This window comes from Akebia trifoliata, chromosome 3 (assembly GCF_017979445.1).
Source record: "Akebia trifoliata isolate Shusen 1 chromosome 3, ASM1797944v1, whole genome shotgun sequence".
In the NCBI taxonomy this organism is placed as follows: Eukaryota; Viridiplantae; Streptophyta; class Magnoliopsida; order Ranunculales; family Lardizabalaceae; genus Akebia; species Akebia trifoliata.
In genome coordinates, this window is record NC_141377.1 from 16,308,986 (window position 1) to 16,381,074 (window position 72,089).

Sequence of the window (72,089 nt, forward strand, 5' to 3'; positions counted from 1 at the left end):
TTGAGATGCCCAGACTAATGCACAGCAAGTCTTCTCAAGTGTTGAATATTTTACTTCGTAATCGGTGAATTTCTTGCCGAGATAATAGATGGCATATTCCTTCCGTCCTGATTCATCATGTTGCCCTAGCACACACCCCATAAATGTTTCTTGCACTGAGATGTACATCAGTAGAGGTTGCCCTGGAGTAGGAGGGACTAAGACTGGTGGATTGAGCAGATATTGCTTGATCTTGTCGAATGCTTCCTGCCAGTCTTTGTTCCACTTCTTCGGCGTAGCCTTCCTGAGTAGCTTGAAGACTGACTCACAAATAGGAGTGAACTGAGTAATGAAACGACTGATATATTGTATTCTCCCCAGAAAACCCCGAAAGTCTTTTTCTGAAATAGGTGCCTTCATTTCGAGGATATACTTTGTTTTCGTCGGATCTATCTCGATGCCTCTTCTACTGACGATAAAACCCAGTAGCTTGCCCGATGTTGCCCCGAACACACATTTTGCTAGATTTAGCCTCAAGCTGTATTTTCTGAGTCTGTCAAACAACTTCTTTAGATTTACCAGGTGGTCTTCTTCAATGTCAGATTTAGCAATCATATCGTCTACGTAGACCTCCATTTCCTTATGGATCATGTCGTGGAATAATGCGGTCATCTCCCGTTGGTAAGTTGCTCCTCTATTTTTCAGCCCGAATGACATGACTTTGTAGTGGAAAGTACCCCATAGTGTGATGAACACTATCTTTTCTTGGTCTTCTTCTGCCATTTTTATCTGGTTATAGTCCGAGAAGCCGTCCATGAATGAGAACATGTCGTGCCCTACTATACTATCGACTAGAGTGTCAATGTGTGGAAGTGGAAAATCATCCTTAGGACTGACTTTGTTCAGGTCTCGGTAGTCAACACACATGCGTACTTTTTCATCTTTCTTAGGTACCGGGACGACGTTAGCTAACCATTCGGGGTATGTAGAAACTGTAAGAAATCCGACTTCGAATTGCTTCATGACCTCATCCTTGACTTTAAGGGTCCATTCTGGCTTCAGTCTTCTCAGTTTCTATTTGATTGGCTTACTTCCAGAAGCAATTGGCAACTTGTGAACAACAAGATCTGTATCTGACCCCGGCATATCTCTGTATGACCATGCGAAGACGTCCTAATAGTTTCGTAATAGTTCGACCATTTCTTCTTTCTATTGTGACGTTAATAAAGCTCCGATTTCGACAATTCGTGGGTCCTCTTCAGTACCAAGATTGATTGAATCTATATCCTCGATGTTTGGCTGAACACCTCTCTCGTGACGTTCTACCAAGTTTTTGATTTCTTTGGGTGGGTACTCCATTTCGTCCTCAGACTCTTTTTCTATCCCCATGAAGTCGAAGTCGAGTTCAAGATTGAAATCATACTCATCCCTTTCAAATTTTATTTTATCTAGGTACTCATTTGATCTAGATAAATCCCTTGAAAACTCTTTTTTTTTGTTCTTGGAAAATATCTATCTTTTGCAATTTTGAAAGCTTTTTGATTTTTTTGGTTTTTGAGAATTTTTTGATTTTTTTGCTTTTTGAGAAATATTTATTTTTTTGTTATTTTCTGGATACCTGAAATAAGAAGAACAATCATGCAAATTCGTTAAATAAGATAGGGAGCCCTAAAAACGATCTTTACCCGAGGACGAGGGCTCATTATGATCCTCGGGCAAATTGATGTCGCCTAACGGTATTTTTTTTTTTAGGCCTCAACAGCCTCAAGAGTTAATGGGAACTCTTCCCAATTGTGCAATGTTTCCCCTTCTCTGAGGGGGCGAATGAAATGAGTGAGAGATTTGTTGGATGGTTTGATTGGTGGTTCAGAAATGACCATGATCTCCGATGGTTTGTTGTCAGATTGGGGCATAGTCCCTCCCAAGCTTGGTGGGATGATGACTGATGCCCAGTCGATGCCGGTGGGAAATGGTGAGTTGTTCTCTTGGTTGGTAGTGATCTCCACTTTGATGGATTTTGGAGCGGTCTCTGATGGACTTTCATCGGAATCCCCATTGAATAGAACATCAATGCCTTCTACGAAGGATGTTTGGGACTCAACGACTTGGTCTTCTTGAATGTGCACATGTTCGACACTTATTGTTCTCGATTTTCTGGCTGGTTTTGTTGGCAGTGGTTCTGATAGACTGTCGGGTCTGATTTGAGATTTTGGGAAGCTAACGCTGATGTGAGGGACCTTGCCCAAATTCCATACATTGGGTTCCCAATTTTGTCTTCTTGCTAGTCGAAGCTCTTTCTTCTTTTCGTTCATTTCTGTAATATCCTTTTTCGTGGGCCTAAATCCCAATCCAAAATAAGGATTGTGGTTCTTTGCTTTGACCGGCGCAACTTTCCCTTTCCCTTTTGGTCCCAATCCTTGCTTGGGTCGGTAACCTGCTTTCTTCAAAACTCGCCCGATCATCAGATTGGCCTATGATAGTTCTGCCTTTACTTTATCCTTCCCTTTTTCCACGTGGTTGACCGCAGCAAATTAATATGAGTGATAGAGTGCTTTGTCCTTCGTCAGCTCAATGTCGATGAATGGCACATCTGGAGCTCTCCCAACTGGGATCAAGTTTTATGCCAGTATAGATATCATCTTTTGTCCCATGATAAATTTGACTCTTTGAGGCAACGAGGAAGGTACAGCTCTGCTATGTGAATCCATGGCCTGCCCAGTAGCAAGTTAAAAGTTGTTGGTATCTCCATAACTTCAAATGTTACCTCGAATGTGCAGGGCTCTATGGTGATTGGTAAATCCACTTTCCCCAGCGAATGCCTTCTTGAACTGTTGAAGCCTTGGACAACCTTGTTGTTGGGCTTGACATGCGACCAGTCCGCATTAAGTTTTCGGAAGGTTTCAAGCGGACAGACATTAAGCACTGAGTCATTCTCAATCAATACTCTGGCAACCATCATGCCCTTGCACATGACCATGATATTTAGTAGCTCGATGTGCCTCGTTCCTTCAGGCATAAATTCATTCTCTGTGAAAATAATAGGATTAGGGGCCATGATCTGGCCGACCGTTTGCTCTAACTACGCCGACGAGGTGGTTGCAGGTATATGTGATTTCTCCAGAACTCTCAGTAATGCCTCTTGGTGTTCCTCTGATTTCTGCATTAGGCCCAAAATATTGATTTGAGCTAGTTGTTTGTTTAGTTGGTCCACGATATTATGCTCACTCTTTCAAACGATCTTAATGAAGTTTGCAGCCTCTTTGGCTGTCACCTTCGCCTTCTCTTCCGTCTTATCATCTTTATACAACTTACCATTTCCTTTTACTTTTCTTTTCTCTTCGTCTGTCACCTCTTTTCCTATCTCTTTTATTTCTTTTCTGATGTTCACCTCATTTTCTGACAATTTCTGGCACTTCCCTGCCCTTGTTATACGGTCGATATCAGCCACCAATGCTTTCTTCATTGTTTCAACCCCGGTGGTTGTGGTGATAGTGGTCTCATAGCTCCAAGGAACTGCCTGGTCGAAGCTATAGGGGAATGGTTTAGGCGAGCATATGGTTATGGGGGGTAGATCAGGTTTCATACTGAGGATAAGGGGTGGTGGTGATGATTTGGATGTAGTGGTGGTGGGAAGAGCTATATGAGGATTGTATGGAATGACGAATGGTGGACGTGAGGAGGAGGTGTATGGTATATGAAGGGGCAGTCGAGTTGATCCTTGAGGAGTTGGCAGTGTGTGTGGTATAACAAGAGGAGGTCGGGTTGAATTTTGATGGTTCGATGATCCATAAGGTATAACTAGAGGTGGTCGCGTTGCGTTTCGATGGTTCGGTGATCCATAAGGTATAACTAGAGGTGGTCGGGTAGCAGTATTTTGATGAGTGGGGTGGATGGTGAGGTCGGCCAATCTGAGTGGTGGTAGTGAATTTTGGGATGCGTTTGTTGTGTAGTGGTTGACTGTGTTAACCATTGATGCCTTGGATTCCTGGGTTAGGTGGACCCTGATTTTCGTCCCAATAGGTGCTATCAAATCCGAAGGATTGAAGTTGAGTTCTCCACAGATGACATTTACCCTATGCCCACTCCCTTCCCCATTATGAGTAGGTAGGGGGTTTTGATTGATATTCTGTTGTTGGGGCGAGTTGGCAGGCCTATCTAGGATGAGAGCCTTCTTATCGATCAAGTTCTGTACTTGATGTTTGAGCTGCCAGCATTGGTCTGTAGAGTACCCTGGTGTACCCATATGGAATTCACAGAACAGGTTGGGGTTGTACCCTGGCCCTTTGGCAGCCTCGGGGTTTGGTGGACACTTTGCCAGATACTCACCCCTGAGCAAGATTGGTAGTAATTCCGAGAGTGTCATAGGTAACCTAGTGAACACTCTATTTACTCTATTGGGCCGTGTATGCTGATTCTGCCCATATAACGGTGCCTGCTGTGCAACTGGTGGAGGGTTTGCCCTGAATGGATTCTGAGGTGGAGGGTTCCATGTTGGCGGCGCTGGTGCCCATGAAGTCGACGGTGCTTATGGTCTTGGTGCTAGTGAAGGGATGAAGAGGGGTCAATTCGACTGTACGTTATTGACTTGTGTTTCTTCCCTCTTCTTTCTTGGAGGCACTGGCTTTCTCTGAAGAGGGATTCCTGTTGTTGCCCCTAAACTCGTGAAGTCAAAGATCAGACCGGTTCGGATCCCATCTTCGACCCGATCCGCCATAGTGTACCCCACCAGATGAGTATAGAAGGCGTGCCCTAGTGTTGAGATAAACGTGGTGTTCATCTCTTGCTCTGTCATTGCGGGTCTTACTTGTGAGGTGGACTCTCGCCATCTCAGTGCATACTCTTTCACTATTTCTCTCTATTTTCTTGTCATCTTGGCCATGTCGTTTCGATCTAGTCCCACATTAGTATTGATTCGATAATTTTGCCAGAACATTTTGGCTAAGTCCTGCCAGTTTTTAATGAGTGAGTGATCCAGTCCAGAAAACCATTTGAGTGCCGGCCCTGTTAAGCTCCTCTGAAACAATTGCACCAATAACCAGTCATCCTCGCCATACTGACACATGGATCTACAATACAACTTCAGATGCGACAGCGAACACCCTACTCTGTTATACTTTTCAAACTCCAGACACTTGAACTTGACCAGTAATTGAGCATTGGGGTAGAAGCACAAATCCTTGAATCGAGTTCTGCTCATAGTGTTGAGGCCCTTCATCCTCCTCATCTCTTCCTGCAAAGATTCGATTTGCTGAGCTAGTTTTTCATCTGTTGCACTTTTGGCTTCCGTAGCCCTGTACTCACATTCATCATCGAGAATGACCACAGGGGGTGGTCGATTCTGTGGAATATAGAGCGGAGGCCCCTGGTATTCAGGCACTATAGGTGGCATCGTGGTCTGTGGTCCCTGTGGAGGTTGCTCGGGTAACTCTTGATTCGACCCGAATGCGTGCTGCTGTATCGTTTGAGCTTGTAGGATGCTGGCATTGGCTAACACAGTACTTATTATCTTTTCTTGCCTCTCAATTATCTTTAGTAGTGCTGTGATTTTTGGATTGATACCAGACGTTTCGGTTACTAGGGGTTGTACTGGTTCAGACGAACTCATGGTGACTGTAGATGATCTCAGAAAATATGGAGGTACTTCTGGTTGCTTGTATTTCTTTCGCTTGGCCACCTGTGCATACAGAAGACCAAGCGTTACTATCTTGTTTACAAAAAATGAAGATGCATGATGTTTATTAGATCAGGTAAAGTTGTTTATTATGAGTTTTAACGAAAAATAGTTTCTCGGCGCGGAGCCGGTATCAATACGAAGTTGGTAAAATATTTTACAAAAGAATTACATCAGCACGGAGCTGGCATCGACACGGAGTCGGTAAAATATTTTTGAAAATGAAATTTACTCAGAGGGGAGCTGGCATTGACACGGAGTCAGCATCAACACAGAGTTGGCATCAGCACGGAGCTGGCATCGACACAGGATTGGTAAACCATTTTAAAAGGGTAATTTCATCAGCCCAGAGGTGGCATCGATACGGAGTCGGAAAAATATTTTGAAAAAGTAATTTTATCAGCACGGAGCTGGCATCGACACGGAGTTGGGAAAATATTTTGAAAATGGTAGTTTCATCAGCACGGAGCTGGCATCGACACGGAGTCGGGAAAAATATTTTGAAAGTGAAATTATCTCAACACAGAGCTGGCATCAACACGGAGTCGAGAAAATATTTTGAAAAAGTAGTTTCATCAGCACAGGACTGGCATCGACACGGAGTCGAGAAAACATTTTGAAAAAGGTAGTTTCATCAGCACGGGACTGGCATCGACACGGAGTCGAGAAAACATTTTGAAAAAGGTAGTTTCTGAGATAAATCGAGTTGGAACAACCCATGTTTTTGGTAGCCTCCAATTCAGTTCTATGAAATCATCGTTGGCCAGGCAGATCTCAAAGGAAGAGGTGGCGCACAATGGCACTCTTAAATCACCTTATTCCTTGAATAGACGTAGTCTATCCCCCTCATATCAACAGGGTAAGATCTTTCTAGGCATCGACTTTGATTAAGGACTGCAATTGATACTTTTTGAAATCTGATTTTTTTTTTTTTTTTGAAAAAGATTGAATTCCCTTGAATTGGTCGATTGTTAGATCATGGCCTTTGTTTGATATGGATTCAGTTTGTAGTGGATCTGGGTCGTGGACCTAGTCGAAACGGATCTGGGTCATAACCCCGTTGAAAATGGATCTGGGTCGTGGACCCAATTGAACATGGGTCTGGGCCGTGGACCCGGTTAAAATGGATCTGGGTCGTGGACCCAATTGGGTATGGATCTGGGTCGTGAACCCAGTTGGAATGGTTTGGATCGTGGGCCCGGTTTAAATGGATACAAGTGGGGGCTCGATTCACAAAATTGTTTTGAATTGGAAAATCCGCAAATTCGTCCCTTTTTCTTTTCTTCATTATATATCTCTCTTTATATATATATATATATATTTTGGTGGTACTTTGTTGAAAACATTGATTAACAACCATTTCACATTTTTTTTTTCAAAATTCAGGATTTTCCAAAAAGGATGCTTTCAATATTTGGTCAATGGTAAAGGGGGTGGCTCAAAAATGAACTGTCGAGCTCATACTGTAGGGTCGAGTTCACTCTGGTCTGTGTTAATGGCATAGATAAGACATCTACTATTTCAACCGTACTCAGGACATGGATACGGTAATTTGTCGCTTCAACCGTATTTAGAAAACGGTTAAGATATCTTTTCTCTCATCCGTGCTTCTGGAACGGATGAGGTACTCAATGTTTCATCCATGTTTCTGGAACGGATGAGACACATTCGTGCCTAACCGTGTTATGGGCACGGACCAGAAAGAAGTCCAGTTTCTGCAAATCACATAAACTGGTTTCCTTGCCACTATTTTGGATGTCCACCCATTGTTTTAAGTCCTTTGCTCACTGCTTTTCTCTTTTTTTTTTTTTTGATGATGCTATGTGTACTATTCCTTTTTACCTAAGAGAGGATAAAAATGATAACATCTACCTAATGATCTAAGGGTGCCGCATTGGGCTTACAACTTGGGCTTCTAGGCCCGACAACAACTTGCACAATTACAACCTTGTTTGGGGGTCGATGTAACGTTGGAAACTCGTGTCCTAGCATTAACTAATCGGGCATATGCATGCGGCTAGTAGGTGGCTTCACGGTTACCCGATCTTCAAACCTCGATGCATACCAAGGTACACACGTCGTTGTTTGGTGATCGGATTTGATGTGTTCGTTCCCGACACTTGAAATAACGATCTCAAGCCGTGGAACTACTAAGCATCGGGGTTAAGTATATTGAAGGTGGGGTTGCTTGGAAGTGAGGCTATGCTCGCAAGTGCACGTGCCATTTTTTTTTCATTTCTTTTCTACAAATATATAGTACGAGCAACTTGAAATAAATAAATATTACAATGGACATGTGAAACAAAACAAAAGGAAATATAGGAAACCAAAAACAAATCACGTTAGTGTAGACACCCCATTTTTGCACTCGCCTGATTAATCAACTCGTCAACCCGATCGCAATGATTCCCAATGATGGATGTGTATTCCATTGCTTTATTTTGTTACCAGATGTGTTTCAGAAATCCGGATGAGGTATCTCAAACTAACAAAACCTTAGAAACCACGCTACGCTAGTTAAATACGACCCCAGAAACATAGAAATCATCATCTTGCAAACCAAAAAGAAGCTTCACGATAAAAATCACTAAAAACTATCAAATTACCAAAATACCCCTAATCTCAAAACAACCCTAGAGCTTACGTTACGCTTAGGAAAACTCATTCAAACACATAAAACAACAAATCGAAACCAAATAAATCATTTCGCCAATTTTCACAAAATTCGACAAAATTACGAAAATGCCCCACATAAAGTTCACGACCATTTCACACAAAAAATTTCATAAATAACACAAAATAATATTTCCATTGAATTCCTGACGAAAAATCGATTCTAAAACATCCTAGAACATTAAAAACCGACTTCAAACGTGAAAAGTCCTCTCCGGGGGCAAAACGGTAATTTCACAATTTTCATAATTAAAAAATTCGAAATTAATAAATAAAACATTAAATAATTAAAGTGAAACATTAATGAAATTAATTTAAAATTTTGAACCTAAAAAATCGATTAATCGGACTCTCAGGCAAAATTGTTGAGGGTTCGTGAGATATTTCTTTAAGGACCCCTCCATTTGGGGGTCCAAAGAATTAAAGAAATAATGGAAGGGGGTTCTCCAAAAATTAAAAGTAAATCAAGCAAGACTGAAGTCAAGGTAGTAAAGTCAATTAAGTGAGACTGAAGTCAAAATTAAAGTCAATTAAGCAAGACTGAAGTCAAGATATTAAAAGTCAATCAATTAAGACTAAAGTCAGAACATTAAAAGTCAATCAAATAAGATCAAAAGTCATAATAGAACTCTAATTAAATAATAACTCTATCTAATAGAGTTCTAACTTAAAAACAATTCTACCTAAAACAATTTTAATTAAAACACAATTCTACCTAAAATAAATCTAACTAAAACATAACTCTAATTAAAAGATCTCTAATTAAACACTAACTCTATCCAAATCAACCCCTAAAAACATCTATAAATAGAGGTGCTCACACCCTATTTTCGTAAAAAATCATAAACCCTAGGAGAAGTAGGTCTAGAAGCTGCCCTAGCCCCCCATAAACCCTAGTTTTGGAGCCCCAACTCCTTACCTAACATCCCTCCTTCAATTTTAGTCTAGAAAACACCTAAAATCCCTCCAAAAACACCCCCAAATCCGTAACAAACTTGAAGAGTTCAGATCCAAAAATAAGGAGATACCTTGATCTAGGAGATCCGAAGTCAAATCCGGAGACAGAACGAAGCAAGGGAGTACAGTACAAGGAGCTCTTTTTGTCAGATCTGAGGGAGCAAAATCTTTGCTATCGGAAAGGTATGAAATTTTTATTTTTGTTTTTATCTAGGTTTTTAGCAATGTGATATTTTGGGAAGTTAGTAGAGACCGGCTTTGGCCGGGCGGGGTTGGTGCCTAACACCTTCCAACCCCGTAACATGATCCCCGAATTCAGATTTTTTATGGTAGATTAGTTCTTTTTATCCATGTTAGAGTCAGTTTGGTTCCTAGACCACAATAACTAGGTGGCGACTCCCAAACCTCAAGGGTCAAAAGCGGATCCGCGAACCCCGCGGATCGAGGGCGCTTTCAGTGGCGACTCCGCTGGGGACTATTGAGGATCAAACTTGAAAAACCCCAAGTATGGGAGCATTGCCAAGATGACCTAGTTTTTTTATATTATTTAGTTGGATTTATTTTATTTATTTTTTCTGTTTATTTATTTTTTTTGTCTTGATTGTAGATGATTTTGGGCATTGCATTTTTTTTTTTTCAATTAAGGATCACTTTTTGATGACCCCTAAATAATGAAAGATTCAAATTGATGGAATGATGAAGGTTGGACAGAAATATTAAAACGTTTTTAGAGAATATTCTAGTGAGAATTAAGTCTGGGAGCCTCTTAATAAAACATAGATCTCGTCGAGTAGATTAATTTAGAATCTGAGTTCACTCAATTTCGTTATCGGAAGCCTTAGATATCATCGATGCAAGTTCAATCTGTAAATCTGGAATTATTTCTGAATGAAAGTTGGGACAGCAACGTTAAAACTTTTTTACAGAATATTCTAGTGAGAACTAAGTCTAGGAACCTCTTAATAAAATATATATCTCGTCGAGTAGATTAATTTAGAATCTGATTTCACTCAATTTCGTTATCGGAAGCCTTAGATATCATCGATGCAAGTTCAATCTATAAATCTGGAATTATTTCTGAATGAAAGTTGGGACAGCAACGTTAAAACTTTTTTACAGAATATTCTAGTGAGAATTAAGTCTGGGAACCTCTTAATAAAATGTATATCTCGTCGAGTAGATTAATTTAGAATCTGATTTCACTCAATTTCGTTATCGGAAGCCTTAGATATCATCGATGCAAGTTCAATCTGTAAATCTAGAATTATTTCTGAATGAAAGTTGGGACAGCAACGTTAAAACTTTTTTACAGAACATTCTGGTGAGAATTAAGGCTAGGCACCTATTAATAAAATGTAGATCTCATCGAGTAGATTAATTTAGAACTTGAGTTCACTCGATTTCGTTATCGGGAGCCTTAGATATCATCGATGCAAGTTCAGATTGTATTTTCCTAATTCACAGAAAATCTGAATTTATCTAATGTTGGCACAATTAATGTTCTTGAAAGTGAGCTCATCTCAACCATTGTCATTCTATCATCAATGTAACACCTATTGGAATCTCGATTTATTTTGGATCACCCAAAAGTGATCATTGATTGGACCTTAAAAATTATAAAAATTATGCCTATTGCAATGTTTGTTTGATCAATTATTATATGCGATGCTCATTAATTGATTTGCCATGATCTTGACAGATATATTTGTGATGTGTTTGATTTCATCTTAATTTCGATGTGATGGGTTTTGGATTATTTTCTTAATCAATATTCATTTGATATCCATATGTGATGACATAATCTGGCCCATGGGCTCACGTATTTGAAAAAGGCTCCGGGCACACCCCACCCTGTTTTGCACACACCACATGCACGTTTACTGTTTTACTCACTTACACGTCCCATTTAGCCAACGTGGCACTAGTGCGTGGCCCGGTCTCTTCGGAGATACGACGTCATTCATGAAATCCACAACTCCAGTCACGTACCTTAGGGTATATCAAACTGGGGGCATCAATACCATCTGATCAGGTGATTCTGAGAAGTATGTTGATGCACCTAGGCTGGAGCGACCTGAGCCTTTGACCTATTCTAAGCCACACAGTCACATGTCCCGATTGCCAACGTAGTACTAGTACGTGGTCGGTCCCCTCGTGGGATGCCAAACCATTTATGAAAGCTACAACTCTTGACTCGTACCCGTAGGTATAAAAGATAGTCTAAGTATATCAATTGTACTTCTTGGTCAAAATCGGTGCCTAAGCAAGATCTTGCCCCGCTGTACCCTACTGTACGAGGGGGATAGACTACGTCTATTCTAGACGAGAGGTATTTAAGTGGGCCCTTGCTCAGCATTGTGCGCCACCTCTCAACTGGAGATCGAACTGGTTGTTTTTGGCTTCAGAGAAGTGAATTGAGGTTTTAGATTATCACCTATACGGTATATCAAACCAAGTCACCACGTATCGAAAGGTATATAGGTGTGCTTGGGTAAGGGTGGCTAGATAAAAATGCATTGCACGTAGTAAACCTAGAGTCTAGAAGCCTTCCTATAGGTCACGACCCGAATTGACTATGGGTGTTCCTGGGTTGTTTTATTCAATCCAACCAACAGGTAGGGGGGCAGACCGATCCAGAATAATCAAACAAAACCCGCAATATCGGTCCTACCCAATCGGTGAAATGTACTGATTAATTTGAACCACTTAAACCAGTTGACCCAATGGACAAATGGATCAAACTGATCAATACCAAATCAGTTGGACTAATTGGTTTCACTTTTAAAGATCCAGACCACTTTATCTAGAAAGATTCGATCTTAAGATCAAATTAATTTATCTGATCAAAGGTTCAATCCCAATCAGGGGTAGACCCGCATCTAACCTTTCTCACTTTCTTGGTCACTATAGACTTATGATGCATTTGGATTTGATATTTTCCACCGGACTTGGGCTATTCTATATCGAAACTTTAATCATGTGGATAAGAGTCAAACCTTCAGAATCGATGGTTAATCTTAGGTGTCCCTAAACGTTCTAAACCCTCATCTGTGTCATTTTGGGTCATTCAAAAGAATCGTCTAGTCCAAGTACCAATGTCAAGTCTAAGTAGTCCATCCACCCAGAAGGACCTTCTCTCTTTGTAGATAATTGTCCCTCAGTTTTCTTTGAGTTTCAATCCAGTTTTTGTCAGTCTTTAGATCCAGTTAGTTGTTTCAGTTACGTTAGCCTTTCTTCAACTTTCAAATTTTAGTCGAGTTTGTCAGTCTATGTTTTTTCAATTCCAATAAAATATAGAAGCTTATGATTATCATGCGTGTAATAATGATTTGAACATACAATCTAACATGAGAAATGACTTAAAGCTCACTAATCAAATTTGATAAATATTGGAATTAAAGAGTACACTCAAGAAGTGCAAATTGGTGATACATTATCCTCAGGAGAACATGAGAGAGTAGTAAACTTACTTGAGAAATTCAACAATGTTTCTTGCATGATCTCATAAGGATATATGGATGGATTGTATAAAAATATAGATCAAGACATAAAGTCGAGTGATTTCAAAGTCAAAGATTATTGGTCAAAAATGACATAGTTGAAAGCATCGACAAAGAAACTAAGACTTACAAGTGGATCTACCAGGTTTCTCACTCAAAAGAGGAGAATTTTCATTCATAAGAGAATAAAAGATTTTCTCGAAGTTTTAGAGTTAGAAAACTCTATCATACTCGATTTCACAAAAGAAGACTGAAGAATATTCATTCTCAAAAGAAGACCTTGCTCGACAGAGCAATTTAGATATCGAATTCCTGAAACTTTGACCAAGTCAAGCAGCATTCACCAAAGGAGGCCTTCTTTGGTCGAATCATTTTCCTGTCTTACCAAGAAAAAGAAAACCTTCTTTAACCCCTTGCAGCCTCTAAAAAAATCAAATAGCCTATTTCTTTTTAAACCACACCAACCAACCTTGGGAGGGAATCTTAGTATGAACTACGTTTTGACCTGATCTCAAAAGGAAAAAAAGAAATATTTGGGGTACGTAGGCAACCTGAGAAGTTACTTCAGGCCCGGTCATTAAAAGAAAAATGTATTCTCTTAAGGAAAGTGTCATCCAAAAGAAAAATCTACTATTGAAATGTTCAAATAAAAGAATGCCAAACTAAGGCATTAGAAAAAAGAATCAAAAGAATTCATAAAAAGAAAAGAATGCCAAACTAGGGGCATTAGAAAAAAAAAATCAAAATAATGATAGAAAAAAAGAGAATATCAAACTAGGGGCATTTTGGGAAGTGAGCCGGAAGTTGAGCCTTTTATCTTTTCTTTCTAAACCACATCCTAAGCCCACCTATTAAGTCCTCCTGAAGGCTAATTGACTCGGTTAAGGTGCAGGGAACTGAGAAGTTGTCGAGTTGGTTATACAAGATCATCAAGAAAAAAGAGAAGCCGCTAAGTCGAAAACCTGAAAGGCGGCTTAGGCAAAATTTAGGGCATAACCATAAAAAAGAAAGCCTGCTAGGTGAAAACCTGAAAAGGCGACCTAGGCAAAAATCAGGCATCATCAGAAAAAGAAAAACAAAGCCCGCTAATTGAAAACCTAAAGAGGCGATCTAGGCAAAAATATAGGGCATCATCAAATGGGAGGAAATGTCCGTCAAGAAGAAAAATTCAGAGAAGAAAAGAAGCTTGTGCAGAAACTGCAGAACCATTCAAGCCATGATATTTTTCTTTTAGCCAAGAGCTCACATCCGACAAAGACAATATTGAAGTCGAAAAAAATCAAAAGTCATCTTGAACATTGTAAAATCTTCAAAAGTATGTTTACTTGTTCAAGTGTTCGCTAATGGAAGATGTAGAATCATCAACCACTTTGAAGAGAAGATCTTTTATTCTAATATTTATCAAGATTTTTTAAGTCTAGCTCAAGCATTTTTCAAAAGAATTCGAAAGAAAATGATCAATTCTTTATTGCACATATGATAATCTTAAGAGTCTTAAATTTAAGAGAATGTCAGTTCTTCTATCTATCATACATCAGAGTCCATATTTTTCAAGCGTAATCCATTCCATCAGTCTCGTAGTCAAGTCCCAATTAAAGTCAACCTTGAAACTAGGGGCATTTTTTAAGGTCATTTAATTCCAAAGTTTTTGTTCTTAATCACATGATAAAAAGAAAATCATACAAAAGCTTAAAAGTCCGGCGAAACCCAATGATAATTACGAATCCAGATGCATGATAAGCCAAAAAAGGCCTGATCTTCAAACTTTGAGCTCGATTTTGAATCATATAATCAATTATAGGATTGTTTAAGTTCCTATAAATCTAAGCCGAGAAACGTGGCTTAGTAAGTTCGAGTCCGAGAAACGAGACTCCAACTTTTTTGAATCATAGAATGAATGGGCTTGTTGAAGTGCCTATAAACCTAAGTTCGAGTCCGAGAAACAAGACTCCAACTTGTTGAATCATAGAATGAATAGGCTTTTTGAAGTGCCTACAAACCTAAGTTCGAGTCCGAGAAACGAGACTCCAACTTTTTGAATCATAGAATGAATAGGCTTTTTGAAGTGCCTAAAACCTAAGTTCGAGTCCGAGAAACGAGACTCCAACTTGTTGAATCATAGAATGAATAGGCTTTTTGAGTGCCTACAAACCTATCGAGTCGAGAAGAGAACTGAGACTCCAACTTGTTGAATCATAATAGGTTTTTTGAAGTGCTTACAAACCTAAGTTCGAGTCCGAAAAACGAGACTCCAACTTGTTGAATCATAAAATGAATAGGCTTTTTGAAGTGCCTACAAACCTAAGTTCGAGTCCGAGAAACGAGACTCCAACTTTTTGAATCATAGAATGAATAGGCTTTTTGAAGTGCCTACAAACCTAAGTTCGAGTCCGAGAAACGAGACTCCAATTTTTGAATCATAGAATGAATAGGCTTTTTGAAGTGCCTACAAACCTAAGTTCGAGTTCGAGAAACGAGACTCCAATTTTTGAATCATAAAATGAATAGGCTTTTTGAAGTGCCGACAAAACTAAGTTCGAGTCCGAGAAACGAGACTCCAACTTTTTGAATAATATAAAGGCTTTTTGAAGTGCCTATAAACCTAAGTTCGAGTCCGAGAAATGAGACTCCAACGTTTTGAATCATAGGCTTTTTGAAGTGCCTATTAACCTTAGTTTGAGTCCGAGAAACGAGACTCCAATTTTAATAGGATTGTTTAAGTTCCTGTAAACCTTAGCCAGAGTCCGAGAAGCGAGACTCCAGCTTTGTTTGAAATCATATTGAATTAATAGGATTATTTAAGTTCCTTAGCCTGAGAAGTTTTGCTACAATAGGCTCCAGTCCGATAAATGAGACTCAAACTTTTTCAAACTCTAAAAAGAATTTCAAATAGGATTTAACGAAGTTCCTACAATGTTATAACTCCAATTACCTTTGTTAACCTTGCTATGATTGTTTTCGTTGCATAAGTGCATCTCAATTTTGAATCATTATTGTCAGTGAGAGAAGATCTCTCGGACCTGGCACATTTTACTTAGTTTCACACAACATCACACCATTGCACACACGTGCACTTTTGCATCAGTCAGGGAGAATTTTCTAAAATTCGAGGATTTGACATCGTCAGTGAGAGTTCAAGCTCGAGGACCTGACAACCTTTTAGTTCGGGAAGAGTTTTACGCTCAAGGATCCGAACACCCTGACGAATTGCTAAATCAGGCTGCAAAATGAACTGTCACTAGCTTTGGCATTCGGATATCGCACTATCTACCAAAATAGATTTGCTATCTAGTTTGATTCAACCCTCTGCCAAAGAGGGGCATCTGTAGACACCCCATTTTTGCACTCGCCTGATTAATCAACTCGTCAACCCGATCGCAATGATTCCCAATGATGGATGTGTATTCCATTGCTTTATTTTGTTACCAGATGTGTTTCAGAAATCCGGATGATGAGTATCTCAAACTAACAAAACCTTAGAAACCACGCTACGCTAGGTAAATACGACCCCAGAAACATAGAAATCATCATCTTGCAACCAAAAAGAAGCTTCACGATAAAAATCACTAAAAACTATCAAATTACCAAAATACCCCTAATCTCAAAACAACCCTAGAGCTTACGTTACGCTTAGGAAAACTCATTCAAACACATAAAACAACAAATCGAAACCAAATAAATCATTTCGCCAATTTTCACAAAATTCGACAAAATTACGAAAATGCCCCACATAAAGTTCACGACCATTTCACACAAAAAAAATTTCATAAATAACACAAAAATACTATTTCCATTGAATTCCTGACGAAAAATCGATTCTAAAACATCTCTAGAACATTAAAAACCGACTTCAAACGTGAAAAGTCCTCTCCGGGGGCAAAAACGGTAATTTCACAATTTTCATAATTAAAAAATTCGAAATTAATAAATAAAACATTTAAATAATTAAAGTGAAACATTAATGAAATTAATTTAAATTTTGAACCTAAAAAATCGATTAATCGGACTCTCAGGCAAAATTGTTGAGGGTTCGTGAGATATTTCTTTAAGGACCCCTCCATTTGGGGGTCCAAAGAATTAAAGAAATAATGGAAGGGGTTCTCCAAAAATTAAAAGTAAATCAAGCAAGACTGAAGTCAAGGTAGTAACGTAAAGTCAATTAAGTGAGACTGAAGTCAAAATTAAAGTCAATTAAGCAAGACTGAAGTCAAGATATTAAAAGTCAATCAATTAAGACTAAAGTCAAAACATTAAAAGTCAATCAAATAAGACCAAAAGTCATAATAGAACTCTAATTAAATAATAACTCTATCTAATAGAGTTCTAACTTAAAAACAATTCTACCTAAAACAATTTTAATTAAAACACAATTCTACCTAAAATAAATCTAACTAAAACATAACTCTAATTAAAAGATCTCTAATTAAACACTAACTCTATCCAAATCAACCCCTAAAAACATCTATAAATAGAGGTGCTCACACCCTATTTTCGTAAAACATCATAAACCCTAGAGAAGTAGGTCTAGAAGCTGCCCTAGCCCCCCATAAACCCTAGTTTTGGAGCCCCAACTCCTTACCTAACATCCCTCCTTCAATTTAGTCTAGAAAACACCTAAAATCCCTCCAAAAAACACCCCCAAATCCGTAACAAACTTGAAGAGTTCAGATCAAAAATAAGGAGATACCTTGATCTAGGAGATCCGAAGTCAAATCCGGAGGGAGACAGAACGAAGCAAGGGAGTACAGTACAAGGAGCTCTTTTTGTCAGATCTGAGGGAGCAAATCTTGCTATCGGAAAGGTATGAAATTTTTATTTTGTTTTTATCTAGGTTTTTAGCAATGTGATATATTTGGGAAGTTAGTAGAGACCGGCTTTGGCCGGGCGGGGTTGGTGCCTAACACCTTCCAACCCCGTAACATGATCCCCGAATTCAGATTTTTTATGGTAGATTAGTTCTTTTTATCCATGTTAGAGTCAGTTTGGTTCCTAAACCACAATAACTAGGTGGCGACTCCCAAACCTCAAGGGTCAAAAGCGGATCCGCGAACCCCGCGGATCGAGGGCGCTTTCAGTTAGTAAATAAAAAAAATCTGTGTTTTGTTTTTTTTTTCAAAATGACCGAATTGTCACGAGGGGTGAACCATGGTTTCCCCAGTGGAGTCGCCAGCTGTAGATACGTGGTTTTCGTCATTACGACGGCCATATCTACTAAAGTTTGGAGTTGCCACCATTCAAATTGTAAGTAGGTGTGAATGGTCACCCGATGTACATTTTTGAAAAATTATCATTTTTTGCATTTTAGTGACTCACGATGGATAAGGAACTAATCGAACCTAGGAATTTGGGTAATCGGCTCGGCTAGAGAAAAGGGAAGGGGTTAGGCACCCTTTTCTCCCCGCCAAATGGAGCTAACCTCAACACAATTCGGTCATTTTGATTTTAAAGAACATTGAAAAATAAAGTGCCACGTGGGTGTGTTTGTACCCTCGATAGGGATTCATTTTCGACTTGATTATAGGATCATCTCATTGAAGGAGATGATCCAAATGAATCATTTACCTTAGGGCTACTCATTTAAAATAAAAATAAAAGAGAAAAAGGGGATATTAAAAGAGGGAGAAGGAAAGGATAGAGAGAGAGGGGGGGGTATTTGTTGCACCCACCTTGTATCCTTGATCCTCTTTTCTTCTTCTTCTTTTTAAATTCTCTTGAGTCCTTAGTGAGTTGAGAGTGAAACTTTCCTTTTTTAGAAGATGGTATGAGAGAGTAGTAGAAAAGGAGGGGTGAGTAGATTTTTTTTAGGGAGAGTTGGTAACCATTTTTGGGATGAGAAGAGGGGTATTTATAGTGTTTGGAGGATGGTTTGAGGGGTAAAATGGGGTTCAAGGTTGAGATAATAGAAAATGACATGGGTTTTAGAAGTGAAGGGTATGAAATTTGGAGTATAAGTGAGGGTAGTTGTGTAAATGAGGGAAATGGGTTGTATTTCAACCCAAATGGTTTGGATCCTACCCAAATCCATTTGGGTGGAGTGTTTAGTGGGATGAGATGAGTGATGGTTGATGGGCGAGTGGGGGTGTAAGAGGGTTGTTTGGAAAAGGAGTGTTAGGTTGGTTGAAGAGGTGAGGTGTTTAGATTTAGGAGAATAGGTTGTGTAAGAGGTGGGTAGATTTGTTTTTGGGAGGAGAAAGGGGATGATGCCATGTGGCATATGTGATGAAAGAGTGTGGTGATGAGATTGGTTGATTGGTTGATGGTGGTTGTTTGATTAGAGAGAGAAGTATGGGTTAGTTTGTTGATGATGAGAGAAGTATGGGTTGAGGTAATTTTATTGGAGTGTTTTAAGGAAGATGATGGGTAGAGATATGGGTGGTGATGTGGGTGGTTGATGATGTTAGATAATGGTGATGGATTAGGGTATGGGTTGAGGTGTGGGTGGTTGATGATGTTAGAGGATGGGGATAGGTTAGGTTAGGGTAGGGTATGGGTTGAGGTGATTTTGGAGGGAAGTGGTGTGGATTAGATGGAGTGTTTAGAGAATGGTGATGGGGTAGGTGATTAGATGAGGGAGCTGAAGGGTGGTAATGACATGTGTCATATTTTGATATTGGGAGTGTGATTGGTTGATGTGGGTAGTGGATAATGGTTAAGGTAGTGGGCTGGATAATGAATTGGATATGGGTAGTGGTTTATGGGCTTTTAAGTATTGGGCTTGGGTTTAAGAGGGTTGTAGGTCATTTTGGCTTGATTAGGATTTGTTTTGGGTTGGATATTTGAGGGAAGATAGGTGTTAGGGTTTAAGTGATATGGGGTTAGTTTTAGGTTAGGGTGTAAGGTGGGAAATTGGTTTAGGAGAGGGTTAAGGGTTTATGGGCCTTGCATGGGCTTAAGGTGTTTGTGGATTTCGAGGTGGAGTGGTGGATGGTGGATGATGGGTTGGCATCCCAAGTCTCCTATTTTTTTAATTTATTAATTTTTTTGAGATATTTGTAGTTGTCGGTTTGATCAAAAATGCCACGTGTTGGCAAAGCGGGCCTTTTCGGCTAGTTGAAGGATTTGCTTGAAAATCGGGTATTTCGAATGCAAGAGCGGAGCGGTGAGGGTTGGGGAGATGTAGGGTAGTTCAAATCCCCTTGGTGGGTCTCCTAGACTATTGGGAGGTTTTAGGAATCTCAATTCAATCAAAATTGTCATTTTTTAATGTTTTGGGCCTTAGAGGCCCATTGGCCTATTTTGTTGGCAAATCAATGTTTTGAGTGGAGCGGGGTAGAAGGGAGCTTGCCGAATCTTTTGGTGGGCCTGCTAACCCATTGAGAGGTGTTAGAGGCTTTGACTTTGGCGAAAATGCCATTTTTCGATGATTCGGGCCATCGAGGCCCGTTGGTCAAATTTATTGAAAAATTACTGTTTTTGGGCCCTTTCGAGTGAGGGCCCGTTCAAATTGGGGTGTCTACACCTTCCATGTTTATTTATGATATTGGGTTCTCTTCAAGGTTTTATCTAACTCTAATGGATCAATGATTTAGATGAATCCCTACACCTTTTATGCTTAACTTAGATCTTTTATACTTAGATTAGATCAAGATAAAACATATTTAATATAGATAATTAGTAGTAGGGGCTTCACACATTAGTGAATGAAGGAGTCCTAACTATTGTGTTAGTCAAGTTTTATGTTATATATTCCAACCCAAAAGCTCATACCAAGCCCTTGGAGTTGAGTTAAAAAAAGGATAGAACTTAGATGTGGTTTTAATTACTAGTCCTAGGTTACTCTAATCACTAACTACTTTTTAATTTTGTCGAATGTCTCCTGGCAGTTGCTATTCCATTTTAAAGATTCATTCCTCCTAAAGAGTTTAAAAATAGGTTCACAGATTGGTGTAAGATGTACGATAAACCTTCAGATATATTGAATCTTTCCCAATAAATCACATTTTTCTATTTCTGTCTCTAGTGCTAGCATTTCAATGATTGTTTTTTCTTTAGTTGTTACTTCAATACCTCTTCGACTTATGATGAAACCTATTAACTTCCATGAAGTTTCCTTGAATATGCACTTCCAAATCAGACTTAATGAATATATCATCCTCATAGACCTCCATCTCTTTGTGAATTATGTCATGAAAGAGAGCGATCATGACTTGTTGATAGGTTGCCTTAGCATTTTTGAGACCGAAAGGCATAATTGTGCAGTGAAAAGTACCCCAAGATGTGATAAATATGATTTCCTCTTAGTCTTCTTCTTCTATTTTAATTTAATTATAACTAGAGAAACCATCCATAAACAAAAACATTCATGTCCTGTTGTGATATCGACGAGCTTGTCAATATACGAAAGTAGGAAGTCATCCTTTAGACTAGCTTTGTTCAAGGCTCGATAATTTATACACATCCTTATTTTTCCATCTTTCTTAAGTACTAGTACTATGTTAGCATGCCATTCTAGATAAGTTGATACTGCTAAAAATCCACCTCATCTTTGACTTTGAGAGTCCATTCTGGTTTTAATCTATTGAGTTTTTTATTGATAGTCCTTATATTGGGAAGAATGGGTAGATGGTATACTAGAATATTATTGTCAAGTCCCGGCATATCCTAATAGGACCATGTGAATACATATTGGTACTATCGAAGGAATTCAATCATTTCCATCTTTTGTGTTGGGGTTAAAAGGGATCTAATTTTGACTATTTTTGAGTTTTCTTCGGATATGAGATTTAGTAAGATTCTTGTGCGGCAAACTCTTCCTTAATCTCTGTGAGATCGAAGTTGGGTTTGAGGTGGCAATCATTTAATACCCCATTTTTTGGCTCAAACAACTTTGTAAAAATTTTATTTTTTGAATTTTTTTGAGATTTTATTAATAGGGGTGGACCTTCTAAACAAACTCCCTCCAAGGACGAAGGTCTATTAAGATCCTCGGGGGGAAAGTGTAAAACTAACATCATTATTTTTAGAGGCCATAACAGCCTCAAAGGTGACTAGGACATGTCCCACTTGTGAAGAACATTTGTTTCTTTCACTGAGTGGAAGAAGACTCCCCTGACTCAATTGTGATAACCATCACATAATTGTAATAGTCATCTGATAGTGATACCTTTCCCAAAGGTAGGGTTAGAATAGAATCCCGGTCAATGCTGGCATCATCTGTTTTCACGAGCTCTCTTTACTTGAAATCCTCCTTGAATAAACTACTGATGTCATCCTCAAGGGATAGCTCATGTCCAGGGAGTACTTGTAGTTCTTTCTGACCTTATTGTGGTAGTAACTGTATTTGTTGGTCATCAGTTGTGTTATCATCAATTATCATTGTATAAGTCGGCACAAGGAAAATCTCCCTGATGTGAAGAACCTTCTCGAGATCCCAGATCATGGGTTCCCAATGCTTTATCCTTGCTAGCTTGAGTTTTTTCTTTTTTGCCTCCATCTCTTATTTGTCCTTCTAGGTGGACTTATAACTGAGGCTAAACCATGGCATGGCTTTCTAAGTCGAAATGAGCATGGTTCATCCATATTGCTTTACCATCATTCCCTTCACATAGTTGGTAACAAACTTGCCTTCTTAACCTGTATATCTTCTAGAATATGACAAACTGGCTCGAATTGGAAGGAGTGATACATGAGCTATTCACTTGACCTTTTAATATTTATGTATAACACAACCAAAGATCAGTTTGATGGAAATAAACTTCAAGTTTTATTGAAACCAATTCTTGGTTGATGATGAACATGGTGAAGAGATGTTGGTACTTCCCTAGCCAAATGGATCCATGGACTTCCGAGAAGAAAATTGAAAATACTTGACATGTTTATCACTTCAAAAGTGATCTGGAACGTACAAGGTCCAATTACGACCGATAAATCAATTTCACTCATTGATTCTCTCTTTGAGCTATCGAAAGCTCGAATTTTCCTAATATTAGGTCTTAAGAAAGACTGGTCCCCGCCTAGCTTCTTCAAAGTTGTGTAAGGACAGACATTGAATACAACTCCATTATCTAGTAACATGTGAGCAACGATCATACCCTTGCACATCACTATGACGTGGTGTTGATTATCAAGAGTCAAACAAAATCACCAGTAAGAATAGGTATCCTATCCCATGGATTGCCAACTTATTTGATCAACTTGGGGCAACCAAGTACTTTCAGAATTATGTTTGAGATCAGGTTACTGTCAAGTTCAGGTTGCAGAAGAAGTTTCTCAGTTACGTCACAAGAATGTCATCAAGTATTGGGATGTACCCAAAAGTATTGTCAGTGATAGAGATTCAAGATTCATAGGAAAGTTATGGGATAAACTATGCAGATTACCTGAGTTTCATTTTGACTTTCCAACCAGTGGACACCTTCAATCAGATTGGCAAACAAAGAGATTCAATTCCGTGTTGGAGTATATGAGGCATCTTGCCAATGCCAAACTTATGAATTGGGCGAATCTTCCTAATGTCGTACAATTCCATTTCAACCTTCAGAGAACTCTTCCTCCAACAAGAGACCTTTTGAACTTATCACTGGCCAACAGCATTTAACTCCTCACACTATTGTTTCAAGCTATCAGGGATAGAGTCCAAGGATGTACAAGTTTGTTAAACTCTAGTTATCGTACAGGTTACATAGCATTCACACTATCTTTCATACAAGAAGTCTCAAGGTGAACCATGTATATCCAGTAGATCCTACGCGCAGTATTCCAACACGTACATCTTCTCATTCAGTTATTCGGTCAAAGTGTGTTGTCGACAAAGTTGTCGAAAGTGTCAAATCAGTAGTAATTCAAGCCAACAGTAGCAGCAGCAGCATATAGAGTAATTCATCACATAGAAAAATATACCAGAATGTGAAGCTACTTGGAAGAGTGCGGAGAACCTACTACCTTTCAAGTAGAAGATTGAAGAGTTTGTCAAGGCAATGCAGCGAGGACGTCTACAAAATAGGTGGGAAATACATTCTGTTACATAGAGTTACATGTAGTTCGCCTCGGAATCACCCGGGAGCACCCATGTAAACTAAGTAAGGCTTACATATGAAGCTATATCAGCTTCGTGCTAAGGCATATCTATTAACTTAGTGGCATTTTAGTAATAAGGAAATATGACCAGCCTCTACTTTTGATGTTTCCTTTTGGAAACCTAGAAAAGACTTAGTGTACACTTTGTAAGAAGGGTGTTTAGTGCTTCACAATCCCCAACCTACACCCACATTGACTTAAGCTCTCGCACAAAGCTACGTGGAAGTCCCACGTGTCATAGATCAATAGTTGCTTGTAACACACCTTTATGCTTTTGTAACATGTTACATCAATATTATATCAACAAAATTGCCTCTGGACTTTGTCTCCTGTTGTCCCCGTTATCTTATTTGCTAACTACATATTGTGGTAATAGATCATTTTTACCGGCTTGCTTGTGGATTACCACCCCTTTGCGCCACACAACCTCACTTCGAAAAAACACGGTCGTGACAGTTGGTATCAGAGCCATAAATTGATCTCCTCGAATTTCCATGAGTCCCCGTAGGGTTTAAAAACACAAAATTTGATGAAACGTGGAGGGTACAACCTGCATCGCATGGATCCACCTCCTTGCGATGATGGGATTATACATTGAGTCAGAATTAACTACAACAAATCTAGTCATGATAACCTTTGGATCGATTGATATGGGCAAGGTGATTTCTCCAGTGGATGTTACTGAGCTTCCACTAAATTCGTATATGTTGATCTCAGATCCCTCCATCCTCCAGAGCACCCCCATATACCCCTATCCTCGAATTTCCATGGGTCCCCGTGTTTGGAAACTCAAAATTTAATGGAACGTAGAGGGTACAGCCTGCATCATATGGATCCACCTCCTTCCAAGGTGGCATTATACGTTGAGTCTGAATTAACTACGACGAATCTGGTCATGATAACCTTTTGATCGATTGATACGGGCAAGATGATTTCTCCTACGGGTGTTACTAAGCTTCCACTAAATCCGTAGATGTTGATCTTAGATCACTCCATCCCCCCCCAAGCACCCCCATACGCTCTACAGCAAATAAGAACAATAATATCAATTGCATTCCCTGCATCGATGAGTATCTTTCTTAAATCTACCAGACCTACTTCTAAGGTGATGACTAAAGTGTCGTTATGAGGGCTGGATATCCCCTCCAAATCTTTAGGTGTGAAGACCGTTGCCTTGCTCCCCCAAACCAATTTCGATATCCAAGCCACAACAACTCCTTCCGTAATCTGATAGATTTCCCGGTTATGCTGCGACTTCCTAACCTTTGAGAGATATGGAACCCATGACGCTTTGTCGGTCGTTAGTTCAGTAGATATTGTATTCACCACTCTCTGACCTTTATCTTATTGAGTTAGAAATTCTCGTAGAGGCGAGGACGGAAAATCTCGTCTCCTCAGTTCCTTTATGGTTGTTGCTACATACCTCCAAAGCTTGCCTCTATCAATCATATCCTGAATGACATGTTTCAACTTCCAACAATTGTCGATTGGATGATCTTCCGCCTTATGGTGCTCGCAATAAGGCATTCTCGACCACCCCCTATAATTCGAAGGGATTGGCTAGAAGCTCGGTTCATCCCAGATGTGCCTCAATATCTCATAAGGCCTCATTCTCAGTAGCGTCAAGACTCTCTTTGAAGTCCATGAACTCCAGCTCATTGTCTCCCTTGCTTTCTTTTTTTCTAACCCAGTGGCCACCTTCTTTCTCCTTTTCCCTGATCCGGGCTAATCGGAGGCACCGTGCTTACCATAACTACAGCTTCTCGAGACCTGCTCTTCAAGTTTCCTCTAAAGTAATGAATTTTTCAACCACTACATAAAAGTTCGCCATCCTCTCTGGAGGGTTCGTTATTAGCTCTTCATGCAACATGGTTCCTGGTATGGTTGCTTTCACGTATGCCTGAACTACCATACTATTGCTTGGATTTTCAACCGAGAAGTTGACTCTTGAACCGAGCCATGAAAACTAGGACACTCTCATTCCCTTCATGTCTCGAATAGAACAGGACATTGACCCTGACCTTCCTCATTCTATTATGGATATACTAGGCCACGAAGATTTCCTCTGGTTGTTAGAAATTTTCGATCATCCCAAATGGGAGACCCTGAAACCAAGAAAGTGCTCTCGGCCTAAGGGTAGATGGAAACAGCTTGCAAATCAGCGCATCGTCTCCCTGATGCAAGATCATCATGTTTTTGTAATGCATTACATGCTCCATAGGATACCTCATCTCGTCGAAAGAGTCAAACTTCGGCATGCGGAACTTCCTCGGTGGTACTACATTGCTAATCGGATTAGAGAATAGGGAGGTCCTCGGGTCTCTAACGACTGATTGGGCAAGTTTTCCGACCTTTCCTCATTTTGCAACGTCTTCTTCTCTGTGTTTAAGTAGATCCTCTACTTCCCCTATAGTGAAGGGATTTGGTAGTGCGCATTGTTTCGTAACGGCTTGATTTCCTTTACTCCTTACCTTGGGATTATGGTCCCCAAAATGCTAGCCTCCACTCTCATCCCCCATGGTTCCCTAATTCTTCTCCCCTTTGCTGTCTCAGATGCTCGTTCTCCCTCTTAAGTTCCCGTATTTCCTCTGACTGACAGTCTAGATTTCGTTGCAGATCTCCTCTGTCTGTGCTAACAACTACTGAATGCCCAACGCGATCAAATTGTCCTACTCACCCTAAGAATGTCCTTCTCCATTTCCCCCACTACTGTTGCCAGGCCAGCAGTTTCTACAGCTCCCAAAGCATCCACCCTTGTCGTTATTCTTCTACCAGTATTCCTAGTGTTGGCCATGTGTACACCGTGTTACTTCCTGTACAGCTCCCAAAGCATCCACCCTTGTCATTATTCGTCTACCAGTATTCCTAGTGTTGGCCATGTGTACGTCGTGTTACTTCCTGTACAGCTCCCAAAGCATCCACCCTTGTCGGTATTCTTCTACCAGCATTCCTAGTGTTGGCCATGTGTACGTCGTGTTACTTCCTGTACAGCTCCCAAAGCATCCACCCTTGTCATTATTCTTCTACCATTATTCCTAGTGTTGGCCATGTGTTCACCGTGTTACTTCCTGTCATCCCATGGACGGCGCCAATTGTGGAATTCATTTTTGTGATGAACTAATAATGAAAGCCACGCCTCGATAATTTCCCAAGTCTCTAAAACGCACACTCACGATTGTTCTCCTAGATTGGCCTTTCTCCCTGAAAAATAGAGCCTCCGATGCCAAAGTTAGATTTTTATAAATTTTTATAGAATCTCTCATATTTTTCTATCAAGATCGCATACCTTTGTTATGCATTCCTTCTTCTATTTATAGAATGCCTCATTTCCTCTTTTTTCGTTCCTTCTTATCTTCTTTCCTTCTTTGAAAAGGTAAACACTCAATCCCTTAAAATTAAGAGTTTCCCTAAGATATAGCTCTCGAATCTTGTGAATCTAGGGATCTGCACGCCTTATCCTCCAAGGTTGTTATTCTTTCAAATTGTACCCGACCTATGTTGGTTTGGAAGAGGGAGCAACCGGACCATGCGAACCATTGGACATTCTTCCAACCCAATCTGTTTTCTCCTATGGTTGAGGGATTTATTCCTACACACTTACCATTACTGGCTTATCCCATGCCCTTTTTTATCCTTGATTTTAGTGCTAACTATGATTCCTTTATTCTTGTTGTGCCTTAGAATCATTATATTCGATGATGGTTTCTTTGAGATATTTGGGATCCTTATTCAAATTCTCTCATGTAAAATTCTCCCTTCTTTGATCTTATCTATCTTCTATGTGGTTTAATCCGACCTTCGTTATCTGACCTTTCTGTTGAGGCCACATGTCCTCAAATCATAGGGTGAAATTTTGCCTCCCACAACATCCTCACCAAGACCAACACCAACATCATTAATCATTAATGCCTCTAAACCGAAAAATGATATTTTAAAAAAATAAAATTTATTATTATAGTTGCAAATTTATGATCTTATATATATAGGGAACGGTTCGGCAACCCTAAAGTTTGCCGAACATCTTGTCAAACATTTTTTGTAAATCATTTTTTATGGGATTAGAAGTTTTGGAATAGGCTAATTTTTTTGTGAGGATGATCTCTCCGGTGAAGAGATCATCCTCACCAAAAATCAGCTCATTTTGAAACTTCTAACCCTAGTTTACAAGTTGAAGAATCGTAGACCGTCCAATTTTTGTAAATCACTTTTGATGGGGTTACAAGTTTTGGAATATGCTGATTTTTGGTGACGATGATCTCCCTATTATAGAGATCATCCTCACAAAAAATCAGCTCATTCCAAAGCTTCTAACCCATGTTTTGAAAAATGTTTGGCAAGATGTTTGGCAATCTTTAGGGCTGCTGAACCGCCCCCATATATATATAGGGAAGCGTCTGAAATGCCCTAAAGAGAGTAAAACATTCTGCCAAACATTTTTCAATACATGGGCTAGAAGTTTCGCAATGGGCTAATTTGTTTAGCTCATTCTGAAACTTCTAACCACATCAAAAGTGATTTACAAATAATTGACTGTCCACAATTCTTCAACTTGTAAACTGAGGTTAGAAGTTTCAGGATGGGCTGATTTTTTTTGTGAGGATGATCTCTATTGACACCATAGTGATCATTGTATATTATAGATCTTTGATCAAGATCAGAAATCCATAATATTTTATTTTTTTAAAATCTTTGGTCACGATCATAGATTCGGATGTTCAAATATCAACAATCATTGATTTTTTATATTTGAAGAATGATCATAGATTACAAATCAAAGACCACTTTGACTGATCATTGGTCAATAATTTTATCATTAATGGCTGATTAGTCCTCATTGACCACTGATCTTCGATCAATATCTTTTGTATCTTTTTTTTCAAATTAAATATGATTAATCTTATGAAAAAATTAATTTATCATTTGGCAATAGAAAAAGAATCTACCCAAGTTGGGCTGCAACTTGGGCGGGCAAAACCTGGACCCGCTGGGTTGAACCCAACCTTGGGTCAGGTCTGGGCATAGTTAGCTTGGGTTCGGCCTCGGGTTCGGGTAACAAAAAAAAAACGTGACTCAAATCGGATTGGGCGTAGGCATAGATATTGGCCAAGCCGACTTGCCGGAACCCAAACTTAATATGATTATAATTTAAAAATATTTCTTACTTTGATTTCTTTCACACTCATAATTTATATTTAAATATGTATGCTTTTGTTTATCCATATATCAAAACTAATGTGTGATTATTTTCATTAGATAAATAATTGCTTTGTTATTAATACTATGTTTTAAATGTAATTCTATATTTTTCATACAATGATTATATTATAACTTTAAATGTTTTTCTTTTCTTGAAAATTGTAATTATTAATAAAAAATAATTATTTTAAATGTTCTTATTATTTTTCTTCTTTATAAATTTGCTTATAATTTTATGTATATAAACTTTTAAAGCATAATTTTAGGAAAAGTAATTGTAAATTTTAAGTTGTTTTACACGCCACTTTATCTTTATATAAATCATTACCAATACTAAATTAATTAGTATTAACGAGGAATGAATTAACCCAATCAACCCAACTTGGCTAAGGTTCGGATTGAGTATTTCATGCCTGAGGTCAGTTGGGCAAAAGGAGGCAGGTTGGTGTTTGTCAAGTTTGGGTTGATCCCCAACTCGCCCGAGTTGCAGCCCTAGTTTTGTGTATCAACTTTTGCTGGATTGGGGGAAAAAAATAGGATGCCTCAAATTAGATTACTTCTTGTAAAGCAATTTCAGGGGGAAGTTTATTTCTAGGTCAGTCAAAGGATCAAATAAAAATAAAAAAAAATCCGATCCATTCTGATCAGATAACTTCAAGTCTGGATCGAGAATTTGGATTCCAACAAGGATCTGATTCGATTTCTTATTGAATCAGTTTTGTATCAACCATATCCCAAGCCGATCAGATAGTGGTGCCAATGGGTTAATTCCAGTTCAATTCCCATAGATAGTGGTTCTGATTCTGAAATTAGTGGAATCTGAACCGTCAAAATTTTCTCCTTAATTGGTTCCGACTCTCGATTCTTATCACTTTCCATTCTCAATCAGTTCAATTCCGATTAAATGGGATCCAACCTCGAGGTTTTTGGTTTCAGTTAAATGGATATCCATTGACAACCCTATGACAAAGATCCGACCAATTGTGATTTTTATTTTATATTGTGGGTATCCTCACCTTTGGGTGAGACTAATCGAGCGGGTCACACACACACTGCCCTCTCGGAAAGTCCTGCATGTAACAGATTTGAGTCAAGGGACAACCGGACTATATTACATATTTTTTATCTATAGTTTTGACTGGGACAGGTCCCGATCAATTGTTAATATTGAGATCTGAAAAAAATCCAATTCAATAAGTCTAATTCAATGCTTATTGAATCAGTTCCGGTTCCAATCTGATATATGAAACCGACCCATTGGCAGCATAAGCTATATGGACCACCAACTACAGTTATTTTAATATTTCATTTTATTAATAGACCCGCACAAAATATAGCTCGGACACAATTTTGGCTTGAGAGGGCTTACAAATATCAACCAATGCTTCATTTTGAGGGCATTTGATCATTTTACCAAAATCCAGCAACTGAAAACAATTTTTTTTATCAAACTATAATCCGTGCCTTGTGTAATCTGTACATAATACCACTTCCCAGTTTCCCAACATACTTGCAAAAAACAAATCCAACCCAAACACATTTTTCAACCTCTTCTACCAGTTCCTAAAGCTTCTGCTCTCTTCGACAACAGAAATTGGTAGCTGATCCAAACTGGGCCTAAATAGCTAATCCTGGACTTCAAATGATTATTTGTGGAAATACAACTTACACACACTTACCATTTCATCCCCCCAAAAAAATAATAATAATAAATAAATAAATAAATAGAACTGCACGTGCCTGAGGATAGTCAAGTGCTCTAAGAGGCCCAGACACCTTGGTTACAAAATAAAAATAAAAATTCAACCTTAAGATTCCTATTTTAATAATCACGGTGCGATGTGCAGACACCCAATGTCTAGGGATGACCCATGGATAATAAAAACTTTGTTATTCCTTCCCTCATACTTCATGGAATGCAAGCTGTAGGGCTTGAGTTTTTTTTTTTTTTTTTTCCGTGTTGTGGGGTCTAACCACCTCAACTCTACCAACAAGACAATTATCCCTAGACCCTTAATAGCCTAAGCCTTAATTCTAACAAGTTGAAGGTTGGTTTGGACTACCTCTCCAAGGTTGAGCCTATTGATGCCCTTCTCTACTTCAAACATACGGCCAGAGACTTCAAACAAAAGAGGTTCATCACTTAATTGAATGGTTCGATTAGCTGCTGCAGGAATTAGACATGTATTCATCACCCCCAATATATGACCTGTCAACCTAGAGCAGAACCACCTAGCAAACTGTGACTCGAACTTGTCGACAGAGCCGGAGATTCAAATTCAAACTCAATAGCGCCATCTGACACCAAAGATTCAAATCCAAGCAATCATGGCAAGACCTCACAATCTATAACTTGGCCTCATCATTCAGATTGAAAGTGACAATAGCACACACATATCAGACACATCTCTAATTATCAGCATCTCCACAAGCAGAAAACATCCAGCACCTTAAGGCACTGGCCTCATTCAGTTGCAATCACCTGACCATTAGAGGGAGGTTTTACGAATTTTTAAGGGAAAGCAACAGAAAGGAAACCAAACCTACCATGCAATAAGGCTTCACCACATAAATTTGTCTACTTTTTTTCTTTTTCTTTTGGTAAGCAAAATCCAAGGCCAGTCGAGTTGGCCAACCAAGCGAAAAACATTACAAAAGAAACTACTCCCTTGTAATACTACAAACCCTTGTGTGGATAGCTTCCATGGGCAAAATCTTGACCATGGATAATGCTATGAGAAGAGGGGTTGTTTTGGTTAACTTTTGCGGGTTATGCAAGGAGGATAGGGAGTCCATAGACCATTTACTCATACATTACAAGGTAGCCTCAGAGATTTGATCTCATTTTTTTAGGCAATTTGGGGTAATGTGGTGCGCTCCGAGGTCCTTTCGGATCTTAGTGGAAGGTTGGCTAGCCATAGGGTAGAGTTTTTCTGCTTTTAAGAGAGAGCTTTGGAGCATCACTCCGTTTGCAATTTGCCGGGAAATTTGGAAGGAGAGAAATCTTAGGACCTACGAGGGGAAACAGTCCTCAGTTCAAGGCATTATTTCTTCTATTCTAGGGACTATCTTTTTGTGGAGCAAGATATTTAACAAGTCAAAGGGAGATTGGGTGAGTAGCATTGTTGTTTAGCCAGTTATTGTTCTTGGTGTGTCTTGGTCGCTTTGTGTGTTCGTGTCTGTTCTTTCTTTTCCTTGCTTGTTTTTAGCTTCATGGTCTCCTCAACCATGCTATCAATAAAGATCTTTGATTTATCAAAAAAAGTAATACTACAAACCCAATCCCATCTCCCTACTAAGTCCTCAAAATAAACCCCTTTAAGCTCCTTACAAATTTTGGACCACAAACAAAAGGTCTAAAATTTGGTGACTAATGTCCAGAGAAGACAAAATTTGTCTACCTTCCTTCAGCCAAAACACTATTTACATGCCAAACAAGTAGGGAATTGTGCTAAAGGCTCAAGACCACTAAAGAACTAAACCAAAAGAAGTTAAGGAACCATTTCCGGCCAACTAGGACCACTGCTAATGATTTTCAACACCACAACCACCTCTTACCAGCCTCAGAACAGACATGTGTGACACTGCAGATGTGTTTTTCATAAAGAATGCCTCAATTACATCTTTCAGCATCTATTACCATTACCACTGCGTTCAGCATTGATTTCTACTAATATAGCTTCAACTATATCAAACAGAAGTGAAAACATCTTCCCTTATAATTGAAGATTACCTGGCTAATAACAAGCAATTAGATGCAAAGAATTGATAAAGTAATTGTTAGATTATGCATAAGATGAAGACATTAGAGTTTCTATTTTATTTGGACCACCCTATGAAAGTCAATACTTGTATGAGGGTGAGCTTTGGTCTAGTTCGCCCTTGGCTCTGCTGAGCTATATCAAATATGTATCCAATGCCCAGACCCATACTTGTGTTGGTACTTGGTAATCCAAGCAACTTTAATGCAGAAGCCCATGATAATTTCAACTAGGTTCCCTACTAGAAAAGAAGATTTACACAATTCCCTATAAGAACACAACCAGTCCCATAGCTTGGCAACACATGGAGAAACTAATTTAATCTAGAGAACCATAAGGGTATCAATCTATTTCTAGAAAAATGCCTGGATAGATGACAAACTTTAAAGAGGTATTTAATTTGTTCTTAATTATTCTACCAACACAAGAAAATATTATGTTATAAAAATGCCAAAACATCGAGTTAGTATTGGTAGGAACCTTGCTGTTGTTGTGTGTCAAAGTTCTGTGCAGCAGAAGTATATGTGCCTCCTTGTTGGTTATTTAGAGTAGAAGCATAGGGGTCTTGCTGTTGTTGTTGTGCATTGAAGTTTTGTGCAGCAGAACTATAGGGGTCTTGCTGTTGCTGCGCGGGATTGAAAGCAGAAGAATAGGTGTCCTGTGTGTTATAGTTCTGTGCAGCAGATGCATAGAGGTCTTGCTGTTGCTGCTGTGCATTGAAGTTCTGTACAGCAGAAGCGTAAGGGTCATGTTGTTGCTGCGTATTGAAGTTCTGTCCAGCAGACGCATAGGGGTCTTGCTGCTGCTGCTGTGTGAAGTTCTGTGCAGAAGCAGCAGTATAGGGGCTTTGCTGCTGCTGTGTGAAGTTATGTGCAGCAGAAGCGTAAGGGTTATGCTGTTGATGTGCATTGAAGTTCTGTACGGCAGAAGAATAGGGGCTTTGCTGTTGATGTGCGTTGAAGTTCTGTACAGCAGAAGCTATGAAGGACTGAAGAAGATTCTGTGCTGCTTTCATTTGTTCAGAAGACCCATGGATCTCAACAACGCATTCTGAACCACTAGATTGAGGATCATTCAATTTCACTCTCGCTCCAGACATCTATATTTTACAAATAAATAAACAATCACCAACCAATTAACAAAACACTAACGAGAATTGCAAATAAACTAATGGGGACTTCAATGAAGTGCCAGTGGGTAATTTAAGCAAGAATATTACTCTTGTGCATCATATATCAACTTTATGATTGAATAAAGTAGCTAGAAATAAATATCATGGAAAAACATTTGTGAGATGTTCTACTGTATCCATTTGTACTGAAATCAAATTATATATTTGAAGTTATGTATGTGGTTAGCCTGAAAGAAAGAAAAAAAGGAGGGAATTATAATTGGAAAAAAGCATATGGGTTCAGATAATCATTGAATCAGACTTTGCTGTATATGTTGTAGATAAAAAATAAAATACAAGTTGTTGTACAAAAGTCACTTTTCCTGTAAAATCCTTGAAAAAGTGTTTTATAGGGATTATTACTGAAAGTATTATGAAGGCCATAATCAAAAATCATAAATGCTCTCAAGTCACAATAATGAAAAGGTACAAATCTTATCTAAATTTCATATTCTAAGAGAAAAGCTTATTCATTGAGACAATACCCCATAACCGGTCCAGAGATTTAACATTCAGTAAGACAATTTTTTTTTAAATTTTCAGTAAGTTTACAGATACCAAGTTATAGGCATACCTGGCCTATATTGGAAATGTTGCTTCCACCTGCTCCAAGAAAAGAGCCCACTGCACTATTTGGAATCTTAACCTCCATAGAGCCATTGATGTTTGGGAATCTGGAGCATAGAAAAAAATAGAGAATTGATCGATCAGAGTATCAGAAAGGTTTAAGTCAAAATGAATGAGATCAGAATGGTAGTAACTACAGTACCTAGTAGCAGTTGCCTGCATTGGATAAGTCGGAGCTTCATATTTGTGGCCACCACCCTTTATGATGAAAACAACTATATGTTAGTCATCATGGAAAGCATTAATAAATTGTTAAAAAAGTTACAATGCAATCTAGGCAAATTAGAACCACAATATCTTAAGGAATAAAAGCTTTGCTGCTATTGTATCATGCTTCTGTGGTTAAGAAAGCTCCAATGCAACGGATTTGTCAACCACAATGGAAGGAAAAATAATGCAAAACAAGACAACTTGAGCCGATTTATGTGAGTCTGAAGTGTAGTTACCAAGACAACTTCAAGAAACCACACATTCATGCTACAACTTCAAGTAGCATGTACATGATGCATCAGTATCCGAAGTCCAAACGGTGTCCGGTTAAATAGAATGCACCCCAAGATCATTAATGCAGAATTATTCAAAACTCCCCAGATGTCATAAGGTAACCACCAAGCACGTACCTAAATAAATATTTTCCTATCTAGAACAATGAACAAGGAATCTTAAGCAAAGCGATAGACTATGACTTTGCTGGCTAAAATTTGAAACTCAGTCAACGAAGACTAATTTGAGAGATGATGAAAACAGATTCGAGGGCACTTTCAATAACAAAAAATGTAGCTCTGGACAGATTTGGCCACTCATCTTTGGGACAAGACCGTAGTGTTAACTTTCAACAAATTTCCACAAAATATACCGAAATATTTCCAATTCCACTAGTCTCGACATGAAATTTAACCGAAAATTTCTTTTTGTATATATTTAGGTGGAAAGCACTACAGAAAAACATTTCGATGAATAGTAAATTTGGACAGAAAGTCAAATTTCATGCACAAAGATGACAACTTTCCATAGAAATATTTCGACAAACAGAGAAAGTCGACTAAAATATTTTTGAAAAATATTCTAAAAATATTTATAAAATGATAAATTATTTTATTAAAAAAAACAAAAAAAAAAAAAAGGAATTTTAAATTATACACATTCTTTAATTTGTAGAAATGAATTATGATATGTCAAGTACCTATATATCTTCTTATTTTGATGTATTCTAAGCATATTCTAGACAGAAATAGTCAAATTCCATGCAGAAAAATACAAGATTTTCATAGAAATATTTCAACAAAGAGTGAAAGTCGACTAAAATATTTTTTTAAAATATTGATAAAATTTATAAAATGTAAATTATTTTATTTTATTATATATAAAAAAGGAATTGTAAATTATACACATTCTTTAATATGTAGAAATGACTTATGATATGTCAAGTACCTATATATCTTCTTATTTTGATGTATTCTAAGCATATTCTAGACAGAAATAGTCAAAAAATGCAAGATTTCCATAGAAATATTTTGACAAAGAGTGAAAGTTGACTACAATATTTTTGAAAAATATTCTAAAAATGTTGATAAATTATTTTATATAAAAAAGGAATTATAAAGTACACACATTGTTTAATTTGTAGAAATGAATTATGATCTTTCACATTGTTTACTTTGTAGAAATGAATTATGATCTTTCAGGTACTTATATATCTTCTTATTTTGATGTATTCTAAGCATATTAACATTTTCATGTATGCATGCAAGTTCAATTGTCTTCATATTCTAATCATAATAATACATTCATATATGCCTGAACACATATCATCCATGTTCTCATTAGTTAGATATATTAATAACTATCAATACCTTCACTGGAGTAGTAGTTGCAATGTTGGATTGCTCCCAATTTGGTTAAGGTTCGAGTTATTGGTACCTCATTTTGGATATATTAATAATTTATTCACACATATTTAATGAAAGAGATGGGGTTATATAGACCCAAGGATCATCTATCTCTATGGACCACATGTCAACGTGGCATCCAAATACACACCATCGGGTGACACATATATATAGACCATGAAATTTTATGAACTCCCAAAAAAACATAATCGAAAAAAGAGACTTTTCCACTGTTGGATTTAAACTTTAAACCTAGAAGTTCAATAGCCATCCATTTTTAAACTTAATATCTAGCTCCAAAAAATACATTTTTGGGGGGATGTTTTTTAAAACACGATCTAGGCCACAAACTAGAGGGTTGAGTTGTCATTTGGGGACCAGGGTAGTCCACATGGCCCAAATGTGGACCTTGGTCCATACTCTACATGGTGCCTCAGTCCATGCAACCTTTTCCCTTAAAAAAATGAAATATAATAATAATGAGAGATTGCACTACTGAATAGTCTTTTTGTGTTTTATATATTAAGGTGTTTGTAGTTAATATTCCATTATTATTCTTGTTTCATGAAGAATATAGTTGTTTTTATTTTGGTTTTATATCAAATTTCTATAAATTTCTATTGATTCATCATGGAAGTTGACTAAACTGAATGCTTGGAAAATCCATGTGATATATTAATAAGTGTTTGAATGTTTCAACCTTTAATTATTCAATTATCTTTACATAAATTTATTTTTTTTAACTGATATGTCATCCAGTTAGTGAGAATCTTTATTCAAAACTAACCGAGAAAAGGGTTGATCAAAAATAAAATCATGGATTATCGAGTGCATCACTGATGCCTTAACATTTTTTTTTTTTTTCTTTTAAAATATGTATGTTTTTGCTCCATACGAAAGTGTGAAAAAATCATCATTTTTTCTATTTTAGGAAAATTTTCTTTTACTGCATATGTTTTTTGTTCACTTTTGATATAACCCCTGTGAATCAACCTCAGACTCCCGAGTTTTTATTATTTTGCTACACACCCTACAATTGGAGTTTTAAGTCTACAATATTTTAGTTGTAGCAATGAGAAAAGTGCGCACTGGCTTTTTGGTAATGGATCAATGCATTGTAGACTTAAAAGAAAATGGATGGTAAAGATAATGGTGCAATCATAAGGTATGCTCCTTAGTTGTTACGGTCTAGTGATGGAATCCATCTCATATCGAATTTCAATGTTGCAAAGGAGAACATACGGAAACTGCAATGCCGTGTCACATAATCGAACAAAAATTAGTGGGTCAAACGGCGGGGGGGGGGGGGGGGAGAAAAGTGGTGCAAGAAGGGGCAATGGAGCTTTCAGGACTATGTGTTTTGCCTCTTTTTGGGAGGGGAGGGGAAGGAAGGGCAGCGGGTGGCGCATTAGCCAATTAACTACCAATAGATAAGGAATGGTAGAGAAACATATCTTGCAGGGGTGGAGGAACCTACAATTGGGAAAGGAGATGATGGAGATATTGACTGGGTCCAAGGTAGAGAAGATAACCAAAGATAGGGGTTTGCTTCCTCATGTGGAACAGTAGGGTACTAAAAACAAGTTCGATTATTCAATCAGGCATGTAGGAGAGGATAGGGGTAGATGGAACAGTAACCATAGATCGTACCAGATGAAACATAAAAGAGGCGAGGGGAGGGGATGGTTGCAGAATTTTAAATTTAAAGTAGAAATCTCCAATTGGGTGGAAGCATGATAAAGACACATTGCATTTGTTTAAACAACAAAGGGACAAGTAGTCGGTAGAAACAAAGTTTAAAACCATGTATCCTTCATTGTTTCGATTTTCCAAAGTCTAAACATTTTTTAACATTCAAAATGTTCTTGGTTAATTGGGTGATCTCAACACCGATTCTAATATCCCTCCTAATATGAATCACTACTGTAATGATATGGGTTTTGTTCATTCAAATGAGGTTGTTATTTGTTGCAAGCTTGAACTTCAATAAGGTTCCTCTTAAGGTAGTGCAAAACACGACAAGGGATAATTCAAACTATGAGGCAAGTGTGGCTTCCTATCTTAGTGATTCCATAAAGAAGCAACTAATTTTGGACATAGAGTGTTGCTTCACCATATCCTCGATATAGGCGTCTTTAGGAGTATCTTGGTATAAAAAAATCGAATGAGGCATCGTCTTGTTTAAGATCATTTTGAGGAAGAAGAAAGAGTTGGGGTGATGTTTCGAAAGAGCGATGTCATCATTCCTAGAAACGTTTTCGTTATAAGCAAGTTGAATATATTCTTCCCGCGGCTCAAATTAAAGCTAGGCGAGTAAGTTTCTAGAAGATAGGCTTGGTTGGTCAAGTTAAGTGAAAAAAAACACAACGATCTCTCGGTGCCTGAGGCACAAGGAGAAGCACACAATGAAATAAAATTACAAAAATTATAAAATTATAAAAATCAAAATATTAAATAGTGAAATACGAATTCTAGATATTTTATTATTATAACATGTATTTAAGCATTCAACACTTCAAGAAAAAGAAAAAGAATGATTAGCAATTGTAAAAAAGAGTAGAGGTGAAGCAAGAGAAGAAGAAAAGGCAGCACGTCGTAAATGTAACAAAAAAACAGAGTTGTAAATGTAAATCAGTAAAAAAAAAAAAAGAGAGAACTATATGTATATATTATCTTGATAACACTATGTGACATGATACAAGTTGTAGCAACAACTAAAGAAAATAAATTATATTTACTTTATTTAGTTTTTATTGAGGTGTGCACTTGGTGCACCTTGACTTAGGAGCAATCAAGGCGTGCGCCTTGGTATGCCTCATTTACTATAATACCCTAAAATTTTATTGCGTATCTCGTGGAATAAATTTCATGAAATTTGTTGATTACTAATCAAAGATGTAATGGGATAGTTTGTGAATCAACCAAGCATTGTTTATAGATTTAAAACTGTCGAGAAACATAGTTTTGCGCAAGTTTGAATTGATGATTTAAGTTAGTTGATCCAAAATGATATTTTAGAAGAATATTTATAATATAAAAAGTTAATTCATATTCATTTCTGTAAACCTATTAAGAGAAGTCGACTCTTAAAGTTGTTTGTCTCTTGACTTTTAATTTAGGTGTCGATCTCGTTAGGAAGTGAAAGTGAATAAAAAGATGGACTAGTTGGTTAAAGATTCATGATGCAAAGTTCAGAAGCTAAGAATTGAATTTGAAGAAGTAGAGAACTTCCAATTTCTTGATTGTAGGCATAGATTTGTTTTAGAAAAAAAACTCTTTTTGTTTCAAAGTAATGACTTTCAAAATTTATGTTCAATGTATGTATTTTGGCAAAAATAATAATAATAATAAATCATGCATTTTAGTTTAGAATTTGGATCTATCGATGTTGAATTTATGTTATCGGAGATTTTGTTTGTTGACTTCAACATGCAGCAAAAAGTTAATTTTAAAAGGTGTTCTTTAAAATTTCTGTTGAAAAAAAATAGGATTTTTGAAAGAAACTTTATTATGATGTCAAGAATGGTTTCATATTCATTCTTCAAAAGATATCCTGTTTGTATGTTACTGTACTTGTTGGTGAATACCCAGGTACATTAGATTAGCTCGCGTGATCGCGAGGTATGCTGTATATTCCTAGATTTAGCTTGCGTGATCACGAGGTGTGCTTTATTTTCCTAGATATGCTCATGTGATCACGAGGTGTTATTTCTTTTCCTAGTTTTAGCTCGCGTGATCACGAGGTGGATGTGGTGACAATATTGTATTTCACAGAAAGACTGGATACTCATACTAAGTGTTACTTTTCAATTTAATTTATATTTAAAAAAAAAAAATAGTTTCATATTTCAAAAACAAAAGATATTTAATGTTTTGAAAACAAAAAGATTAATTATACTTATATGTATTTTAGTGATATACTAAAGGGTTAGAGAATACCTAAAAAGAATAGTTGGTCATAACTTTCCAGAGCGACATGCTACTCTAAGATATAGATTGAGATGTCTGATCTTCCTAGTAGTATAGGATGTTTTGGAGATCAGCACTATTATCGATATCCGAGAAATTCCTTTCTACCTTTAATAGAGAACATGGTGTAAAGATAGTATATGTACAAGAATAAAGTTATTTGAGATTCGCACGCACGCCCCATGAGTATAGACGAAGTTAGCTAGCTAATGATCATTAGTAATCTAGACTAGTCGACCGGACTTGACCCACGTTTGGAGGCATGTTTGACTATTGCCCTGGTCAAACGGCTAACCTGAGCTGGATAAACAGCTAACCCCCTTTTGGTTTCCCTTGTTAGCCATAAAATCAGGAACTAACAGTGGTGTTCCACACTGGTGAAGTATTGGAGCATATTCATATCTTGACTGAGATGTTCACATCAGTCGTGATCCTCAATCTCTATTCTAACACACTATCAATGATTGTAAATTATGTGGATGCCGAGATGATTTACAGATGTTTACATTTACAATATTTCAGTTAAATTATTTAAGTACAGTTTCAATTGTTTTCGTAGTTTATTTGAAATAAAACTTGCATATTTTTAAAATTTCTTTTAGTGTGATTAATCTACATATTAGGACTATGATTTTGAAATATACATTTCCTACTGTGTAACTCACCCTACCAATCATCTCAATTTCAGGAAGTTCCAATGATCGATGATCAGCTTTATGATTGTTGCAGTTTCGAGATCGGTAAGCTTGTGTATTGTGAGCATCAATAGATAGTAAGTCAGTTTATGTTGAAAGAACAAGTTAGTATATTCTTGTGAGAGATGATTGTTGCTTTTGTTTGTATATCGTATTTAGTTATGCTTCAGCTGCAATATATGGTATCATTGTTTTAAGTTGTTAAGTTATATGTATATATAACGTATGGGAAATATCTCACCTCTCGAGATTCTAACACTTAATCATGGGGATGCGTGTTAGGATTTGGGGGCGTGACATTTACACTGCCTTGCCTCACATCAATTAAGGCATCTTTGGTGTGCCTCACCTTAAGTTGCACCTTAGGAACTCGCTTTGACTACACTAGGCCTAGTTTGGTGCCGATGGAAGGGAAAAGGTCTGATGTGGTCGGGTTAGAAGCAGGAAAAAGAGGCCTAGATCTATAGTAATTATTAAGTTGAAAGTCTAGAGAAAGACCTTAACAAGTTTCTTTGAAATAGGAAGGGTGCAAGGGAAAGGGGTGCATTGTTATCCAAAATAATTTGTTAAGATCTTCTCATGGAATGTTAAGGGTCTTGATAGATCCAAAAGGACTATTGTAACAGCAACAATTAGGTCCACTAAGCCTCACATTGTTGTCCTTTAAGAGTCCAAGTTGAATAATGACAGTGATAGCTTGATTGTTGAAAAGCTTTGGGGGGTTAAAGAATAAAGTTGGTGTGCTCATTCAATAAATGGGTCTTCTAAGGGGATTATAATCGTGCGGGACTTAAAACTTCATAAATGTGTCAAGTCAGTTTGTTGACTAGGTCATCTCAGTTGCCCCATTGCAAATTCTTTTTTGGGGAAAGAATCAGAATAATTCAGAATTCAAAATCATATTTGAGTTCTTTCATATCTTGATCTCAGAATTCAAAATCATATTTGAGTTCTATGATATTTTGATCTGATTTTGGATTTTTGAGATAGGCCAACCCTACAATAGGATTTGGAGGCTTCCACCTCGTGCTATGGGAACATTTCGGAGCATTCTCAATGACAATTTGTGCAAGTGTGTCAAGAAGATTTCACAAATATTTTTTCGAGGATTTATGATCCAACTTTAGAGAGAGTGGTATGATGTAGCTGTGTTTTGGGATAGGCCATGGTAGTTGGGTGGAGACTTCAATGTACCAGATTCTTGTCTGAGAAAAGAGGTGGTTCAAGGGTGACTAGAAGAATGGGAGACTTTCCTTAGATTGCGAGCAGAAACTTTTTGGTTGACATTCCACTGGGAAGGGTGGGCAGGCATTTACTTGGTCCAGCAATCAAAAATGTCCAATAATGTCAAGGTTGGACAGGTTTCTGGTTTCCTACTCATGGGAATAACATTTTGGTTTGATTGTTCAGTCAACTATTCCTAACTCAGAATTAGATCTCTCTCTTGCTCCCCTCAAAATAGGAATGGATATGAGGTGCCCCACTCCAATCCATTTTGAGAACAAGTGGTTACAGTGTCCTAGATTTAATGAGCTTGTGTCTGATTGGTGTCAGTCTATAGATGTGGAAGACTGGAACACAAGTTTGCAAGTTAAAAAAGGAGACCTAGGAAAAGCTTAAATCCTTGAATAAGGAGACCTTTGGGAGGATTGATGAAAAGGTTGGAAGAGATCAACAGGTTAGCTAAAAAGAGAGTTGTTTGTTCAAGACAGAGAGAATTGGGCATTTAAAACTAAATGCAAATTTCAGAGTTTCGACAATTGAAGAGATCTATTGGAGGCAAAAGTTGAGAGTGAGATGGTTTAAAGAGGGTGACAACAATATGGATTTCTTTCATCGAATGTAAAATTATCATAAAAAGAACAATTTCATCTTCAAAATTAGAATTAATGGGGTGATGATGGATGAGGAAAGGCCAGGGAAGCGACTGTAGAGTTCTGTGAGAAGTTGTATGTTGAGAATCACGTGGGCCGGTCAACCCTTGACAACTTAGCATTTAATAAGATCTTTGCAGAAAGTCAATCAAGGCTAGAGAAACCCTTTGAAGTGTATTAATTTCTAATGGGGATGAGTGGCAATAAAGCTTCAGTGCCTGATGATTTCTCAATAGCATTATATAGGTCATGTTGAGAGATTATAAAGGATAATTTGACGTTGGTTATCAAAGAATTCCAAGAGCAAGGTTTCATTGATTATTTTTCAAAAATAGTACCTTTGCAACTTTGATTTCTAAGAAAGCTGGGGGAAGGGGGGGGGGGAAGACATTGTGGACTTTAGGCCTATTTGTTTTGTTGGCTCAATGTACAAGATCATATCTAAAATGTAGGTATATCCCAGCTAAAAACGGTGATTCATTAGGTGATTGGTCAAGAAAAAGCCGTCATTAAAGGTCACAAAAATTGATGGTGTTTTGATACGCAATAAGTGCATCAATGCGAGATTCAGTTTAGGAATTCCTAGGATTATTTGTAAGACTGATATGGAAAAAGCCTACGAATATGTGAATTAGGAGTATCAAGGTATTTGATGTGTTGGAAGAGCTTTAGAGCAAGATGGATTAATCGGATCATAGAATGTGTATCCTCTTCATAGTTAACTAGAATCCAAAGGGCTTTTTTAGAATCTCAAGCGAGTTTAAGCAATGGGACCCTTTATCTCCTTTTTTATTCAATATCGTTGTACTCCTGTAGAAGCTTCCAGAAGAAAGATGTCAAGTGCAATCTCTATCAAGAAGCTGAAAGGTTAGATGACTAATGAGGTTGGCCTTATGGTGTGCCATCTTCAATTTATGGGTGATACTCTAGCCTTTCTTGATAGTTGATGCTTTATCAATAAAGCTAGGTTTTTTGGTGGTCTCCTCTATTTGGAGGTTGTGCTAGGTTTGCCTTTCAAATTCAACAAGAGCAAGGCGTTTAGGATCAGTGTTGTCCCAGACCTCCATATGCTTGTAAGATGTTTGGTTTGTTAAGGGGAGTCATTTCTAGCCTTGTACTTGGGTCTTTCTTCTTGGCTTGGCACATTGAAACTTATGTATTTTGGGACCTTGTAGTTCAAATAATTTAGAAATGGTTGGGGTCTTAGAAGGCTAGATATTTCTCAAAAGGGGGAAAATGACTTTGGTTAAGGAGCATTCTTGCAAGCATCACACTTTATTTCCTACCTTTGATCACCAAGCCCAGATCTTGGAAATATGCTTGGATAAGCTCACTAGGGATTTTTTGGGAAATAATAAAAAGGCAACCATAAAATTCCTCTAAGTCAAGTGGAAGCTTGTGTCGCGCAAAGAAGAAAGGAGGCCTTGGTGCAATAGAAAATCAGAAAACTGTTATTAATGAGTTCTCAACAGCAAAAGTAACAGAAAAATAGAACTAGGAAGCTACAAAGATCAAAGTTGGAACAAGAAACTATAAGTTTCTAGGGAAAAAGAGAGCCAAGTAGGTCTCTACAATCTGATTTCTGCAGAAATACTCAAAAAACTGCTTACTAAGACTCATAATAAGGTTGTTATAATAGGGTTACAGCAATAACCTTATAATCCTAGCCCTTCAAAATACTTAAAGAGGCTCACATGGCAGACACATGACTGTTTTAAAAAACAAAAAACTAGGAGCATAACTACTATCTATAAACCAACAAAAAACAGAAAATTCTCCAGAAATATAATAAAGCTAAATTAACACTAAAAATCCAAGTAAACTAGAACCCAAAATAGGCCCAGTAGTAGGCTTGTCTGGCCTTGGTACGCTTCTTGGATGCCCATGCATCAAACCCTCCAGTTTGGGAAAAGCTCAACTCCGGCCAAAAAGTCTTCACAACCTCAGCATGTATATCTGGATCAATTTCTCTCAGCTCTTCCTCGAAAATCCTGATACTTTCACTGGCCGGTTTGCCCCACCATTACACTAAAAAACTCTAGCACTGGTTGCCCCTCCTTGAGTTCACCTCTTTGAAGTACAACATGTCTTCAACTGGTTGCGCTTTTGGAAGTTGTTCAACTTGAACATTAGTTGAAAATTCCCTCAACACTCCCCCTCACCCGTAACACAACACTCAACACTCCCCCTCACCCGTAAGGGTGGAAAATTCCCTCAAGGAGACTTGAACCCATGACCTATACGAACCTAGTGCCCTGATACCATGTTGACAACTAGTTACCCCAAAAGATCGTTCTTTATGGGGAAGACGCAACTATAAATATAAGAGGGTCACGGGTCGAACAGGGGTACGATACGTGAGCACGTGACACCCGAGAGCGGAGGTAGATAACACAACACTCAACGGTATGGAAAGGATTCCATCAACTATAAATTTCCCACCCTTATGCATTATCAATTAAGAAATTCTTCATGTTAAGTACTTCATATATGGGTTTGGTATGGCTTTCTCATGGAACTTAGGATTTGAGAGAAACTTCTATGATTGAGAGATTGTCACAATGGAAATTTTCCTGCTCATCTAAACACAATATACATCACAATGTCGATTGATGTCTTGAATAAAATTCTCACTATATACCATCTAATTAGTTGCCAGTGACCATTATTGATTTTTGTTGTACAAGTCAAGTAGAGAATCCATCAATCACCCTTTTTGTTCAGTGTAATATTGCTAAAGCAATTTGGACATCTATATGTGGCCTTTTTCGATATGCAAACCTTGCCTTTGACATGGACCTCTTTCAAAGTAAATCTATCTACATCTTCTCCAAAAGGTAGTTACAGTAGAGATTGCCATCTTTCGCAGTTTATTGAAGTCTATGGAGGGAATGCAACAAGGAAGTGTTTTATGGAAAAGGTGGATGACATAGACGAAGCATTTCTGAACTAATGGTCCAATTCACTTGAGGAATTTAGGGGCTTGTTATTTGAGAATTTTGTTTTAAAATGGGATTTGAGTATAAAATGGAATGACTAGTCATTGTCCTATGTGAATGGTACAATGAGAATGACACCAAGTCATATGGGGAGTCAAACTTCTTCACATGCCACGTCACCTCCTTGCGCCAAGTCATAGGTGCCAAGGTGACTTCCAGCAAGAATTATCAGAAGTAGGAGGCAATACCTCTCAATGGTTGGGCACATGTCATGTCTGATGCATGCCTTGTTGACTTTTTTGTAGAAAAAAGACAAGTGTATGAGACTACGAAGATGCCCAGTTGGTCGAATCCAGTGTTGGCCAACCAGTCGATCAATAGGTCAAGGCTTACAACATGCTCCACAACTTCCACTACTGCAGGAGGATAATGAATGTCGAAGAACAACAAGAAGAGAGGATTGTGGACTTTATCCTAAAAGCCAAAAGAACATATGAATGAGGGTTTGGTCATAGTTGGGCGGAAATGACCTAAGAGTTCTAGAGAAAAGTAACGACTTCACCCCTCATCTAGCAACGGCCATTAGGCATGGTTTAGGCAATCATTGGAGTCACCTGATCGAAAGAACTTGTAACTGAAAGGCCTTATTCCCCTCAATTTAACACTTGGGACACTTCTTCCTCTCTTCTTTTCTTCCTATTTTTTTACACGTTTCGGCTTAAGACCTAAGACCGCCCGAATCTTTAAGAAAGGCTTTGTAGTAGGTCTTCCAGATCTCCTATGCTTGTAGGGTCTTGTGCTTTCTAATAAATTTTTGCACCTACAAATAACAATGTAAAACTGAGTAAGTGTTTGGTGAAGTTTTTGTACTAGACAGTTAGACCAACACTTATTTTGGAATGTAGGGGGTAGTGTTTTCTTGTTTGCTTCTTTTGGTTATTCTTCTCAAATTTTCCTTGATCTGAAAAGTTAGCTGTATTTTGCTTTTTTTTGTTTTGTAAGAAATTAAGTACTTCCAAAAAAAAGTGTTTTGTACATAAATTATTTAAATTAAATAATTTACAATTACACATTTAAAAAGAAAGAAAAGAAAAGTAAGTCAAATTCTCCTTTTTGTTCAAGTTTGGAATTAATACTCATAGAATATTTTTGCAATTATAAGTTGCACAGATCCAAGTTAAGTCACGACATAGAGCAAGAATTTTGTTTGATGGTAAGTATATAGGACTGTTTTTCCCTAGTTTTCGTATTTATTTAAGTTGTGCATAACCCAGAATGCATGCTTAATGAGCTCAAAGTTTGTAACTTGTACAGTAGTTTGCATGAAAAAGGATATAGATTTAGGAGCAGCACAAACTAAAAAAAAGGGAAGAGAATAATAACAAGAATACAGTATAATAAAATATCAAATAATAACAAGAATACAGTATAATAAAATATCAAATAAGGGCAAAACGGTAAGTTTTTCAACAATAAAAAAAAATAATAAAATATCAAATATGGTTTCTGTTTGGGAAGGCCTGCCACATCAAACACATGATCCACACAAAGTGCCAACTTAGCTAAGTAGGTAAGACATGTGGAGTGTGGTTTCCACGTCTTAGGTACAAACCCCCTTGAACTTGGCTTCACCTTGCTAACCATTAACCCTTAATCTCTGGAAAAAAAAACATACGACTCACAATGATAACTAAAACTATTAACAAAGCATAATTTACTTGTGATGGACATATACAATGTGAATGCTCATAAAATGCATTTCAACAGCTTGAATGCATTTCCAAATCAACAAACAGACACAACACTTGAGCCAATAACTCAAATATTATACTTGTGCATAAGGATGACATCCTGAAAGAAAGATGATACCTTCACATGTTCATAACCACCAGAGCTCCCAGCCCCAATCATGCCAGATGGGGGCTTTCCTCTCTCAGAGAAGTTTTCTGAAGGACCAAATCCCCGGAAAGGCCCTACAGGACCAGGTTCAGGTGCAGCATTCACACCTTCAAGGCTTCTAACCCTAAGTCTTGAAGCGATTTCCGACAAAGCACCTCTAGCAACATTAAAATTTCCAGATATCTATATCATCAAAACAAAAGAATCAATTAATAGAACCATTAAACAAAACTACAAGGATCAAAATGACTAAGGCATGATGATAATAACAACATCACCTGCACAAGCTCTTCATCTTCAGATGCACACTCAGGCTTCCCATCCTTAGAGATTACACGTATATCTGCTTGGGTTCGCCTTCTCATCTCAGTTATTATATGACCTCCTTGTCCGAGGATACAGCCAACCTTACTCGACGAAACAAGAAGCCTTGTGGTGATACTACCTTTGTCAGAGATTTCATTTGTGCTATTTTGAAGCTGAAGGATCGCCTCAATAGTTGGAGATCTAGGGTTCCAGGGTGCCTGAAAATAGTGTCAGTTCATAATCAAGATTTTAAGTGATCAATAACATTTAAATCAATGGGCAACAAAGAAGTGCCTGAAAAAGAAGTGCATGTGAGAAGTATTCACTCTTTAACTGAGGACAAAAAGGACTAGAGTATTTTAGAAACACCCCCCCTTAAAATTGGTGATATTAGGTTTATCCCCTTTCAAAATGCAAGATTAGGCTTACCCCCCTTGATCATAAGTCAACATTACGTTTTCTTGATGATTTAATGGTGAAATTTTGAATTTTTTTTTCAAAATACTCTTTAAATACTTAAATTACTAAATCAAATGTTTGAAAAGATCAAAATATCACTGTTAAATCATCAAGAAAAAGCAATGTTGACTAACGGTCAAAGGGGGTAAGCCTAATCTTGCATTTTGCAAGTGGGTAAACCTACTATCACCAATTTTACAGGGAGTGTTTCTAATACACCCAGAGGACTATCATATGCACATGGATTTAAAGGTTAAAAAAATATTACTTCAAACGCGGAGACAATAATGACACGTTCATCTGCCTCTGGTGTCCTGTCATCAACATGAATATTAGCCCCTGTCTCTTGCTGTATCTGCCTAACATTACTGCCTCCCTTGCCAATCACAATACCAATTTTCTGAGCTGGGCACAATATTTTCATTGTAAACTCAGCCGATGCCTTCCCAGCATGTCCAGCAGGGGCACCATTAAAACCACCTGGCCCAAATCTGGAAAACTCACTTCCATATCCCCCAAACCATGGCATCGGTGGTGTACCACGGAAACCAGAGTTACGGTGAGACCACATTGGGTTTTCTTGTGGCATCATATCTGCCATGGGCAGACCCGGTGGATGAAAACCTTGTCCACCAATAGATGTAGGATAATTCATGGGAGGACGTGGATTCTGGTGCAGCAGAGTTGAAACTTCATAGAGTGCTTTCTTTGTGATGGATGATGTTCCTGATATCTGAAAAGTGCCTAACAAAATTAGAATCCATTGTGAACAACAAAGACAATGCAAGACTCCGAACCAATCCCCAAAGTCTGCGTGTATATTTGCAGAATCAAACATCAGTCATAAAATGAGCAAGAAAGAAAATCCTGAAGAAAATGATATTGCAATGGACCACAATGAATCATCATTATACATATATATATATATATATATAATATATATGGAGAGAGAGAGAGAGAGAGACATTTTTCAGAATAGGGGTTAGAAGTTTCGGACAGAGCTGACTTTTGTTGAGGATGATTTATATGGTGAAGAGATCATCCTCACCAAAAATCAGCTCAGTCCAAAACTTCTAACCCTAGTTTACAAGTTGAAGAATCGTGGACCGTCCGATTTTTGTAAACTACTTTTGATGGGGTTAGAAGTTTCGGAATGGGTTGATTTTTTGTGAGAATGATCTCTACACTCACCAAAAATCAGCCCATTCCAAAACTTCTAACCCATACATTGAAAAAATGTTTGGCACAATGTTTGGCTCTCTTTAGGGCCTCCAAACGCCACCCATATATATATATGGACTAGGATCTGATAACTCATAAAGAATGACTCATGGAAAAAAACACACAATCTCAAACGTTTAAACACAAAATCCAACGGTTGAGATTTATGTCCGAGATAAGTATCTCTAACATGTGTGTATGGGGATATGTATAAATCTTAGATGTTGGATTTTGTGTTTACATGGTACGAATCATGTGTTTTCTCATGAGTCATTCTCCATGGGTCAACGGATCCCAACCCTATATATAGGGTCACGTTTGGGGGACATTTACAGGGGACAACTATTTTCTCATGAGTCATTCTCCATGAGTCAATAGATCCCAACCCTATATATAGGGTCACGTTTGGGGGACATCTACGGGGGACAACTATTTTCTCATGAGTCATTCTCCATGAGTCAACGGATCCCAACCCTATATATAGGGTCGCATTTGGGGGACATCTACAAGATCCAACAGCATCAGGCAGTGTTGAAGAAAACATTGAAAAAATGTACAACATCTGGGTGGTGGTGTAAAAATAGTTGTCACTACTAGATGTCCCCTGAACGCTCCCCTATATATATATAATCTTAGGAATACAACGTTGGCTGACAAAATTTGTCCTATATGACTTAAAAGTTTCGGATTGGGCTGATTTTTTGTGAGGATGGTCTCTATGGTGAAGAGATCATCATCGCCAAAAATCAGCTCAATTTGAAGCTTCCAACTGCATCAAAAGTGCTTTACAAATTTTTGGCAAAAAATCGATGGTTCAGAATTCGAAAATAATTTTGATGGGGTTAGAAGTTTTATATTGGGCTGATTTTTGGTGAGGATGACCTCTTCACCATGGAGATCATCCTCACAAAAAATTAGCTCAATCCAAAAATTTTAACCCACATAGGACAAAAGTTTTGGCTCTGTTTTGCCATCCTAAGATTGTCAGCCGAATGCTCCCCATATATATACAGGTTCCCATTCAGGTGCCAACTATTTGGCCAACACATTTTGTCCAACTTGGGTTAGAAGTTTCGGAATGGCCTGATTTTTGGTGAAGATGATCTCTTTGATGAGGAGATCATCCTCACCAAAAATCAGACCATTCCGAAACTTCTGACCCCATGATTATGTGTTGAAGAATCGTGAACCCCCCATTTTTTGTAAACCACTTTTGATGGAGTTAAAAGTTTCGGAATGGGCTGATTTTTGGTGAGGATGATCTCCTCATCATAGAGATCATCTTCACTAAAAATCAGCCTATTCCAAAACTTCTAACCCATGTAGGACAAAACATGTTGGCCAAAGGTTCACTAGCCAACCATATGGCCAATGCGATATAGCCAACGGGTTTTGAAAATATGGGCTGGTTTTTGGTGAGGAGATCATCCTCGCCAAAAACCAGCCCATTCTGAAACTTCTAACCCCATCAAAAGTGGTTTACAAAAAACGGATGGTCCGTGATTCTTCAACTTGTAAACTGGGGTTAGAAGTTTCAAAATGGGCTGATTTTTTGTGAGGATGATCTCCTCACCATAGAGATGATCTTCACCAAAATCAGCTTATTCTAAAACTTCTAAGCCATAAAGAACAAAACATATTGGCTGGCGAACCTGACCATATATATATATATATATATATAAAGAGAGAGAGAGATAGGAAATGCAACCCTCCCTAATTGGGTACATGGAACATATTATTATTTTCCAAGTCAGAAGGTTAAGTTTGCAGCTTCCAACAAAATTATAACTTTACATTTACTCAAATAGAGTACCTTACCATGTTAAAGGTACAAAATATCTAAGAAATCACCAGAGATATTCATAAAAGAAGCATAAACTAGAACCATCAAGACTCAAGGAGTACCATTAAACAGTGCTCCAAGCCTCCAACAAAAGAATGAAGAAAAAATTTTGCACAATTTACATCATAATATGGGTATTAAGAGATGTTATTTGTTGTATGGCTTCAGTTCTTTTATCATTCCTGTCAAATTACTACACTACTTGATATGGTTGATAAGTGACAAGACTAGGAAAACGAAATTAGAAATCATGGATCGAAGGGAACCTATTAGTTTCAACAACATGCCAATGTGATTTTTTAGGAAACTAAAAATAGAAAAGTTACCTTGAAATCACACCACTTCAAATCACTGGAGAAGTTCTCAAAAAGAAAGCTGTAATTTTTTATATTTAATAAACTATGAGAGGTCATTTACGATAACCATATATACAGGCTCTCACATGTTAGACTCAAACCCTAATTCTAATATGACTTAAACTTTGACCTTCAAATGCAAATCCCATGTAAAATTGATATCCTACTAGTATTTTTTCAATCACTTTCACAAAATTGACATTGCAACTAGTGACTGTTGGCTTAATTTGCGTTCCGCATTAATCATAATCACCAAATTCGGCAACTTATTAAAAAAATGTGATTTAATCGCAAATTTTTCAATAAGTCACAACTTTTATGAACTTCAGATTAGATCGCAAACTTCAAGATTAAATCAGAAGAAAAAAAAATGAAAAAGAAAATGACTAGTCCCAAATGATTCATAGTAAGAGGAGATGACCTTCATGAAGATGATGGTGATTAGTTTATCCATGAAGCATAAAATCATGAGAATGCTTTGTATTAAATTTAATTGATCAATTGATGAATCCTAACTTGGATTAATAATTGTCATCTTTTTTATTTTTGATTAATATAGACCTTAAATGCATTGTGGACCTGTGGTTACTTTTTGTGGATGTATGGATGACAACAATATGAGATTCAGTGATTTATTATTGTAATTTAATATGGGATTTGATGATAAATATGAGAACATCACTTAATCAGAAATTATACAGCCCTAGACATAAGCCGATTTTTTCAAATTTCTTGAGTTTTCCCCTTGTCGACTTATTCCCAAATCCTGACTAGTAACTATGCAGATCATCCAATCATTTTCTATAAAGGTGGTGGGATACAATGGTCAAAGTTGTTATCATCCTCCTCCAAGGCCAATCCATAAGGTTTGGAGTCGGCTAAATGAATTCAGTTCCTTCATTCCACTCTATTTACAGCCCCATCAAATACGTCATGAGTATGATAAAAGAATTCTATGAGGAAAGTAATCTACATTAAAGGAAAAGATACACCTTCATTACTCTTATTCTGAAAAGCAATGAAGCAGAACCTTGAATCAGTTTAGACTAATTAGTCTTACTACAGTTCATAAAACCATTCCCAACACTCTATCCTATAGAATGGAGGAGGTGTTTGAATGAAGTTCATACTTATCGATCAAAAAAAAATGAAGTTCATACTTCATGAAACCATTCCAAGGTACATTTGCTCAAGGAAGATAGATTAGGAAGGAAATTCTTATTGCTAATATATGTATTGATACAAGAGTTCGCCAAAGTTCCACGCAAGATCGACATGAAAAACACATAGAGCCATGTCACGTGGTAACACAGAGCCATGTCCTTGCAAGGATTCCCAGCCAAAAAAGTTTGGAAGATCCCTATCATCCTAAGATTGCTCTTTTTGTTTGTTCAACCATGCTTGGTAAACTTTGACCATCAACAACTTAGTTAAGAGAGGTTTCCCCATCCCAAGTAGATAAACATTAACGTTAGATTTAATTTATCTAGATTCACCATCAAAAGACAAAGAACATCCTATAGATCAACTGGGGTTCTTAGTATGCTATCATCATACTTCTGACATTACTAATCGTATAGTTGATAGTGAAGGCCAGGTTAAAGAGAAGTTGATTAGACAATCTCAATTTCATATACAGTTTATAAAGAAGTCATTGAGATTATTCAGGAGATCCACAAATCCAAGTAAACCAAACAATATGAAAATACTTGGCCCCAGTAATGGTGGTTGTTTTTCACTATGAATTAAATAAAAGCAGTTACATGTTAACAATGTTATTGGAAACTATGATGAAAGTATGTTTTTAATTGTTGCACACTGCAAAACTTCTGAGGGGTCGGGGTGTGCGACCATCTAGTCACATCCCAAAAGGGTATGGGGAAGCCCGATGTTATTTATAAAAAAAAAAAAGGTTACATTTTTAATGTTTTTCCTTTGTAGTGTCGAAAAGATCAAGGTGAACATAAAGATTATTGTTATATGATTATTTTGTAAGAATAATTTATCTTCAAAAGTAACACCCAGATAAGTTCTTGGAGGTTTACTACCCCAAACCTCCTGCATGACAGCTCTACGTTCAATTTCATCATGTAAAGAATCTTAAGACATAAGTTCTAGACATGAGGGTAATTTCAATCCATTTGTAAATACAACTAAATCAGTTAACTTATTCACATCTCTAGCCAATTCAATTATATTTACTTAAGATATGTCAAAACACAGGCTTGGATATATGATTCACTCATATAATAACATCTCTATGAGAAGGACTCAAAGTGACAAAACCATACTTGATCATGACGAACCGAAGAAGAATTTTTAATCAAACAACACAACAAAAATTTAAGTATACAAATAATGTAATTCAGTTTCAGAAAACAACCAACTGAAATTTTACCTGCACTAATTCATCTGTGCTCATAGCACAAGCTGGAAGATGTTCTGCGGGAAGAACACGTATGTTTGCACCAGTTTCACTTCGCAACTTCTGAATAACATGTCCACCTTTACCCAAAAGGCAACCTACTTGATTGCTTGGAACAAGAAGACGGGCAGTAACTATATCGTCTTCATCATTATCTTCATGTCCCGTGCCACCATATAGTTCATCGTCCTCGGCTATCCTATCATGAACTTTCAAGAGAGCATCCTGTGCAGGACAATGTGGCTGCATTTGTTCATGCTCATCATTTTCAGTGGGAACATCATTCTGAAGATCTTCTGGATCTTCGGGATCATCGGGATCTTCGGGATCTTCATTGGTATTGTTTATCGTAGGTTTTCTTGTTGAAGAACTAAAGATAATGACTACTCTCTCATCAGTTCCGGGAACTGATTCACCAACCTTAATCTTAGCATGGGTCTCCTCTCTAAGGGCCTTGATTATGCCCCCACCTTTCCCAATTACACTACCGATCTTCCTAATAGGACATAGAATGCGATAGACAGTGTCATCATTATTAGGAGTCACAACACCTTGGTCATAGTTAAAATTATGCCTTTTGGTTTTTTTGTTGCCCACATTGTTTTCGAATGGCAAGCGAGACTGTTTCCTATAAGAAGAAGACTTTCTCTTGTTCTTACCCATATTGCTATACAAATATTGTATAGCTCACAAAATTCTAGTAGGATCAAACTCTGCAGGAAAAAATATAAAAAAGCAAAGAGACATAGCCATCAATAACGAAAAATGGAATTGAGTAAAAGTTGAGATGGTTTACATAATAAATGATACATCCAAATTTGTCTCTATCACATGTGGTGGCTTGTATGTCTCGATAGATATTACATAAATATAGGTATTCATTCACTAATAAAAAAGTGGAAAAAATACATGGAGTAGCATTAATGATGATGACTATGAAGCACATTAACAAGTAATAGGTTGATGCATTAGTATCACTTCTTCATGCCACCTAAAATTGTAATTATCAACTTGAATTCTTTATCTAAACTATGAAAATATTGTAGTAAAATAATAAAGGTGCCCATTGTACTAAATTAGCTATTGTAGTAAAATGGGTATTCTTGTTGTCTATAGATATGTAGACTAACAAATACCTAAGATTTAATAAAGAAATCATTTCAAATCTTTTATGAGTGTCCCCAAAATTTCGATCTTTTCTAAGTGACCCCAAAATTTCGAGATAAGGATTTGATTATAAGAGTTGAACTAGGAGATTGAATCGACCACATTCTCAACCATAATTTGATATTCGATTATATCAATTATAAAAATATGCCAACATTAACAAGTCAAAATTTTGAAAAAATAAAAAATGCCCATTGTTTTTCTTATCCTCTCACTACCGAAACAATTATGGAGGAAGGGTTTAACAATCCCTAGATATACATAACTGTCTTCATTATAAGAAATTAGGGTTCAAGAGTTCAAAAAGGAGAAAAAAATTTAGCGAAGAATTGCTTGCCATCGTTTTGAATTATTGAAATTGTTCAGATTATAGTGTTCTACAGAAATAGAAAATTAGATTTATATGCAACAATCTAAGAGTTTGGACAGAGCATTTGGGGGAAATCTGGAGAGAAATGAGATTAGGGTTTGTTTATAGGAGGAAGTAAAACATACCAGGACTGGAAGAAGAAGACAGCGGTCGCAGTGTTGGTTTTGCTCCTCGAATATGAAGTTTGTCTTTGAGACATTAGGGCTGTTGTGCCACTTCTTTTCAGATTGTTGATTTTAGTGTGGAGTCCCATTCGGGTACTTAAGAGACCCAAATGGGCGGTCTTGGCCTGCTATCGACATGGGTTAAGATTCCGAATCCAAATCGACCCGACTGCATGGCAAATTTGGTTGGAAATCGCGACTCTTTTGAAAAAAAACGTCAATCACCGCATCGAAACTATTTTGAAAAAGTTTTTTAAAGGACCTGGTGGAAGGATTTCTTTCTAAATAACCCCTAAGCTTTCTAAGGTCTCTTAATAATCAAACATTTCATTTCTAATCCCTCAACCTTTTTAATAATTATTATTTTTACCATTACCATCATGTCTAAAAATAGGTTATATGTTATTTTGAGATATAATGACATCGAGGTGAGGGTGGTACTTCTGAATTAGAAATCATTCATTCTCATCGTTTAGACAAAGAGTTGTTAATATTACAAATAGATCACAAGAAGATATTAGCTTCAAGTACTTCATGCCTGGGAACAACAAAGTTGTTATCAATCTTTAAATGGATAGAACAATGTCTTCCTTGATTGATTTACAATGGTCAGCAGCATATATCATATACATGTATGTGGTAATCGGATCATTCTCAAAAATTCTAACCCAAAATTCAAGAGCTATAGCATCTGTGGTAATAGTGAAAAGTGATGAAGTCATTGATAGCCAGCAACCATCAGCACCAGAAAATAACCAATTGGTCCACCTTTGTTGACAAAATTTTAAAAGGATAATATTTTTGGTGTGTGACAAGAATTTAGTAACAACAAAGAACTCTGTAATGCGTTAAGACAATACAAAATAATTCAAAATTTTGTTATGACCTTACTCAATTCGGATAACTATGAAGTGTAAAATTTATGGGTACCCATGGAGGTGTTATAGGGTAAAATTAGCACATGCATATTTGATATGTAATTGGCGTTGTTTTACATTTTTCTTAATTATTTTGGGGATTATTTGTAAATAAAAAGGGTAATTCTATAATTTTTCTTTTATTTTGGAATATTTTTGGAAATAATTATAATTACAAGTAAATGGCGGTAATGTCTTCTTTCTATTTCTTTTTTTCTTATTTCAATTTATATTCATTTAATTTTATTTAATTTTATCTATCAAGAATATCTAAAATCAAATCTAAATGTGTGTAAAATCGAAGTCGGTCACCTTGTCATATATTGTGAGGTTGGGTCACGGATCCTCTTTCTTGCGATGGGACGAGATCAACTAAGAATTCATTAATGTTACCTTGATTATTATAAATCTAACAAACACCCCAAGCAAGTGCACTTAAAAAATGATTCTAAATCCTAAAATCTGAATCAAAACAAGATATGAAGGGAGAAACAAACCTACACCTTCTGTAAAAGCCCGAGTTCTCGATTCATATCTCAAGGACAATAAATATTAGAATTTTGAGAAAATCTTGAAAGTGGGACATAGGGGTAAAACTTTAAGATGTTTTTTATCATTTTTAATAGAATCTAACCTCACCATTAGATTCAAAATTATCGAAAAATGTACTTTAACTTGTAAGCACGCTCAAATGCGAGTCCGAACACAAAAGTTACAAGATCCTCGATTATCGAGTCGGACTAGGCTAAAATAGTGACTTTTTCTTAGAGTAAGAATTATTAAGATTCGATTACACCATTGGCTTCGTGACGAAAAATTATTGAACATGGACTATTTATTTATCATTTTTTGAGATCAAAAAGTTGAATTATCGTCAAAAATGAAAATAACGTTAATTTTATGGGTCACCTCAGGCTAAAAATATAAATTTTTGTTAGAGATATAATTTGTAGAAATTGATCAAGCCATTAGATCCAAAACAAAAAATTAAGCGAAATAGAGTATCCATTTATTAATTTTGGAGTCCGGACGGTCAAGTTATCGTCGATTGAAACAATAGGCAAAATATCGATTTTGTCCCAAGATATATATAAATAAATTTTTTTAATTTTTCACTATTCACTTTCGTTTTAAATGACCCAAAATCAACCAACCCATTTCTTTTTAAAAAATTTATTTTTTCTTCGATCTTCTACCTCAGATCCATCACAAACGGCTCGTCGTTGACGACAGACGCAGAAGGGAGAAACGTCCGCAGCCGCGTTCTCTACAAAACTCACCCAACCTCTTTCCATTTCACTTTCTCTTTCACCCTGTATCATCAAAAATCAGTCGTATATATATACGGAGGTTTCGAAATTTCGACCTTGGATTTCACCTGTTTCGAGATCAAACCGTCTTCCGTCGCAAAAGGGAGAAAAGACGACGGCATCGAGGTCTTCGAAACTATCAGGTTAGATTCGAAAATCAGCCGTCTCAATTTCCTTGCCGTTCGCCTCGATTTCCGCACATACGCTCCGATCCTTTCGCACAAAGATTGTAAGGAACTCTTAATTTCTATTAGTAATCATAGATTGTGAAAATTGTATTTAGGTTTTTATTTAAAATTTATGATGAGTTTCAAAAAATATGGAATTTAATCGGTTATTTCAAATTCACGCTAGAACTTGCATATTTGATATGTTTAATTATATTTTTTAATAAATTATACGTGGATAGGATATTTCAACGGGTTATTTCTATCAGTTGGGTCCTATGCACCGTTCGGACCCCATTTTGATCTAAGTGTTGTACATTTTCAATATTATTGATAAAAATTAATTTCATAATTGAAAAAAATGATTTAATATTCAATGAACTCAAATTTAGTTGATAAATATCATAAAGTGGATATTTTGTTTGAAAGATTGAAAACAGTAAAAAAATAGGAAAAAAGGTAAGAAATGGTAAAATGTCAAAGTCACACCCGAGGGGTGATGTCTGCATTTTACATTGTTATGTTGTGTGTAGTTTGGTGAACAGATATCCAATGACAATGTTACTGATTGCATGTTTATTTACTTTCTATTGGTGCGAGGCGCTGTTTATTTTTCCGTTATGTTATTTATTTTAGGCCGTGATGCCATACTTGCAATGTAGAAAACTGGATATCCATTCTCAACCTTGTATTGTTAATTTCTCTTTTGTTTTCAAATGAAAATAATATATATATATATATATATATAACTATTGTGTGAGCTGTTAAAGAGTCTGTGAATGCCTGAAGGGATAGTGTGTCATATCATCCGGAGTGGTGTACTATCCTGGGATGTACGGTAGAGACCACCAAGCTCATACGTGGTATGGGACGCGTATGAGAGTAGAGTCACAACTAAAATCCGGGTTTATTCCTCTCTATCTTTACCAGTGAACTTGTACTGTAAAGGTGGTCGTATACGAATGATTTGTATATTTGGGAATCACATATACGCCTGATAGGCATAGACGAAGATGATTAGTCAGTGATCACTAACAATCTGTAGTAGTCGAACGTTCTGACACATCGAAAAGAGACCCATTACTTACGATCATGTCAAACGGCCAGCTTGCGCCAGATAAATGGTCAACCAAACGTGGTAAATGCAGCGACCGACCACAAAATCAGGAACTAAAAGTCAATAAAGAATTGTAACATCATGTCCCGACTGGGAGCGATCCAGTCATGAATACCAACTCTCTAATTCCACTACTCCACCATGTGTATTATGTATATGTTGCCTTATTTTAATATATAAAATGAAATGCAAGTTTAATGTTTTTATTTGATCAATTAGACTTGTATAAAAAGAAAATGATATAGTGAGTATTGTTGGTTGATGTAATATCAATTTTAAAATGTTTAGTTACTCATCTTTGACTATATGTACCAGTTAATCGTAGTTTCTTTTGTAAAATTTTGTATATTTTAAAATGATTCAGTATGTTTATTCGTTCATGTTAGGAGATGTTATTAACAGAAATTGTTTGCTTCTCTACTGGGTAACAATTGTTACTCACCATTTCCTTCTCTATTTTTTTAGTTTCAGATCTAAAGCTTGGCAAAACAAGTGTAGAAAACGAGTGAGAATCATCTGGTGGGTCAAATAGACAGCCAGAGTCCGTCATTTAGTGAGTGTTGGGGTTATACCCCCTAGTGGTGTCAATTTTCCCAATATTATTATGAATTTTGTCTTGAGTGTTAGGACTTCTGTTAGAGTGAGGATGTTTGTATAATTCTGTGTTTTGTTATCCTTCTGTACTTTGATCTATCGTTCGTTATTAGATGTATGTAGGCTTCCGCTATTGTTATATTTTGTATATATATATATGCAAAATTGTATGTCGTTTATTAGGTACATGTTGAACTCCTTGGAATGCTAACATAAACAAAGGAAACCATGCCGAAATTTCGAGGTGTCACCTAGTACTCGAAATCTGACATGGGGATTTGTGTTAGTGTTTGGTGAGGCGCCACAGATGATATCAGAATATAGCATTAGATCCGTATGGGATACAAATCTGCTATGTTTATAAGAATTGGCTGATACCACATATATTATTGCGATAATCATAGAGTGTCAATAAGAATTCGGTATCTGAACTCATTAGTAGTTCTGTATTAGAATTACAAGTTCTTCCATGTCTAGATGTATATAGAGCCTAGTATGTGTAATATAGTATTTTAGGTTCATTCTGTTAGTAATGAAAATGGTGTTCATTATCAGATTCCTTATTGTACTAGTAGTTAATGCTTCCCTGATAATGATGTTGGCGTAGTTCTGAGAAGTGCCTTGCTTTTGATAAAATGAAGATTACTGAACTTGCAGGTTAGGAAAAATGCAAGGAAATAGAGGTGCAACTGGACCCGTGACAAAGAGTCAAACTAGTGGGAAAGATTTACCTAGGTCTAGTAATCTCACTAAGATAGAACGGTTGATAGAAGTAGTTTCTGAGTTATCCCAGAGTCAGGCTCGTATGGAAAGAAGACAATCGGAGATGTTTGAAACCCAAATGATCATGGTGGGCCAACTAACAAAAATTAGAGAGAATAGAAGAAATGCTCGACCACTATTTTAATGATAAATCCCAAATGGATCAAGGAGTAAATATCCCACCACAAGGAGGATTACAAGAAAAAATAGGGACAGTACAAACATCACCTCAAAGCCTAGTAGAAGAAAGGCAATTAGGATCTAATAAAAGGCAAACAATTACAAAACTAGCAAAGTCACGAGGAAAACAATCATGCATAAGAAGCGAGACTATAGAAATATCTGCTCAAGAAATGGAAGAGTTTTATAAGAAACAAAAACATATAATATTAAATTAGTCAAAAGAAAGAGCAGTGGCATGTTACGAATGTGATAAGTTAGGACATAGAGGGGCAATGTTCATGTCGACATCAACCGATTAAAGATCCGTGTCTAAGGAAAATGTTAGATGGGCCAACTCAAGGAACAATAAGGCTACTGGATTTTAACAAGATTGATGAAAAACTTATGCCATCGCAATCAGACCGAACTAGCGATCGAAAGTCAGAAGGAATGGAATTACAGATATCCCATAGACATATTAGTCAATCCCAGACGTCTCTTCCTTCCAGATCAGATCCAGCCAAGAGACCGGTGTATTCAAGACCGAGTGCCTTTGGACCCGCATATCCGCAGTACCGAGCTCCTACTCCACTATCGAGTTACAAGGTTTCTTCATCATCGAGTCATAAAACAATTGAGACTCCAATGATGCCAATAGGGCCAAAGGAACCAACAAGGCAGGTTCAGAGCCTACAGACCCCAGTCCACCAACTGCCCGCTTCACAGAGATCTACGAAAACAGGATCATTGACATGCTACGCATGTGGTCAGGTGGGACATATTAGAAAAGAGTGCCCTCTATCACAGTTGCGAGCAAATGTTGTGACCTAGGAGAAAGTACCTGTCTCTGATGAAATTTTGGAATGTACGATTTCTAGTTATAATGTTAGAAAATTGGACTTCTATTCAATACTGTTTCTTTTAAATCATATGCTTCTGATAAGATTATGCACACTTACTAAAGTTAGAAATGGTCGAGACAGGCCAAGTAATAAAACTGTCTACGCCACCAGAAGACTATAATTGACAAAAGGTTATTAAGTACATTTATAACATGATAATAATATGGTGTTGGGTTTGTGTGCGTAAAGGCTAAAAATATTTGTTGGTAAGTGATGTTTAGGATGATACCTTGTGAAGAAAAAATGAGATTTTTTAGAAAGATTAGGTAAGAACTTATAGAGTATAGGTGTGCAATCTAAAATAGAAATTTGGTAGGCGATTAAAATGAATGAGTATTTTGAGGTAAACTCGACGTGTGAATGATGAATTTCATTAAGAGAGGTAAGGGGTAGATTTATGAATAGTGGAACATGTTGGATTTGGCAATTGAATAAGTTAAAAGTAGCGTTAAAAGGATTAGAATTATAGTAGAGAAGAGTTAGATAGAAAATAGTTTTGAAAGCAAGGTAGGTCAATGTAAAATGCGAGAAGGAATGATTTTGTGACAAGGTTGCATTAATAGTGACTTAATGGAATTGTAAGAAATAGATGAAGAAGGTAAGATAGCAATATTGCTTATGAATTGAAAGTCATGAGAGATAGTTGTGAGATTTGTAAAGGTTAATTGTGGTACTGTCAATATTGGATGATAAGTGAAAATATGTATGATTTAGGCAAAATAAAAAGTTACATGAATAAAGATTAATTGATATTACAATGATATTTAAACAGTAATTGGTCAATATTGTAATTTTGGGAGTAGAGAAAGAAAGCTTGTGACTTGCAGCTTATGGAACCGTTTGAAGTAGTTGAACTGATTTTGAGCAAGTTCATCGTATGTTCCACGTATCCATGTTGAAGAAGTATTTGCCAGGCCCTTCACACATGGTTAGTTGCGAAACAATTTATTTGATGTAAGATTTACCCTCTTGATTAAGGTTTTAAATCATGAAAATTATGACAAAGGCCTTGAGGAAATGTCACGGTAAGCAGAAATGGAATACTGCATTGAATATAAAGATATTGGTGTATTGGGAATATATATTTTAATGTAGTTTGCGAATTTAGTGTTAGTAGATATATGTATTATAGTAGGATATAATAAGTGTGAAGGTTGTGTATTATTTTATTAAGGAGTATTAAATGGTGTGCAAATAGTAGTGATGTGTTTGCGGTAAGTCTATGCAATGAGGAGTAATAATCAGGGTAAGTATGAGTAAAACATAATAGACGGTGTAATTGGCACTACAACATTTTTGGTCTACAATGACGGATATTTTCATCGTTATATGGTGATTTATCTGCCGGTAAAAGATATTGCGACGATGAGCAGCGGAAGCAAGATCCGACGGTGCTGCCTCTATCTCTACATGTAGCAGCATATAATATTTTCCGCTGTTGAAGGTAATACCATTAGCGGCGGCTCATCATATCCGCTGTAATAGGTCAAATTTTAAATTAATAAAATATACAACATATAGCGACGGAAATGAACATCCGTTGCAATAATAAAATTTTAATTACTAAAAAAATATACAACATATAGCGGCGGATAGTATTATCCGCTACTATAGGTCAAATTTTAATTAATTAAATATAGAATATATAGAGGTGGATTATGATATCCGTTGCAATATGTCAGGTTTAATTAATGGAATATGCACCAGATAGCGGCGGATATTATTATCCGCTGCAATAGAATAATTTTTAAATTCATAGAATATGCTACATATAGTGGCGAAACTTAATATCCGTTGCAATATGTCAGTTTTTAATTAATGAAATATACTACATATAACGGCGGATCTTATTATTTGCTGCTGTAAGTTCCTTTTTCATATATTTATACATATATATATAAGGGACGGTTCGAGGGACGTGCTGAAAACCAGCTGAGAAACAGACGTTTGAGAGACGTTAGATTTGAGAAAACGGACGGCGCAGATGGTTCAAAACGTCATTTCCAACTAAAGAAACAGAGTTTCTTTTATTTAAAAATAACTCCCTCCTCTTTTCTGGTTTTTTAACTACCTCAGTTTTTCTATTTTTTTAACTAAATCTAATAACTTTGTTTCTATTCATCTTCATCTCGACAAAACGATAGAAACCCAACCCTTTGTCTCGAAAGAACGACTGAAAAACCAAAGCCTTGAGACTTCAGTCATCTCTCTTCTGAAACCAAATCAAAGCTTGTTAAACATTTGGGTGGTAGTGGGCTTGCCATGCCGGTCGAAATCATACCCTTCTGTTGGAAATTTACAGCCATTCAATTACAAAATTTGTTCGAGGAATCAGGCTGTGTAGCAAAGCTTAGGACTTGTGGAGAGAATGGTGTACCATTTGAGACTGATAATTCGAATTATATTGTTGATTTGTATTTTGAGAAGGATATTGGGGATTTAAAGGCTGCTAGTGATTCGATTTTGCGACTCGCGGGGGTTGTTGAGCACGGAATGTTTCTTGATATGGCCACCACTGTTATTGTTGCTGGTGAGCTTGGCGTCACTGTGAAGAACAAGTTGTGATTTTGGAAAATTTACCCAAGGTAGTTTGATGGATGGAATATTAGAATTTTTTTTTTTAGCTAACATTATATGTTTAGCCCAAATTAGTTCTTTATGTTATCGATCTTGGCAAAAATGTATTGAAATGGTTCATTTTCATATTAATATCAATTTAGCTTCATTGAATTATATCTATTTTCTTCGTGAATGCCACCAAGAATGTCAAATCTCATACAATGAGATGAATTGAGTTTATGCTTCTTTTCCTTAATTTGAATATTGTGGCCCTTTTTTTTTCTTGTTATTTTTGAATAAATTTTAATAATTCAGAAATTTACCGATTTTTTCCCTCTTCAGTTTCCTCTATGGGGACAATTGTGAATGTAAAATGCCCATTCTAGTTGAAAGTACTTCTCAGCATAGTAACCAAGTTCGGAGATGACTGAAGTCTCAAAGGGTTTGGTTTTTCAGTCGTTCTGTCGAGACAAAGGGTTGGGTTTCTATCGTTTTGTCGAGATGAAGATAAATAGAAACAGAGTTATTAGATTTAGTTAAAAAAAATAGAAAAATTAAAGTAGTAAAAAAAAAAATAGAAAAGAGGAGGGACTTATTTTTAAATAAAAGAAACTCCGTTTCTTTAGTTGGAAATGACGTTTTGAACCATCTGCACCGTCCGTTTTCTCAAATCTAACGTCTGTTTCTCAACTGGTTTTCAGCACGTCTCTCGAACCGTCCCCATATATATATATAACCTATGTCCTCCAACCTGTATACATTGAAAACTCTAAAATAAATAATAAAAGAGATGATATTGCCACATTAACTTTTACTAATCCCACACCAATTCATAAGTAAATCACCAAAGTTGGTATGACATAAGCTTTATGTTCAGTTTTACACCGTTCAATAACTTCAGGGCTACAAGTCTTCTTCAATGTTTTCACAACCAATATTCATTGCTTAATACTTAGAAAAGACTATAATGGAAAACAAATGCCAATAGTAACTAGTTTAAAACTTAGTTACCGAAAGTGCTAGAACATGATTCTATGTTGGGAGTGGCCTAAAGTGCTACAATGGATCTATGTTGGGAGTGTTATAATCATCAAAAAGTAGAAATTAAACTATTTTAAGTGTTAATTTATGGGTAAGATGGTCTATCTATCCCCAAGAGATGTTAATGAGTTGACGTTGGATTGAAGCTGAAAAATGAAAAGTTCTTTTACACCCTAACCACTTGAGAATGAAGTGTGCATATTTTATTTAGCATAGAAGAAAATATATTGTTACTGTGAGCTGTTAATAACTACTCAATATGAAGTCTAGTGTATCCATTTGAGTCTTGAGTAGACCTGTCAATTCACTCGATGACTTGATAGAGTCAAATAGTGTAAATGACTTGAGAAAAAGTATAAATAAATTGAAATATTGGTGATACAAATGCATTACAAAATTTTAAATTATTGAGAGTTTAAACACCATTTTAATCATGAAATGTCAATAGAATATGCCACGAAATAATGGGTGAATTTCATATATTGAGCCAAGGAACCAAATAGTAGCAGATTCTTCAATTTTATGTGCAAACATAAATATGAAATGATAATAACAATAATATTGGGTTTCAGATTTCCATTATTTAAATGGTTATAAAGGTTCTGATGTCTAAAACTCTTTTAATGTGGATATAATAATGTTACTCATAGTATCAGTGCAACGAAACAGCTGGGACATTCAAGAGGAACATCTTGAAATAGTCAACAAACAGGTCACTGTACACATATAGGAAGAAAATCAAAACATTAAGTATTGAGCCAGCCAAACCCATCAGCCAGCCATTACTAAGCTATTTACAATAGCACAAAGGAGCAGCACTAAACATAAAACAAGTGTATATTACATGTAACTGATTATAGGATTAGAAGATTTCACAATAGAAAATAATCGGCACCATTCATAAGGACAAAGCTTGGAGTTATAAACAACTAATAACTAACCATACCCACACTCATTAATTTTTGGAAGCAAGACTATTGGAGTTTTTTTTTTGAAGTGTTATTTAAATGCTTTTAAACAAATAATTTATATAATGAAAGTGTGGTTGGGGTAAGTTCCTATATACATATAGGTTCATAGCCAAGATAATGAATATAGTGTGTTTTGATGTATTGCATCCTGTAAGTCGAATAGTCTTACATTCCTTAGGAAGAGAAGTTAGAGGGTGGTTGACACTATGTGAATGAAGCCCATATTTGACGGTCTTAGCCCGTCAAATATTTTCTTGTAGAATTTTTTTTGACGGCCCTGGACTATCAAATTATTGGAGAATAAGCTTAAAAAAAATAAAAAAAAACCCATAAAGTATGACCGTCGAATTTTGGAGGTTTAAAAAACAATAGCACAATCCTCTAATTCACTAATCACAATAAATGAAATAATAAAAAAAATTCAGAAAAATAAAAAACAAAAGAAAAATCATAAAACAAGCTCCAAATTAAACTAAACAACCCAAAATTCATATTCGGAGGTCTAAAGTTTCTTACAAGACCTTAGAAAAGCTTCGGTCTAGAATATAAGGTTTCCTTCTTCTAAATCTTCTGCATCTCAAGATACTCTGCAACACATCTCAACCCAGAGATGTTTCCAGCAGTTAGATCAACAGTTATGCCGTAACAAGAGGTGGAGAGCCAACTATCCCACCTTAGTTTTGCAGATGACCTCCTTGTGTTCTTCAAGGGAGAACCTGGATCAACCAATTCTCTAATACTCCCATCTCTGCGATGAATTTCATTATGAGCACCTTGCAATGGAGAGAATGCAATTCTATTATGAACTACCTGGGTCTTCCCTTAACCTTTACCATGCTCAAAGCCTCAGATTGTTCTCCCTTCATAGACAGAATCTCTAATAGAGTGAAAAGCCTAGAAAGGGAAATTACTCTCTTATGCTGGTAGGCTTGAACTTGTGAGATCTGTGCTCTGTAGCATGCACATCTACTGGACCACTTATTTCATCTTTCCTAAAGTTGTGATTACCCAAATCAATAGGCTCTGTGCAAGGTTCCTTTGAACTGGCAATGATTTATATACACATACACATGCACATCTACTGGACCACTTATTTCATCTTTCCTAAAGTTGTGATTACCCAAATCAATAGGCTCTGTGCAAGGTTCCTTTGAACTGGCAATGATTTATATACACATACACATAAATGATGATTTACCATGAAAAGTAAGTTTATTTTAATTCCATATATTCTAAATCAGTAACATGGAACACTAAGAGGAGTTGTTCACTCAATTGCCCAAAATAGGATACCAGAATCTCTACAAATTCCTTTGTAACAAATATTTTCCCATGGGTGCTAGAAAATCAATTTCCCACCAAAACAGACACAATTGTACACTTTTCTGAAGAAAAATTGAGAAAGAAAAATTGATTTTCTCAGCAAACAAACAGATCCTTATCATTCACTCCACAAAAGAAGAATCAACAAGATATAAGTTCTAAATATAGAAAAAATAATAATAATAAATAAACAAAAATAGTTAATGTGATATTGGGCTTACTGAGGAAATCTCCCAAGCTGAAGTTCTTGCCAAGAACCCATTTTTAGTCATTTATGTTGCGCTTTTGAAGGTTGTCATACCAACCCAAAGTGAAATAAATGATCTGAATGCAACTTACCACGATTGAAAGTTAGGTCACAGGTTTGGTAGCAAATGGTATAAAGCATTTGATGTTGGTTACCCAAACTCAAAGACTTAGGAGTATAAACTAATGGTGGTTGGTGGTGGTGGTGGTCTTTTGAATGTCTGTTTCAATATCCAACTGCATGGGCCACAGGTATTTCTATGTTTTGTCTTTTATGGATCTCTCTCGAAATCAAGGAGCTATGATTTTGGACGGATGACCTAAACATCACATGAATATGGCCACAAGAGTGGACTTAATTGGGTGCCTCCATCAATTTAAACAAAGATAAAAAAAAATACTATTTGGAATCAAAAGAGAATTAAAATAGTAACAAATAAATTTTATAAAAATAGAAATGATTGTATATAGATTCTTACACAAATAATTATTGAGCATACCTCCTCTGCACTAAACGGGTGAAGTGTTGTGTCACGCCCCGAAATCCCAACACGAATCCCTGTGATTCATCGGTTAGAATCTCGAGGTGTGAGGTAATCAATCACACAATCTGACAGAACATTCATAAATAATAATACTTATGAAAAGAAAATATACGCAGCGGAATAAACATTTAACTAACATCTATACGAGAGTTTGGAGTAAACAGAAGAAATCGACAAACACTGATATAAGTCAAGATCTTTAATCTCATAATTCATCAGGTTACAAAAATTTCTAAACTACCATGTTTCTTATCTACAGTCAAAAACCGTTAAGATCCTCTACTAGTCCTCAAAGACATGGCGGCGGCAAGACATCAATCTGATCCTCCTCGAGGACCTCCTCAAAAGACTCCTCAAAGAATGGTTCTTCAAAAGTTGAATAATCTGAAAGGGGAAGGATAGGGTGAGTAACAGGGGAATGTTACTCAACAGGATGAACGCCGTTCTAACAACGAGTCATACTTGCACGAGTAATCAGTTGAACAGTTAAATAATGTAAGTTTTTCATAATGTAACATACGATAAATGTCTAAGCATATTCAATAAACAGTTAAATAATTTCAACCTATCATTTCTATCATTTAAAGTAACATATGCATCTTTTAAATGAAAACATCTATCAATCATTACAAAATAAGAAAAAGATACATAATAAGAACACGACGGTGTAATCGATAAGAGAGCAGAGGAACACGCCGATATAACCACCTCGGCTATGGCAATACGATATTCCAAACTTAACCTCCGATGTGGAATCCCATCGTTATAATCTGATTTTGTGACCGGTCTAGCATACCACGGTTGGATGACCATTTATCTGGCTCAGACTGGCCGTTGACCAAGAACCCAATACTGAGTTCAACTAACGGTGAGGTCGACCGTTTGACGATTACAGACTAAAAGTGATCACTAACTAGCCCAGGAGACCCCTTGCGTCGAAGCCTATCAAGAGGCAATGCATGTGAACCCCGCCTAGCTCTACACTATACAGAGACCGCCTTTACACACAACGTTTCCCAGGAAATAAGTAGGAGAAATTTCTGGATTTCATAAGCTGTAATATGCTCTAAGGTATCCCATACTACCGAAGAGCATATGACATCTAGTGTTATCCTAGATTGACTCACCGCTTCCGGATACATAGCAACGCTTCACTCTTTATGGGTTTTCTACAAATCTTTACTGGTAAACAAAATAATTTATTTTGTATATAATATATCATTTCTTTTAATCGAAAATACAAACAAAATCTGGTAATGCCCTCCAGTGACAGTTATCTATCATATCCATCCATCAACCATCTCATCCCTCTATCTATCTATCACGTTTTACGTGGCATGGCCACTACGTAGAACTGGAGGCACTGTCCCATCAATCAGTCGAGAACATACGTTCTCTCTATCCATCCATCGATTAAATCGATCAATCTATCATCTAATTTCTTACATATCTATCAAAGTAATTTTACTTTTAAAGAAATTCGAAATCCATAGAGCATCAACCAATTCCATTCGATGGTTTTAGTTGAGTAGCAAGACTCGAAAACGAAGATAAAACCATAAGACATAAAAGCTGGAAATCTATGCAAATTTAACTAAGTGTTGAAAAATAATTTTTTCAAAGTCGAAATTGAAAATGAACCATTTATTTATTTATTAAAGAACTTAAAGTAATACGTAATTGTTTTTAATGAAATAAATGTAGGAAATGGGTATACATACTATATGGAAGCAACACAAAACAAATTAGAACCAAACTCAACATTCGGATACTTTTCCGAATTGTTGATTTTTCGTCGAAACTCGACCAAAATCGATCCAAATATCATATTAACTATAAAATGATTATATTACATCAAATGAACTAAAACCAATCATAAATAAGCATGCAAACATGATTCAAATTGTTCAAATATGTATAAACTTAATGAAATAATCGATTTATCAATAATAATATGGATTTTCTATGAAATTATCGCATAACTAGAACGTAGAAGGGAAGGCAACCTACCTCAAGCTAATTTCAATGGTTGAACGAACTTTAAAATCGCCTCCGGCCAATCTTTAAAATTTTCTTCCGGCGAAAATCAGATTTCTTTGCTTCCACGCGTAACCCTCGGCGAGAGGAACAACTTTCCTTCTTGCGCCTAACTCGGATCGTTCTCGTTTAGTGTAGATCTGAGTTTCAAATATTGAAGGAAAAGGGTTGAGATTTTTTTGGAGAGGAGAATAAGAAAAATCTGATTTTTCTAATAGAATTTAGATATTTATATCACTTAAGTTGGGACATACTTGGCATTTTGAGAATTGTTTTTCCCGAATGCCGAATTGGACAAACTTATACTCTATTTTGGGTGATTTTTCGACACGAATCTAATAGTATGATAGGTTTCCTCAAATTACGTCTCTAAGGTGTCGTTTACCTATTGGGAAAATATCAAATGCGAAACTCGAGGATTTGATAACTTTTAAATTAATGCACGGATCTAAAATTCTTTCCTTGAGATACATTTTAGGATTTCAGGTCATTACATGTTGGGGAGGAACAAAAGCACGTTCCATATCAACTAGTGCAACCACCATCTTCTTTGCTTCGCTCTTAAACACGTCCAATGCATCACTTGCAATTGCCACAACATGGAACAAATAACCAAGTGCAGATCATTGAGACAAAGAATGTGTTACTCTAAGTGCAAATATGAACCCCGTAAAAAAATAACAAACAATTACAATATTTTTTTTATAATGATGATTAAACTATTCATCATACCAATCTGGTCGAGATACAGTTGCATTGCATCCTGAGGTACCACTTTCCCTTCTCTTGCCAGACTATCTTGCGTGGTATCTACACCCATATCCCCACTTAGTATGAATCTCACAACATGTCTTGGATAATGATTAACTGCATATTTTAGCAAAGTTAAAAGAGATCTTAAAAGGTGTGAGGAAGACTATTTAAATGGTTAAAAAAATCTGATTGGATACAAGCAAATAAATTTGGGATGGATACACGGATTTAATACAAGTAAGAAAGAGCCAAAAAGGCAAAGACACACAAACCATCAATAAGGTCTACGGGCATGGTTGAGTATAAGTTCAATAACTCTTTAAGAACATGTTGGCCTAACCATATGCTCAGTTATGCAATTAATACAGACGAATAAATCCCTGCAGCGTTGGCAATATAAGATGGCATACAAGTACACAAGACTCATTGAATGTTTGAGAACATCTGAACAATTCATGCTTTTTATTATTTGCATTTGCATTGAGAGATATCTAAGATGGGACCCACCTTTTGTGAGGTTGTCACATTTGCTCATTTGTTCATAACATGTTTTCAT

At 36.8% G+C, this 72,089-nt stretch overlaps 1 protein-coding gene and 1 pseudogene across 1 annotated transcript; one reads left to right on the forward strand and one right to left on the reverse strand.

Moving 5' to 3' along the window:
* Nucleotides 1-32,973: 32,973 nt before the first annotated feature.
* On the reverse strand, nucleotides 32,974-56,242 carry LOC147406066 (KH domain-containing protein At4g18375-like). Its single transcript, XM_086433979.1, has 8 exons — nucleotides 56,089-56,242; nucleotides 54,400-55,139; nucleotides 48,850-49,314; nucleotides 48,095-48,340; nucleotides 47,787-47,999; nucleotides 34,694-34,749; nucleotides 34,499-34,598; nucleotides 32,974-33,852 (listed from the first exon to the last, which is right to left on the reverse strand). The coding sequence occupies exons 2-8, from the start codon at nucleotides 55,087-55,089 to the stop codon at nucleotides 33,217-33,219; spliced, it is 2,406 nt and encodes an 801-aa protein (XP_086290105.1). The 5' UTR covers nucleotides 55,090-55,139; nucleotides 56,089-56,242; the 3' UTR covers nucleotides 32,974-33,216.
* An 8,078-nt stretch (nucleotides 56,243-64,320) lies between these two features.
* Nucleotides 64,321-64,623, forward strand: LOC147406067 (putative ribose-5-phosphate isomerase 2 pseudogene; annotated as a pseudogene).
* Nucleotides 64,624-72,089: the final 7,466 nt, after the last annotated feature.

What these genes read in the sequence shown, in the direction of transcription:
- LOC147406066 (XM_086433979.1), bottom strand. Translation starts at nt 55,089, where the DNA reads ATGGGTAAGAACAAGAGAAAGTCTTCTTCTTATAGGAAACAGTCTCGC. An exon ending in TTATTGTCTCCGCGTTTGAA is followed by an intron (nt 48,341 to 48,849) that starts GTAATATTTTTT and finishes CACTATTTTCAG; the next exon opens with GCACCCTGGAACCCTAGATC. An exon ending in ATGCAGGCAACTGCTACTAG is followed by an intron (nt 34,599 to 34,693) that starts GTACTGTAGTTA and finishes TCTATGCTCCAG; the next exon opens with ATTCCCAAACATCAATGGCT.